The sequence below is a fragment of the Labeo rohita genome, chromosome 15, assembly GCF_022985175.1.
Source record: "Labeo rohita strain BAU-BD-2019 chromosome 15, IGBB_LRoh.1.0, whole genome shotgun sequence".
In the NCBI taxonomy this organism is placed as follows: Eukaryota; Metazoa; Chordata; class Actinopteri; order Cypriniformes; family Cyprinidae; genus Labeo; species Labeo rohita.
This window is the reverse complement of record NC_066883.1, coordinates 8,602,768-8,661,260: the sequence shown is the minus strand read 5'-3', so window position 1 is coordinate 8,661,260 and position 58,493 is coordinate 8,602,768. Positions and strand designations below refer to the sequence as shown.

Genomic DNA, 58,493 nt, shown 5'->3' with positions numbered 1-58,493 from the left:
AGATCACTTGCACCAAAGCAGTTATTGTGAATGAAATGATCACAGATAATAGTTTTGATGTACTCTGCTTAACCGAAACCTGGCTAAAACCTAATGATTATATTGGTCTAAATGGGTCTACTCCACCAAACTACTATTATAAGCATGAGCCCCGTTAGAGTGGTCGTGGTGGTGGTGTTGCAACAATATATAGTGATATTCTCAATGTTACTCAGAAAACAGGATACAGGTTTAATTCATTTGAAATACTTTTGCTTAATGTTACTCTGCCAGATATGCAAAAGAAATCTCTCCTATCTCTTGTTTTAGCTACTGTGTATAGACTGGCAGGGCCGTATACAGATTTCCTAAAAGAATTTGCAGAATTCCTTTCAGAACCATTGGTTAATTTTGATAAAGCGCTAATTGTCGGAGATTTTAACATTCACGTTGATAATACAAATGATACGTTAGGACTTGCATTTACTGACCTAATAAACTCTTTTGGAGTCAAGCAAAATGTCACCGGGCCCACTCATCGTTTTAATCATACACTAGATTTAATTATATCACATGGAATTGATCTTACTGGTATAGATATCGTACCTCAAAGCAATGATGTTACTGACCATTTCCTTGTATCGTGCATGCTGCGTATCACTGATATTAACTATATGGCTCCGCGTTATCGTCTTGGCGGAACTATTGTTCCAGCCACCAAAGATAGATTTACAAATAACCTGCCTGATTTATCTCAACTGCTCTGTGTACCCCTTAATACACAGGATCTAGACAAAATGACTAGCAATATGGGCACCATCTTCTCCAATACGTTAGAAGCTGTTGCCCCCATCAAATTATCAAAACAGTATGTCCACATATAGACAGGCTTTAAAAGCTGCTAGGGCCGAGCATATCCGCAAACTCATAGAAAATAACCAAAACAATCCAAGGTTTTTATTTAGCACAGTGGCTAGATTAACAAATAACCAGATGTCACCTGATCTAAATATTCCTTTACAGTGTAATAGTAATGACTTTATGAATTTCATCGCTGATAAAATAGATAACACCAGAAATACAATAACCAATGTAGATTATACTGCGTCTAATATGTCAACTTCTTTCGTCACACCCAAAGAAAAACTGCAGTACTTTACCGCTATAGGACAGGAAGAGTTAAATAAACTCATCACTGTGTCTAAACCAACAACATGCCTATTAGATCCTGTACCCACTAAATTATTAAAAGAATTGTTACCTGTGGCAGCAGAACCGCTTCTCAATATTATCAACTCATCGTTATCGTTAGGTCACGTCCCTAAACCATTCAAGCTGGCGGTTATTAAGCCTCTTATTAAGAAAACACAACTAGACCCTAGTGAACTGGCAAACTACAGATCCATTTCTAATCTTCCATTTATGTCTAAAATTTTAGAGAAAGTTGTATCTGCTCAACTGTGCTCATTCTTGCAAAAAAAATGATATCTATGAAGAATTTCAGTCAGGTTTCAGGCCCCATCACAGCACAGAAACTGCACTTGTTAAAATCACTTATGACTTGCTTCTTGCGTCAGACCAAGGCTGCATCTCATTGCTAGTTTTACTTGATCTTAGTGCTGCGTTCGACACTATAGATCATGACATACTAATAGATCGACTACAAAATTATGCAGGTATCCAAGGGCAGGCTTTAAGATGGTTTAGATCCTACCTGTCCGATCGCTACCACTTTGTTTATTTAAATGGGGAGTCATCTCAGTTATCACCAGTAAAGTATGGAGTGCCACAAGGATCTGTTCTAGGTCCTCTACTATTTTCAATATACATGCTGCCCCTTGGTAATATTATTAGAAAACACGGGATTAGTTTCCATTGTTATGCTGATGATACTCAACTATATATCTCAACAAGACCAGATGAAACTTCTGAATTATCGAAGTTAACAGAGTGTGTTAAAAATGTAAAAGATTGGATGACCAATAATTTTCTACTATTAAATTCAGATAAGACAGAGATATTACTTATTGGACCTAAAAACAATACACAGAATCTTTTGACTTACAATTTACAACTAGACGGATGTACTGTTACTTACACTACAGTCAAAAGCCTGGGTGTTATATTAGACAGCAACTTGTCTTTTGACAATCATATTTCTCATGTTACAAAAACAGCATTCTTCCATCTTATCCATCACGCTCCCTAAGGTCACAAAACTCTGGACTGTTGGTAGTACCTAGGATAGCAAAGTCCACTAAAGGAGGTAGAGCTTTTTTGCATTTGGCTCCCAAACTCTGGAACAGCCTTCCTGATAACGTTCAGGGTTCAGAAACACTCTCTCTTTTTAAATCTAGATTAAAGACACATCTTTTTAGCCAAGCATTCAAATAATGCATCTCATAAACTTTTCCTGCAGTTATATCTGATCAAATGCTCATTATTAATCTTTTAGCTCTGGTTTAACAAATCTTTCTTTTCTTAGTTTGAACAGCAGCTACGCTAGTTATGTTCCTATTTGTTCTCTGTTTTTGCCATGGGATTGACATCCCATGGTAACTAGGAATTCACAAGCTCCAGTGTTGATCCAGAACACTTAAGAAGAGTTGATGCCAACCCCACAGAGGACTTCAGATGATACCAACCCTGAAACAACATACAGCACTACTGAATTCTGCTACTAATTTATAGTGTTCTTTGTCTGTTTGATTACGTCATTAATTGATCTTTACCACACATCTCTACCATATGTACATCAAGCTACTACTACATATATTGTAAAAATGTCAATTTGGTGTAAAGTTGCTTTGCAACAATATGTATCGTGAAAAACTGTTTTTACTATACAAATAAATTTTAATTGAATTGAATTGAAAATTTGAATAGGTGACGACATGCAGACAGCGTTACATCCAAATGCAAGAAGTATCATAGTAGATGTAGCTCAAACACACAAGAAGTCAGTCCGACCAGGCAAACAAGGCAGAAACGGTAATCCAAAGGGCAGTTGTCAAAAAAAGCAGGCACGAAAGTATACCAAACAGGAAGTAACCAACAAAGAACAGACAGTCAGTATTCGGGAGAAGGCTCCCTCTGGTGGCCGGATGGATAGCTACCAGCCCCATCCGTTACAGTATCACAGACATATTACAATAAACAATGTGTAGAGAGAGTGTAAATAAGAGATAAGAGACAGTGATTGTGCAGTGTAGAGATCTTCGTCGATTAAAATAGAACTTTGTGAGATTGTGATGAAGTTAGATGGGTGACAGCTTTTAATGATTTTTAAAGAAGTTTGTAAATGAGATATTGATTTAATACAACAGTTAAATAAACTATAACACCGGTATGATTTTGCTCTATTTCGACATCAAAAATAGTTTGAAACAACCAAGCCGCTGCACATATCCATTCAAACACAACGTTGTTTAGTTTATAAATGAACGTGCATTTTTAACCCTTGTGCGGTCTTCGTTTTGGGTTGTACACTCATGGTCTTTGGGGTCTCTAGAGACCCCATGCAACAAAATTTAATTTTGTAACAAAATAATAGTTTTTTTCTAAAACAAAATTCATTTTTCTGTTCATTAATGTTTTTACTACATTTGTGCCATTTTCAGAGGATTTATTATGATTTTTTAAATTTATATAAATTAATAAATAAATATTTTAAAAAAATAGGTTTTTATACAAAAACAGCTTTTTGTGTAAAATTCACTTTATGAAAGACCCACATTTTTAACTTTCATTCATGGTATAACATGGATCATTTGACATGGTTTGATGTAAAATTTTTGCCCATCATTTGGAAAATGCCGGTTTAAAAATAAAAAAATATATAATTTTTACCAGTAGATGGCTGCAGAGCTCCACTATTTACTATGTGCTATTTGACTAACTGAAAGACATCTTTTTACAAGTTTTTCAGTGGGAAAGGAAAGGATGTGGCGTGTGGCCAAGTATGGTGACCAATACTCGGAATTTGTGCTCTGCATTTAACCCATCCAAGTGCACACACACAGTAGTGAGTAGTGAACAAACACCCGGAGCAGTGGGCAGCCATATTGCTATTGCTGCGGCGCCCGGGGAGCAGTTGGGGACCTTGCTCTAAGGACTCACCTCAGTCGTGGTATTGAGGGTGGAGAGAGCACTGATTATTCACTCCCCCCACCTTCAATCTCTGCCGGATCAGGGACTCGAACCCGCAGCGTTTCAGCTGCAAGCCAGATTCCCCAACCATTAGGCCACATCTTTTTTTTTTTTTTTTTTTTTTTTTTGGATTTTTGGATTTTATCTACATATGAAATCACAATTATAAAAATAAAAATTACTTTTTGTCAAAGTAATGGATGAATTGATACATTTTGAATGGATTAATTTTGAATCGACATTTTGTTGGTTTGATTCTAATCATAATGTAACATTATTGAAAAACTGATTTTTTCGGTACAAAAAATATTAAACTTTGACAAAAAGTAATTTTTATTGTTATAATTGTGATTTTATTATATGTAGATATCAATCCAACTGAAAAAACTTGTAAAAAGATATCTTTTAGTTGGTCAAATAGCAAATAGTAAATAGTGGAGCTCTGTAGCCATCTACTGGTAAAAATGATAATTTTTTTATTTTTAAAACGGCATTTTCCAAATGATGGGCAAAAATCTTACACCAAACCATGTCAAATTATCCATGTTATCCCCATGAATGAAAGTTAAAAATGTGGGTCTTTTATAAAGTGAATTTTACACAAAAAGCTGTTTTTGTATAAAAACCTAATAAAAAAATATGTACTTATTAATTTATATAAATTTTAAAAAATATAATAAATGCTCCGAAAATGGCACAAATGTAGTAAAAACATTAATAAACAGGAAAATAATATTTGTTTAAAAAAAAAACTATTACTTTGTTACAAAATTAAATTTTGTTGCATGGGGTCTCTAGAGACCCCAAAGACCATGAATGTTACTGTTTTTTTAACACTAACATAAAATCAAGATATCAATATAGTAAATAAATCAGTGACTCGCTGCCACCTACTGGCAGTTTAGTTTCATTTTTAAAGTATATTTTTAGTTATTTAAATTATTTACTATCTCTGTATTCAAAATTTTATATATAAAACATTAATCTCAACATGAGTTTATGCATTTGATTGTACTTATGCCACCTCTGAGCCTCATTAAACATACAAAAATACACCACAAGCCACTGTTGTGTTCTTCTGTGCTACCTCTTTAGTACTAATTAATTTTGTTAATACTGATTTTATTTGATTGTTAACTTATTGTACTTGTTCTTATTTCTAGTCTCCCGTCTGCAGTGGGTGGGGCTTTCCTCCACACCCTCACGCTCCACTGAAACATCCACCATCACGTTCGTTGTTGCTGGCTCTCACACCTGGTCAGACATTGTGTGACACTGTCTGACACTTCTGACACTTTGGGCCCAAGACCGTGACAACGGCCATTTTTGAACTTTTGGTAACACTTTCTATGAAGCCCAAATGTATAATACCTCATCAGGGTATTCTTAATGAATGTATAATGCATTATAAAAACCTTATAATATGTTATATCATCATATGAACAGTTTTAATGTATTATAATATTTATTTATTTGTAGTTATAGCTTAAGAGTATGATGATTTATAACACACAATGAACATGTTGCATTCACTTAAGTTACAATGGATTATATTTCTCATAGTTATAATGTATTATAAATCTCATATCTTGCCATCTTTCGTATGCTACATTACCTAAAGCAATCAATGACCACTTATAAGTATAGTTATAATGATATATATATTTTTTTCTCAATGAGCCATAAAATCAGATATTAGATCAGATGAATGTGTAATATGACACATTTGCTTTGAACAATTTTTTACTGTAATATCAGTTAGGGTTAGTTGAGAGTTAGTTGACATGTAGTTGCAAAATTGCTTATAGTCGACTATAGTCAGTGAACCAAGGGGAGCATCAAAATAAAATGTAACCTAACATATAAACATTGAAATTTTTTCAGTTGAAATTAACTAGCTCACATCAAAATTAATATTAGCCTCACAGGGAACACTCAAATAACACTCCACACCTAATCACTTAAAGGGGTCATCGGATGCCCATTTTCCACAAGTTGAAATGATTCTTTAGGGTCTTAATGTAAAAGTCTACAATATACTTTGGTTAAAAATTCTCAATGGTTGTGTAAAACAACACCCTTTTCAGCCGCGGAGATCGGACTGTGACAGCTGATCTGAGGTAAGACGCTCATGTCAATCAACTATCCTGGGAGCGGCCTCTGTCGGTGTGACGCCACACTGACAGGCATCTGAGAATGGCTCTATTATTTTTACAGATTAATTAAAAACCACTGCATGGATTTTTATCATTATAGGGTAGATGTGTACATACACTGCCAACACACATTAATGTTCAAACAACATGAAAAAGTTAACCTTGCTTTCGATGACCCCTTTAAATGTTGTAGTAAGATACTGTGCAGATCTTAAATAAACAATGTCAAGATATATAGCCCATTATAACTGTAAAATAAGATTTAATATGGTGTTCATTGTGTTATACATAATCTTAATCTTAAAAGTCATAACCACAAATGCGTAAGCATTATAATTGTATCATAATTGTTGTTATAATTATTTATAGGATGATATAACATATTATAATGTTTTGTTTTGTTTTTATAATGCATTATGCTTTCATTATAATGCCTTAAGAATACCCTTATAATGTATTACAAATATGGACTTCATAGAAAGTGTTTCCAAACTGATCTAACTGTGCAACATAGGACCACAGATTAAGAGCCACGATCACAGAAATTGGCACGATTGTTTCACGATGCCAATTTTTCATCTGGGACAGCCGAAAATTGTGCAGTGTGTAGAGGGCTTAATGGTAGGCAGGATACAGACAACGTTGAGACTGGACACCATACACTGATCAGACTGGAACTTAAGTAGTAAAGCAAATAAGGGTGATTAACAAGACACACCTGAACCAAATAAAATAATCAGACACAGACGGGGAAACTAGGTCAGGGAACACATGGGAACACAACTACGAAGTCCATAACAGTGACAACATATTTGTTTGCCACACTTCATAATGCCCACTTGTCCCATGTGCTTAAACCCTAGTTAACTGTTAAGGCATTCAGATCCATAAACCAAAGAGAAACATGCATGAGCAGTTTGAAAACAAATTCTTTATTATTATTACATAATATGAAACTATTGTTACATCAGATTTTAATAACATAAACAATGCAATTAGTAGAACTTTTAAAACAGTCACTGAATGTCTATAGCATCCTCTTCTATTTTAAAACATTTCATACTGTAAGTACAAGACTCAAAGTAGCAAACTAGATGAGAAAAAAGAAAATACAATTAACATATATTGATTTAAAAACAAAAACAAAAATATGCTCTACATTCTAAGTAGAAACAGAAACTAACAGAATAGAGGTAATATATCTATCAAAGATGCTTCAAAGTACAGATTGCATCAATTTCCACATCAAGGTCCACAGCAAAGGTTTGGTATGGTTATAATGGTCATAACACTTGAGTTAAAGCTCAGCATTCACATTGTGCCTGCAATGTTTAGTGAATAATGCTCTGGGGACCTACAGCTCAGAGGTCACTAAACATATGCAAAATGAACATTAATACAAAGAACACAGATAATAAATAACATTCTGCTTCAGTTTTGTCACATTTTTACTTTTGAATTTGCAACTACGTAATTTTTTGATTGTCTCATAACCACAAAGCATAAAATCTGTGCATAGATGTCAACAAAGAATAAAGCATAAATCAATGACCCTTTAATGTGGATAAAACATATTTAGTTGATAAATGCCACATGGAGGTGTGTGAGATCCTCTGTGATTACTTATATGACCTTCGAATCAATAATTCAGGAAAATCAAAGGCATTTTATAAGAGTAAACGTGAACTTGTAAATCAAAAAGAAATTTTTGAATGTAGGAAGAAAATTGTATGGTTTGCCAACTTTGAGTTTGTGATGAAATCCAGTCATTGTTTTAGAATACTTTTTTTGCTATGTGTACATTTCAATTAACAAATAAAAGTCATGCATTTTGCAACAGCTGCCAAAAGTCTTATCTTCATATGAGGATGGTTTATCAGGCATACTGTGCATAATGTGGCCCCGTAAACACAAGCGAAAGTCATTAAACTCCACTGACCAATTTTCCAAACATGCTGTATGGAGCTTAAAGCTGATGCGTGTACTTTTAATCAGAAAATAAATCCTATCCCAGATAAACCCAGATGACCCCACATAAACACCCGAAATGTCAGCATGAATTAAACGTCACCACATGCCACATTATTCAGCAAGCTCTATCCATGGCTTTACGCTTGTTTTTTCAACATCTGTGAGTGAGGGCGGGACTCTGTTTGCTCAATCAATGACAAGGGGGAGTGTTCAAAAAACCTTTTTTTAAAACTGTCATTATTTTTGCAGTTGTGTTTGGTGACACTAGTGGTACAGAAATTACACACTATTAGGATCTGATGCATTTTTCCCTTTTTCATTATAATGGATCCAGTCATCTTGGGCTTTTAGTTCTCCTTCGGAGTGTTATATTAACGATCATAGTATGTGCATACTACAGTTTTATTTGTTCCTCTTATGAGCTTGAATGCCAGTTACACACTATACACAAGTTTTTCAAGTTATCATTCCAGTACAAGAGCAGCAGCCATTACTGACAGAATAAGAGCTTTCCAGTAGTGTAGAAGGAATGTCAGGTAGACCAGCAATTAATCATTGTACATCAGACCATAAATGGGAGCAAAAACAATCTACGTCTATGTGCTCAACCTGGACACCCTTGTGAAAAAGAAGCACATTTAGCATACTTTTAAAAATAGTACTTCTTAAGGAAACAATTTATTAAAAAAAATACATTTGCAAACCAAATGTATTTTTTGGACAATTAATTGCATGTTTATTGCAATTAAATGAAAATGCATTTGTGTAAATTTATATTAAATGTAATTATCTGAACTTTCGAGTGTATTTTGACCTACTTAAGTTAGACTTTATATTTAGTCTTTATATCTTACATCTTTATATTTAATTACTTCTGCTGTCTTTGACATATGAGTTAAGTTTATTGCTGAATGTAGTGACAAGCATGTATGGTATGTGCATGTGGTTTCAATTAAAACTCGCATGTCATGTTTTTAAATGTATTTGTATATTTGCACATTTAAAATATTATCCTTAATATAAAATAACACACTACAATTTAAATTATAATCAAGTACTTCACATTAAACTAAGACTTTTAATTTGACATGATTACAAAGTGCACTTTTTAAAAGTATACTTAAATGTATTAAGAAACAGTCATAAAAATGTACTCTCTTAAGTGGCATTTTATTTCATTAATATTGTAATATCTGCAAGTGTAGTTTTTTTTTTTTTTTTTTAATGTACTTTTAAGATTTGAAGTACACTAAAAGTGCATACAATACAGTTAAACCTGCTTCTTTTTCACAAGGGCCAGATTCCAGCTCTCCAATGTGATCATGTAAAACAGCATATTACTTTTTCAGTCAAAATCAGAACTGCTCCTGTGAATGTCTTTCATCGGTTACTACGAGTTTTCTTCAGCACAGCCATGTTTCTCTCTCTATCCATACAGATGTTTAGTTGAGCCCCAAAATTGTTGCGTTCTAAGCTCTTTGTTTTCTTATAAAAGCACGCAAAAGCTGGACATCTACATACTGTGACTTCAAGTTGAGCCCAGGTTTCTGTCCAGTGTGGGAAAACATGGCGATGGAGGGAACATACCCTCTCTGCTTTGGCTTTCTCAGCCTAGCCCTCCCTGGGCAGGAAAGTTTCGACAGTACTCTCTCCATCACATCTTCCACATGTCTACCTCTCAGCACTGATCTTGTATCGGAGGACAAAGTAGGCGATCAGACGGAGCGATACAAAGAAGATGCCCAGCACAATAAAGTCCAGGTAGAGCTTTGCATCCTCAACATCCAGCTCCTTCAAAATGGCTTCTGACTTCTGGAAGTGGCATGTCTCATCTTTGTCGCAGTGCAGGTCCTCACGGTCAAGCCCATAGATGGACAGAATGACTCCTTCAAAACCATATCTGTAAGTCAGAAGACTACTTGATTAAACTTAAATAACTTGATAACCACTTAAAGGAGAAGTCCACTTCCAAAACAAAGATTCACATATAATGTACTCACCCCCTTGTCATCCAAGATGTTCATGTCTTTCCTTCTTCAGTCGTAAAGAAATTATATTTTTTGAGGAAAACATTTTCTTCATATACAGTGGGTACGGAAAGTATTCAGACCCCCTTAAATTTTTCACTCTATGTTATATTGCAGCCATTTGCTAAAATCATTTAAGTTCATTTTTTTCCTCATTAATGTACACACAGCACCCCATATTGACAGAAAAACACAGAATTGTTGACATTTTTGCAGATTTATTAAAAAAGAAAAACTGAAATATCACATGGTCCTAAGTATTCAGACCCTTTGCTCAGTATTTAGTAGAAGCACCCTTTTGATGTAATACAGCCATGAGTCTTTTTGGGAAAGATGCAACAAGTTTTTCACACCTGGATTTGGGGATCCTCTGCCATTTCTTCTTGCAGATCCTCTCCAGTTCTGTCAGGTTGGATGGTAAACGTTGGTGGACAGCCATTTTTAGGTCTCTCCAGAGATGCTCAATTGTGTTTAAGTCAGGGCTCTGGCTGGGCCATTCAAGAACAGTCACGGAGTTGTTGTGAAGCCACTCCTTCGTTATTTTAGCTGTGTGCTTAGGGTCATTGTCTTGTTGGAAGGTAAACCTTCGGCCCAGTCTGAGGTCCTGAGCACTCTGGAGAAGGTTTTCGTCCAGGATATCCCTGTACTTGGCCGCATTCATCTTTCCCTTGATTGCAACCAGCCATCCTGTCCCTGCAGCTGAAAAACACCCCCACAGCATGATGCTGCCACCACCATGCTTCACTGTTGGGACTGTATTGGACAGGTGATGAGCAGTGCCTGGTTTTCTCCACACATACCGCTTAGAATTAAGGCCAAAAAGTTCTATCTTGGTCTCATCAGACCAGAGAGTCTTATTTCTCACCATCTTCTCAAACTCCATGCGGGCTTTCATGTGTCTTGGACTGAGGAGAGGCTTCCGTCGGGCCACTCTGCCATAAAGCCCCGACTGGTGGAGGGCTGCAGTGATGGTTGACTTTCTACAACTTTCTCCCATCTCCCGACTGCATCTCTGGAGCTCAGCCACAGTGATCTTTGGGTTCTTCTTTACCTCTCTCACCAAGGCTCTTCTCCCCCGATAGCTCAGTTTGGCCGGACGGCCAGCTCTAGGAAGGGTTCTGGTCGTCCCAAACGTCTTCCATTTAAGGATTATGGAGGCCACTGTGCTCTTAGGAACCTTAAGTGCAGCAGAAATTTTTTTGTAACCCTGGCCAGATCTGTGCCTTACCACAATTCTGTCTCTGAGCTCTTCAGGTAGTTCCTTTGACCTCATGATTCTCATTTGCTCTGACATGCACTGTGAGCTGTAAGGTCTTATATAGACAGGTGTGTGGCTTTCCTAATCAAGTCCAATCAGTATAATCAAACACAGCTGGACTCAAATGAAGGTGTAGAACCATCTCAAGGATGATCAGAAGAAATGGACAGCACCTGAGTTAAATATATGAGTGTCACCGCAAAGGGTCTGAATACTTAGGACCATGTGATTTTTCAGTTTTTCTTTTTTAATAAATCTGCAAAAACGTCAACAATTCTGTGTTTTTCTGTCAATATGGGGTGCTGTGTGTACATTAATGAGGAAAAAAAAAGAACTTAAATGATTTTAGCAAATGGCTGCAATATAACAAAGAGTGAAAAATTTAAGGGGGTCTGAATACTTTCCGTACCCACTGTAATGGACTGATATGGTGCCCCGAGTCTGAACTTCCAAAATGCAGTTTTAATGTGGCTTCAAATGATCCCAAATTCAATTCAAAAAAAAAAAAATTCAATTTAAATACTTTTTAATCTCAAACGCTCGTCTTGTCTTGTCTCTCCCTGAACTCTGTGAATTCTGGCTCAAGACAGTTAGGGTATGTCGAAAAACTCGTATTTTCAATCGTATTTTCTCCCTAAACTTCAAAAATCATTTCAAAATCATCCTACATCGCTGCAAAAGTACCGACTAAAACAGCGATGTGCGACAATTTTGAAGTTTGAGGGAGAACATGAGATGGGAGTTTTTCGACATACCCTAACTGTCATGAACCGAAACAAAAACAGTCCAGGCAGAGTAAGACAAGATGAGCGTTTGGCATTAAAGAGTATATAAACTGTATTATTTTTATTAATAATAACCGATCATTATGCTAGATAAGACCCTTCTTTCTCAGCTGGGATCGTTTACAACCGCATCTGGGATCGTTTGAAGCTGCATTTAAACTACATTTTGGAAGTTCAAAATCGGGGCACCATACCAGTCCATTATACGGAGAAAAAGGCTGAAATGTTTTTCTCAAAAAACTGTTTCTTTGCGACTGAAGAAAGACATGAATATCTTGGATGACAAGGGGGTGAGTACACTATCTGTAAATTGTTGTTCTGGAAGTGGACTTCTCCTTTAAGATAATCTAGTATACTCGTTTGTTGTATTTTACAGGCCTCTGGAATACTTGATTCTGACTGGTCAATTATATCTACATATTATATCTTACATTTTGCACTTAAGTATATTCTTTTATATTACTTAATATAAAAAAAAAAAATACTATTTTTAAAAGTATGCTAAAGTGTTCAAATAATCCAGAGTGTCAAATGATTTGGCACATAAAGTGGCATGCACAAGTTTGGGAACTCCTTGCAGAATCTGTAAAAATGTGAATAATTTTAACAAAATAAGAGAGATCATAAGAGAATCATACAAAATGCGTGTTTTTTTTTTTTTTACTGTCCTGAGTAAGATATTTTACATAAAAGATATTTACATGTAGTCCAGAGCCGGGGGTGAAAACTTTTGAACAGGATGAAGATGTCAAATTTTTTCTTATTTTGTTGAAATATATATATTTTTCCCATTTAGTACTGCCCTTTGGAAGAAACAGAAGATACTTGCATGTTTCCTGGAAGACAAATTAAGTACAGTTTACCTCGATCTTCAAATTCAAAAAGTTTTCATCCCCCAGCTCTTAATGCATCGTTTTTCCTTCTAGAGCATCAGTGAATGTTTGAACTTTTTTTAATAGTTATGTTTGAGTCCCTCACTTGTCCTCAGTGTGAAAAGATGGATCTCAAAATCATACAGTCACTGCTGGAAAGGGTTAAAATATGCAAAAGATGCTGGAAAACCGAAGAATCTGCATGACCTGGAGTCAGTGGCATAAATTTTTTTAAAAAGTGAGTAGGACAGGAGTCTGTTTTGTGGGGATGCGGTTAATGTACTACCATAGAACTCTTATTTGACATGCTAGTTTTATTCTTACATATACTATAATAATATGTATTATTAGCCCCAAGATAATTCATGTCAATTAATAAATACATAGATATACATTATTTATTTGTATTCCCAAACAGTCTCGTGGTAGAATTTTTGTCAGGCATGTTAGAGGTTTTGGGTTTTAATCCGCCCTCGAAAATCAAAAGGAGGGACACGTTTTTGTGTATTTTGTTTTGTTTTTTAACCGGAATGAATAGATAGTCTCTGCAATATCATTAAGCGATAGCCTAGACTGAAGCGCTCGCATGTGAACACTGAGCACGAGCCGCATTGAGAACATTCCATCACTAATAACATCACAACAAACTTTCAGCATGATTTCAGAAACAAGAGATTCAGATCTTATTTAACAGAAATGAGTATTTTTTTTAATAAGAACCATGGGTTCCCAAACTTTTGAAGAGGGTTATTTTAATAATTTCAGCTATTTTTTTTGTCTTGTGGACTATAGGTAAACATTTTTTATGTAAAATATCTACTCAGGACAGTACTAAATAATAAAATAACATGCATTTTGTATGATCTCTCTTATTTTGTTAAAATTATTCACATTTTTACAAATTCTAAAAGCGGTTCTGAAACTTTCACATGCCACTGTGTATTATCTACAACAGTTCAAATACTGAGCCTAAGCTATAATAAGTATTTCCTGAGGCTGCCTTACCTGACATAGGAAATGTATGATATCCATTGGAGGTATTTTGGAATAGTGTCAAAACTGACAAAGAATCCTGAAAACAGCAGCACAGGGATGGCTGTCACAGGACCAACAAAAGTTGCTACCTATCAAAAAAAAAAATAATAATAATAATAATACTGCATCATTACATCATTAGACATAAGTGTGCATTTTCTGTAAATTGCACTGATAATGAGGCAAATTCTTCACATAATATAAAGCACATGAAAGAACAATAAAGAATGAGACGAACGTATTGATGTATTTACTTGTAATGACGTGGATGCTGCTCCTATCAGCAGTCCCAATGACTGGGCAACCAGTGACGTGAGTGTCCCTAAAGCCAGGAAAAGAATAAAACGAACTGCATCTGAAGGTTGAGATGTCATCCAGTATACTATACTGCAGTAGGCCACAGGGAACACAATCTGTGAGGAAGAAAAGATTGCTCAGATTTATCCATTGCTGAAAGTATTTTGAGGTACAGATGTGGCCATTAAGAATGCATATCAAAATGAAATCTGTATCCATTTTAGAGATAAGACTTCATAAAAGTTGTCTTCATTTTTGAATTTTGTAAAACTTTCTTTTTTTCAGACTGAGGAAAAAAAACAACAACATTTGATTTCCCAAAAATAATTTTACCCCCCTAACTAGAGAATATTTCTTGTGGAGACACTATAGAGAACATTTCTGACCAAAGGCCGCTTATGTAATGTTGCTGCAGGATTTGTTTAAATTGGGCGAACAGTGATTTGACCTGAAAATATAATTCACTTTGAGCTCCAATAATATGTTTATACCATAGCTATCATTTTTAACCTGTTATGTGTCTGTACTCTGAGGAAACCCCACTGTAAATCTAAATCTTATCCACTTTGTGAATCATCACCACAACCAGCCAAGCTACTTTTTAGGAGGAAACCATGATTTCTTTTGTTCCATGTTACCTGAAATGGGACGTCCGCCATTGTTTTGGCCAAGTAGTATGCCTTTAGGCTGTACCAGTAATTTAGATGTTCTCTTAAAAAGACACCCATCTCAAGAGGAACTACAACAACAGTTAGAAAGTACAGATTAGCAGGGTTTGATGTTATTATCAAGTTAGTGAAAGCATGCAAAGTCTTTCTTATATAAAGAATATAATAGACATTTTTACACAGATATTACAAACTCACAGGTAAGAACGGTGGGCATCAAAGCTGCAAACATGAGAAACAACATCGAGAAGAACAGAAACCCGGAATTGCTAAGGACCTTCTTGGCCTCGTTGCCAATGCCCAGGTATAAGAGACCGATCAGAATTCCAATCCCAAGATGAGACATAATGCGCAAGTGAGTCAACACCTAAAAGGAGAAAAATAATTTTCAAATCAAGCTTCTGTTCCATTTTCACTTCCGTACCCACTGCCATGTACAGGGATTGGACAGTGAAACTGAAACACCTGGGTTTAGACCACAATTAGTATGGTGTTTGGCCTCCTTTTGCAGCCAATACAGCATTATTTCATCTTGGGAATGACAAATACAAGTCCTGCACAGTAGCCAGAAGGATTTTGAGCCATTCCTTTCGCAGAACAGTGGCCAGGTCACTATGTGATGTTGGTGTATGAAAACATTTCCTGACTCACTCCTCCAAAACACCCCAAAGTGGCTCAATAATATTCAGATCTGGTGACTGTGCAGGCCATGGGAGATGTTTAACTTTACTTTCATGTTCATCAAATCACTCTTGTCACCAGTCTTGCTGTGTGTATTGGTGCATTATCATCCTAATACACGGCACGGCACCACCTTCAGGGTACAATGTTTGAGCCATTGGGTGCACATAGTCAACCTTCACTCTCTGCTCTTATTGGTGGAATGTGCGATCAGTAAAGACTGGCCACCAGGCTGCATAAATATAGCCATGAAACCTCCAACACTATATTGGCCAGTGTTTCAGTTTCATTGTCCAACCCCTGTATCATTCAGTACTGAATTGAAACCAGCTTCTGAATTGCAGTTTAGTTACTAAATATTAATTTAGGGAGTAAATAGGATGCATTTATTTTAATTCTCATTTGAATTTAAGTCAAATTTATATCTAATGAAATTATGATGAAAAATTGGTATATGTATTTTCCAATGTTAACATGCACACACTATCAAAAACACTAGATGATATAAATAAATGTATGAAATGGCAATTTGTGTTCCATTTATAGATAATACATTATATTTAAAGCTAATTTTACGATGAAAAAAACACTTTATTCCCTCGAATGCAACTACATGGACTAATGACATTCCTTTACTGTTTGAACAACAAATCAGTAATTTTCAGTACTCATACTCACAAAATTTAAATCCATAAACTCACTACTTAAAAAGGAATTGGGATCATTATCATTATAGGACAAGCTTAACATTTTTGATGCATAACACCTGATGCTCCTTACTTGGCTGTGCTTTGTGTGTTACTCCCCACAAGGTGGCAGTGCTGCTTACCGAATCTCTCATGATGCTAAGAAAAGTTCTTTTGAAAAGGATGCAGAACTGCGTCAGGCAGCTGGCAGAAAAACTATGGCAACCCTCTGAGGATGATGAGTCCTAAAAAAAAAATTAAATTGCTACATTTATTCACTGAAAAGGGCAAAACTTGTACCTTCGGAGAGAAAACTTGTCACTGGGGCAGTACCTTCAAATGGGACACATTTGTGCCTTCTTTTCCCCTAAAGGGTGCATATTACAGTAGTACCTTAGAGTAGTAATATGTACTCTTATAGTACTTTCATGAACACTTTAGGGGTTAAGAAGGTACAAAGGTGTCTCTCTGAAGGTACTGTCCCAGTGACAAACTGTTATACATCTGGAAGTCCAATTTTTGCACATTTGTTTTTTAAGAGTGCTGTACATGTTATATACAGGCTTTATGTATTTCTACATATGTACCTCATCCGATGGTCTATGCCACAGGAAGGGATTATGGACCCCGTTTCCATTCATTTCACTTTTGTAGTCTTTCTCACACTTGCACTCCTGAACAGCCTTCACCAGCCGAGCCGTCTGGTCACCGTATTCACCTGAGGCCACCTCCATTACTGGAGAGATGAATAAAAACACTCTCAGACTCTGCTGAGCAGCTCAAAAAAACTGATGCATCAAAACTCCTGTACTGAGAATGCAGATGTGTAATATTTTCGTTATCTCCGTTATTCTTAGTATATTATTTATTCATGTATAGATTGCATCCAAAAATAACATTTTGCATTTATCAGTGGTGAGTAACCTTGTAATACTCTAACAGGCAAGAAACATATATTTGGGTCTATAAACATTATGCAGCACAACTGTTTTCAAGATCGATAATAATCAGAATATTAGAATGATTTCTAAAGGATCATGACACCCGAAGACTGAAATAATGATGCTGAATATTCAGCTTTGATCACAGGAATAAATTACATTTTAAATTATACTCATATAAAAAAAACAGCTATTTTAAATTGTAATATGTCACAATATCACTGTTTTTACTGCTAGTTTTAGTCAAATAAATGCTGTCTTGGTAAACATAAGATACTTTTTTTTTTCAAAAACATTAAAGAATCTTACTAACTCAAAACTTTTATTAAATCGTTTAAGACTTCATAGACTGCAAATATGCAAGGGAGCGACAGTAAATAAGTAAATCATTTATTTAAAATTTGATTCCCGTTTGTATCTTTTGAAATCAAGGGTCCTGTAATTCCTAGAAGGTATTTTAAATAAGCATTTATTGCATTTGGTGCTTTGTTAATTGTTACATTTGAACCTTTGTGTATTGAGAGTGGGATTTTCTTACTGAAGTCTGCGGGGTTGTGATAGGTGGGACAACTGAGTCCCAGTTCTCTGAGATACGGGATTAAACTTAATACTCTTCCTCTGTAAATACACTGGCCTTGACTGAGAACATACAGCTGAAAAAGAAAAAGAAAAAAAAAACAGGAATGATGTGTGAGAGGCAGTATTTTGCATAATAGCATGTATTTCAAACTATTCGAGCATGAAATGTAAAATAGTGGTCACCTTATCGAAGAGTTCAAACACTTTTGCGCTGGGTTGGTGAATTGTGCATATGACTGTTCGACCACCTTGAGCAAGAGCCTTCATCAGAGACACCACCTGGAAGCAGGATGAGCTGTCCAGCCCACTTCAGATGGGGGGGGGGAAGAACAACAAAAAACAGAGAATAACAGTCAGTACCTTCCTGTGGCTGGAGCCATGACACAACAGTAACACAGTAACACACATGATTTTAAGCTGTGGTACATTCCCTTTCCCCATCTCTCTTCCCAAAAAATCCTGTCAATCAATACTTTCCATAGAAACAGGGACAAATGTCATTTTTTATTATATTATTATAGTGAACTACAACTAAAATCTTCAAAGAAAATGTTTCATTTAAAACAAATGGTTACAAATATGAGGACGATGAAGGTAAAGTTCCAAAATATGTTTAAATAATAGCCACAGCTAGATCCAAAAAGAGGCAGGCTAATAATAATTGAGATGATTAACAAGGCAACAGGTGAACATAATGATAATCAAACAAGCTGAGAAACTCAGAACCAAAAGACAAAGAAACTTAACCAAAACTGAACATATAACGGAACGAAAAATATTAAAAATATTAAAAGCTATGTGCCTAGGCAATTTTCATTTGGTTTAACTTTGGTTTAAAAACACACAACAAAATTACCAAATGTTTAACTAATTTTAAAACGAAAATATAAAATAAAATTTTATTTTATAAAAACTTATTTTATTTTAGCTTATTGCCAATACGACTTATTATCATTTAATTTGTTCTGATGTACTACAATAACTAACACTTTACTGTCAGCTTTCCTGTCCCCATGTTGAGAGAAATCAGGAGTAAGATGTTAGTTCTAGGATAAATGTGAACATGTATTAATTCATCTCACGCACAAAAACAGACTCAGTATTCCTCAAAATGAATAAAAACTGTGAAATTCAAATCAGAATATGACACAAACCTGCAATAATTAAATATTTTAAATATTACAAATATCCTTTATGCATTTAATCCCATTTTATTAACTTTTTTTATATTAAAAACAAACAAGCGAGCCCTGCTCAGATTTAAAAAGTAACGCAAAAGTAAAGTAACGCATTACTTTCCATAAAAAGTAATTAAGTAACGTAATTAATTACTTTTTTTAGGGAGTAATTCAATATTGTAATGCATTACTTTTAAAAGTAACTTTTCCCAACACTGCACATTAATGGCTTATTCTGCATTACCATATTCTAGGTCCCTTAACCTGAACCCATAACTAAATTTAACAACTACCTTACTAACTATTAATAAGATGCAAGTTTATTGAGGAAAAAACATTTCATTAATAGTGAATATGTGTTCCCTATTCTGAAGTGTTATATTATATTATATTATATAAAATACATCTTTGCAGAATCAATATGGTGCTGGTCAATTGCGTATCAGTGGGCCAGACAAGGTTAAAGAGATGAGATTAGATTGTAATCTTGACCTCACTCTGTCAAGACCATATTAATTATCACAGATGACAGAGATGCCGCTGGATAAAGTGGAAGACTACAGTAAGTGTAGAATCTTAAAGAACAGGGTGAGGCTGTAGCCTTCAAAACAGCATGCCATCATTGCACATGCTACACACAGGTTTCTGATAGGATGCTGAGCTAATGTATTCCTCTGAGTCACGAATGTGTCCTATCTAACCAAACACAACTCTGTGACATCATAATAATGATAATGGCACTGCACTTATGCAACCTATAGAAGCTAGCTAAAGCCACGTGGCTTTGACTTCTATAAAGGAGAATCTGTTTATCCTTGGATAAGCATGGTAATCGTATAAATGCGATTTACGAAAAGTATCGTTTTATGCCAGAATTAATTTAGTTTGCCGCTCTCCAGAGAATCAGAGTCGTTTTTGTTCTTAGCGGGTAATCCCAGAGAGGAATGAAGAGCTTAATAGAGCCCGTAGAGACCGGGTCTCAACTGTCCAAACAGTGTCCCAACTGGGCAAAGTCTGCAAGTGAATATGCAAATAAACTGCATTCACACATTACAAGGATGTAATAGAGAAAGCTGATGGGTTACTGCTTTTTACAAGAGATATATTGGGAACAGGAAAGTCACTTATACAGTGGGTACGGAAAGTATTCAGACCCCCTTAAATTTTAAGTTCATTTTTTTTCCTCATTAATGTACACACAGCACCCTATATTGACAGAAAAACACAGAATTGTTGACATTTTTGCAGATTTATTAAAAAAGAAAAACTGAAATATCACATGAAAATGAACTTAAATGATTTTAGCAAATGGCTGCAATATAACAAAGAGTGAAAAATTTAAGGGGGTCTGAATACTTTCCGTACCCACTGTAGTCTGCCTCATAACCATGAATTTCATAACATTCACATGCACTGTAAAAATGATTTTTTTGTAGTAAATAAAATAAAGATTACTTAAAGGGACAGTTCACCCAAAAATGTAAACTTCTATTATCATTACCTAAAAAGAAGATATTTTGAAGAATGTTGGTAACTAAACAGTTGACGGTAGACTTTGACTTCCAAAAAACGATGAAAGTCAATGGCTACCATCCTCTGTTTATTTACTTAAAGAGACAGTTCACCCAAAAATGTAAATTCTATAATCATTACCTAAAAAGAAGATATTTTTAAGAATGTTAGTAACCAAACAGTTGACAGTAGCCATTGACTTCCATAAATACTATGGAAGTTAATGGCTACTGTAAGCCGTCTGGTTACTTTAAAGGACAGTTCACCCAAAAATTAAAATTCTAATATCACTAACCTAAAAAGAAGATATTTTGAAGAATGTCGGTAACTAAACAGTTGACGGTAGCCATTAACTTCCAAAAAACTATGAAAGTCAATGGCTACCATCCGCTGTTTAATTACTTAAAGAGACAGTTCACCCAAAAATGTAAATTCTATAATCATTAACTAAAAAGAAGTTATTTTTAAGAATGTTGGTAACTAAACAGTTGACGGTAGCCATTAACTTCCAAAAAACCATGAAAGTCAATGGCTACTGTCCGCTGTTTAGTTACTTTAAAGGACAGTTCACCCAAAAATGAAAATTCTACTATCATTAACCTAAAAAGAAGATATTTTGAAGAATGTTGGTAGTCAGACAGTTGACGGTATAGCCACTGACTTCCAAAAAAACTATTTTGGCCGCATCAGCTGTTTGGTTACCAACATTCTTCATAATATCTTCTTTTGTGCTCAACAGAATATGAAACTCAAGGATTTGAAGCAACATTAGGGTGAATAAATGACAGAAGAATTGTAATTTTTGGGTGAACTAGCCCTTTAAGTAAGTTTTATAAGAAATGCAATTTCTTACAAGAAATACAAAGTCTTTCAGGTTCAAAAATTTCATGTGAAATTCAATGTGTTGCCTTTCCTGTGTAATCATTCGCAAAATTCACTAGCAGTTTCTGAGTGAAAATTGTTTCAATGTAAAATCCAACACCATTTTCTTTAAGTATGGATGAGGCTCACCTTGTGGGCTCATCAAAAAACATGACGGGTGGGTTGTTAACAAGCTCCAGGGCGATGGCCAAACGTTTCCTCTGGCCCCCAGACAGGTTAGATGTGCGTGTCTTGGCACATTCTAACAAACCGAGTGCAGTCAGGATTTCCTGAACCTACAACAAGAGCATGTGTGCATCATTATGTGGAATAAGGACAGTATGTCTACACTATCATTTAAATTTGAAAACTTTCTGAAAACATTTGAAACTGAATTTTTGAATTTAGATCAGAAAAATTATACAATTATTGTGCCCTCTATAAGCTTGCATTCTGGAAGTGAACAGCACATTACTGTGCCATCGTAAAGAGGCACAAAATCTCTTTCACAGACTTTCACATTAAATGTACCCTCCTGGTGGAATGACCTGCCCAACTCAATCTGATCAGCTGAGTCCTTAGCCATCTTCAAGAATCAGCTAAAAACACATCTCTTTCGTCTTTATTTGACCCTCTAACACTCTCTATTCTAATTCTATTCTTAGAGAAAAAAATAAAAACAAACAACAACAACAACAAACAACAAAAACACCTCTAACACTAGCTTGGTCTATTCTTTTTCTGTTCTATCTGTTTTCTTTTTATTTATTATATAATAGTAAAAAAAAAAAAAAATACTCGCTATGTGTAATGCATTAGGCTTTGCTTATTTGTTGATTTTGATTTCTTCCATTGTCCTTATTTGTAAATCGCTTTGTAAAACATTTGCTAAATGACTAAATGTAAATGTAATGTAATGCAGATCAAAATGCAAAATGCAAAAATATATTTTCTTTACAAAATATAATTTCTCACTGACTCCAAACGTTTGAATTGTGGTGTACATGTTCACGTTATTTTGCTAATTAGGACATGTAGGTGAAGTAATGTTTAAGGCATGGCTGACCTTTACCAAAGGTCTCAAAGATTAAGTTGTACATACCCGGTTGGGAAACTTCACACGATTCTCACTTACCATTTCACGTCTGCCTTCATCCTTTTCCTGGAGTTTGAGATTAGCTGATACCTGAGCAGGGAGAGTGAGCGATTTAGATCATGATGAGCATTAGCGGTACAACTAAAGCTAACAGAGGGATTTGCATGAACTCAATAACACAACAACTACAATTACATGAGACGTAATCCAGTGAAACTAGCAGTGAGAGCTGATTATATGTGTTCTCTTTTTGTGTATGTTATACTTACTATGAGGTAATGTGCTTGGTAGCTCTTGACTAAACATAAAGCTTATAACAGAAGCTATATGCAACAAGGGCTGTAAAGTAAATCATTTTAAGCACATAGGGCAATTTGTTCTTTAGTAGTACTGAAAGCTAATACTCGTACTTTTACCAATGAAATTTGCAAGGGAAATAGGTTTACTTACATTGTTTTCCCCCTTATAATACCCACTCTTGTGAAAAGAAGTAAGTGTATTGGCACCCTTGCAATTGTGTTAGAAAATGCAACCCTTCTCTCAGAAAACCGTTGCAATTGCAAATGCTTTGGTACTCACATGTTTGTTTATTTATTTATTTATTTTTGTGCAATCGCTTCCTGTAACCATGAATGAGTTTCTTACACCTCTCTACTGATATTTGGACCACTCTTCCTTTGCAAACTGCTCCAGGTCATTCAGATTTGAAGGATGCCTTCTCCAAATTCCTGTTTTGAGATCTCTCCACAGGTGTTCTATGGGATTTAGATCTGGACTCATTGCTGCCCATTTCATAACTCTCCAGCGCTTTCTGAGTGCTTTTTGAAGTGTGTTTTGGGACATCGTCCTGCTTAAAGACCCATGACCTCTGGCGGAGACGCTGCTTTCTATGTTGCACCCAAAAATTCTTTGGCAATCATCAGATTTCATGATACCGTTCACACAGTCAAGGCATCCAGTGCCAGAAGCAGCAAAGCAACCCCAAAACATCTTTGAACCTCCACCACGTTTGACTGTAGGGACTGTGTTCTTTTCTTTGGAGGCCTCATATGTCCACATTATGTTCTCCCAGAAGGATTGTGGTTTTGTGACATAACCTTTGGCAAATTCCAGTCTTGCTTTTTTATGCCTTTGTGTCAGCAGTGGTGTCTTCCTGGGTCTCCTACAATAGCGTCCCTTTTCATTCAGATGGCGACGAATAGTATGAGCTGACATTGTTCTACCCTGTGTCTGCAGATCAGCTTGAATTTGTTTGGAAGTAAATCGGGGTTCTTTATCCACCATGCAAACATCTTTTTGTAATTTTTTCATTCATTTTGCTTTTCCGTCCACGTCCAGGGAGGTTAGCTACAGTGCCATAGGCTGTAAACCTCTTGATTATATTGAGCACAGTGGATACAGGAACATTAAGATCTCTGGAGATGGACTTGTAGCCTTGAGATTGTCCATGTTTTTCCACAATTTTTTCTCTCAAAGCCACAGACAACTCTTTACACTTATTTCTTTTCTCAGTGTGACGCACAACACAAAGGTTGAGTCAACTTTTCTCCATTTTAACTGGTTGCAAGTGTGAATACCATATTGCCCACACCTGTTGCTTGCCACAGGTGTGTCTAAATACAAATTACAGGAGCATCACATGCTTAAAAATGCAATTATTTCTTACAATTTTGACAAGGTGCCAATTATTTTGTCCAGTCCATTTTTAAGATCAAGTTTGACTTTTCTTCTCTGTTTTTTGTGTTGTTGCAATGCAAACAAAAAACAATAAGCATGTGAATACCAACACATTTGCAATTGGAACAATTTTCTGAGAGAAGTGTTGCATTTTCTGACATAATTGCAAGGGTGCCGATATTTTTGGCCATGACTATATGTGGTCAGTATTACATTTTTCTCTCTCTCTCTCTCTGTTCCTGTTGGATTTACTTATGACAAGACCAGTATCCAGTGTCCTGGATATATCGTCATGTGCTTCATTAACCACTGTTACCTGACACAAATGCAGCTCAATGATATAATTTCAGCAGGCACGTACCATCATTGCTTCCTGTACAGTGAGGTGTGGCAGTAACATGTCATCCTGCATGATGTAGCAGGACACTTTCCTGAAAGACCGCAGATCTCTGGGCTGCCCGTTAATCAGGATCTCCCCCTTCATCCCTGTTTCTCTGTGTGACACAGCACATCTTTAGATATACTTTTCTTTAAAACATCATCAAATTTACCACCACTATTTCCTGATAAATGATCATAATATTTACACATTTCAAGTAACTGATGTATTTATTTACTTTCAACTCTTTATATATATGCATAATATTAAAATTAGCTCGTAACTATTTTAGGTTTTGGTGATTGGTGGCAATTCAGTGTCCCAATGACAGTTATATTTGGGGATGGATCTTCACTGTTAACAATGTATGCTTTATTATGGTCATACTAACCTATAACCTGCTAGAATGTTCATTAAGGTCGACTTCCCGGCTCCTGAGGGTCCCATGATGGCCACCAAAGCACCGCTGGTGAAGTTCCCAGAGATCCCTTTCAGAAGGGTCTTGTAACCTGACACAGGGTGAAACAGAAAAAGAAGTGCCCCTGTGAGAAACCTTCCACAGTCCGCACAATAAACACAATGAACAACCTGAGCCGTCCCAATCATATAATGTACCTGCCAAAGTCCCATTCAAATTCTCCTGCTTACATAATGTTGGAGGTGAAAAGGGGTATTTATTTGTTCACCACTGGGTTTCTGAAATTTTCCAGGTGAGTGAACTTGTTTGTTGCTGTGTGTAATCTGTTCTTACCTCTAACTGACCTTTTTGTTTCTAACTTTCAAAGAATAAAGAGCTGATGCTTTAATGCTTTCTCCAATTTCCATCAGTTTTCTTTTGTCAAGATGCATAATGCATTCTTCAGGTTTTTTATTTTTGGTTCATGACTTACGTACACTAGCCCCAAAGAGTATTTGAACATTTAGTCTGCTTAAAATGTATGAATTTCATTAGTCCATTGGTTCATTAGAATTTTTTGTTGCATCAGACAACAAGATTGACACATACCACTGAGTTTGGCATCAATGTGTCCAAATGTATTTTGATTGAATATCAGGGTATGTTACACAGCAGAAAAAAAAATGTAATGACTCGTTAACACACATTTAATACACAAAATCATTAATGAAACTGAAATGTGCTAACTTGTTCCAATAAAAATGTGACAATCTGAGATTTAAATTAATGATAGATTGAACTGGATGATTGAAATCAACATGCACATTTTTACTTCAAAAAAACAAGCATTTTGGTAACTGTAACTGGTACGCCTAAACACAATTGCGCAGGAACCTCATTTATTTATTTATATATGTATGTATTTATTTTTTTAAATATCAACTTAAAATTTGAAACACAGCTTATTTAAACATATGGCTTTAATATTATAGCAATTTTGGATTCAAATTTGGATACATTTTGGATTAAAACTGTAAAATATTTATTTTATATGAAATAAAAAAAATAGCACAGTACATTTTCTTTACAGTAAATTTAAACTTCTGTAACTTTTTTACACTATTTTTTTAATGGTTTCACTTCTGCAATAATCTGCTAATTATCTTATTTAAAAAGAGATCAACATTAGGTCTGTATTTCATGTGTTCATGAATAATGTGTGAATAACATCTAATGTTAACATTACAGATGCGCAATTACAAATATATTTAAAATGCATCACACACAGTTTTAATATAAGTATATTTTACTTAAATGTTTGTCAGTACATTCAGCAGCACAATCTACCCTTATTTCAAAACAATATAAGTAATTATGAAATTACATATAAAGATGCAAGTCCTGCTTAAGTGGGTCAACAGGACTCTGAAGTTCAGCTAATTGCATTTAATATAAATTTAAATAATAATACAATTTAATTGAAATTAACATTCAATTAAGTGTCTAAAACAGTTTGCACTTAAGTATACTATTTTAAAGTACTCTTCTTAAAAATAAAGTGTACTTTTTGTTCAAAATTATATAACTTCTCTTTCTCAGTATATATAAAGTGCTATAGGACAGTTTGGAAATGATAACTCATGCTTTTATGTAGCAAAACAAAAATAAGAGGACATCCACAGGATGACCGATTATAACCTGTTATTTATCCAGTAGCTGAGGCTGAGATGCTAATCCAGTTGATTGCAGTGGCTGCCAGCTTAATTGGATTGTGCTTACAATCCGTCAGAGCAATACACAAATACCTCTGACCTTCCCCGTCCTCTTTTAGTGCAGGATCCCAGGGCTTCTCCCTCTGATGTGCACTGTAGTAACCCCAAAACACAGAAAGGTGGATCTCACTTTTCTGATATGCTACAGTCTCTAGGTGAAGCCAGTTGGGGAGCACATAACGGCAGGATGATTTTTCCTAGTGCACCTGATGTGCTGCATGTGACAGAGGAGGGAACTATTCCTGGCCATGAGGGACTCCAGGGTTACTTGGAGTCACGATCAAGTGTGCATGAGGAAGAAATCGAAACAGAAATATTATAGAATCACATGCCATGGTATTACATCACCCTTTCGTTATTTATTTATTTATTAATTTATTTTAAACAGTTTTCTGTTACTCTTATACTAACTGGATTTAATCAGATGAGGGATATATATGTATAAATGTCCCACAACAACATTCAAATCACTTAGCAAACACAAATTCCTCTGACCTGGGGTTAGATGAAAGTTTGACCAGTAGTCAAATGAAGCGCCTACACACATTCACATCCTACACAACCAAATCATTTAGAGAATCAGCATTGTGCTTAACATTCATGCTGATTTTACATAGAGCCTTCCATCAGTGCACAATTACAGCAGCAAATGAACCACGTTGTATATATTTGAGCTTTAGTTGATTTAAGCTGCTAAAAGCACCTCCTCACAGGCTGAACGTAAAACCCCTTTTTATTATTTTATCTAATGTATGACAGCTATTTCACTGTAACATTCTGCTTTATATAACTTTGCATTATCCACTTATCCATTTTAAAATAAGAACAGGAACAGCCTTTTTTGTCTTAAATGTGCAAAGCTTCTTCTTTCTTGCATAGCCGCACAAAAACAATCCGTTATGCCATTTTTTTTTTTTTTTTTTTTTTTTTTTTTATTATCATCATAATCAACAATGCCTAATGTACATAATCATTATTTTCATCAACACACTGGTTTGTAGTGCAAATAGTTTTACTGTTTACTAAGATGGGACCTGGTGCACATCACGAACAGCAAAGTAGAAAATGTATAAAAACACCATATTAAAACAAAATGCAAATACGATAGAACCAGATCATACTAGCTACACAAATATGTACCATAGTATTGTTAGATTATGCTACATTTTACTTTAGACATATCAGTGTACACATTTCCCATAATAAAGCCCTATTGTGGTACGATGGTACAGTTATGGTATCAGATTTTAATTCTATAATATTTAACAAAAACTGTGGTACTGAAATTTACATAAAGTACATGGTGCTTAAAAGAACACTGGTACCAAAATGCCATGGTAGTACCATGATACCTGTCCAAAAATATTTCTGTATTTTTGTGTTTACATATTCACGATTTAAAATAACCCTTTTAAAAAAAAAAAAAAAAAAAAAAAAAAAAAACATGCATCATGTTTATACCATGGTTGGTCTTTGAAGTATTTTGGATATCAATGCAAATACCATAGTGCATGAATATATCAATCATTCAGTACCACAGAGTATATTAAAGTGCCACTGTACAATTTTGACCACAATTTTGCTGCCTGAAACAAATTTCTGGGATTGTAAATGATTTCTATTGTTATAGGGTACAATCGTGAGCCTTTGGTCTTTGATTGCCTGGTGTGATATGTTGACCATCACCAATTAACTGTCTTTGCAATGTTTGAGTTGCAAAGCATGACGTATCTTGTCCAACTAAATATTTGGTTCAGGCCAGGACTCTTATCAAACATGTGAAGTTTGGGACACTGTATGGCTGAGCTACATCACCTTCTATTCCCATGGCAAAACATCGAACTTTGTCAGGCCGCCACAGACACGCCCTTTAACGAAAACTCAAGATCTTCGCAATTTGACTTTGCCAAGGCCTTTAGAGTAGACTGACCAAATATAATGTTGATGTCATAAAATCTCTATGAGGAGTTGTTTTTAGAGCGTAAAACGTGTCACTTCCCATTGCCAGCAGGTGGCGCTATGGCTATAAGTGAATATGGTCATGAGCATGTGTTCAGGACAGGACTCTTATCAAACATGTGAATTTTGGTACAGATCGGATATTGTATGCCTGAATTATAACAACTTCTTGTTTTATTGCAAAACATTGGACGTTTGTCAGGCCACCATGGACACGACCTTTAATGAAAACTGTTTCACAATTTAACATCACAAAGGGCTTAAGATTACACTGACCAACTTTGGTGTTGATCGGTTTATACTTCTCGGAGGAGTTCGTTTAAATATAACGCCTTAAAATGACAAAAACAGCACAAAACTTTCCAAGAAAATTGAAAATAACAGACTTCCTGTTAGGTTTCAGATTTCATAGCGGGGGACTTTTTTGTAGGTATTGGTGTGTTACATGTATGTGTGTCTACCGGATTTCATACATGTATGTGAAACAGCTCGAGGGGCATTTGTTGAAACTGTATAGGTGGCGCTATCAGGCCATTTTGCCACACCCACTTCTGAACCTTTATATCAGATGTAAATTTTCACCACTTCTGGTGTGTGTGCAAAGTTTCATGAGTTTTCAAGCATGTTTAGGCCCTTAAAAATGTGATTTATTTTGGAGAAGAAGAAGAATCTGAGCAATCCCAATAGGTTTCCGCGCAACATCGGTGCTCAGGCCCTAATAATGTTTGTCGTTAATAGTTGTTAATGTACATAATGACTTAACCCCATTTTTGAAGATTGGGTATTGTACATTTTTCAGTTATAATTTCAGTACTGTTTATATTTTCTGACTTCATATAATCGCCTAGAAACCTGAAAATGCGAGTACAGAACGATGCATATGGTGTGTGGGTTGCGTCTTATGCGACCAGCTTGTCAATGCTGTATTGTGCCTGAATGTCTTGGCTACAATTTATCGTACAGTATTATGCTAACTCCTTTGACTTTGTTACAGTCCACATTCAATGCCTTCTTATCTACTTGTTACAGCCCAGTGAGGAAAGTTTTGATTGGGCTTGGGTGGGAAAGTGCTTGGCTACCTCATTTACTGACTCCATTGACTGCTTCATTTCAATACTGATCAAATGTGCATTTTAAAACAACACTGCTTCCATGCCAACCTTATAGACAGCTATTTTGGTATTTTTGACCTATGAAGGAGATCTCATTGGGTAATTGAGCCATCAAGCTATTAGTCCTCCCTGGCACACACTTCACTTTCTCCCATGCGGCTCTTACAGCATAACATCTAGGGGACACCACTACAACACGAGGGATCAGCCGAGGTAAAAATACCAGAGGAGGAAGAGAGGGACCACAGAGTTCACTTTACCACTTTGAGGTTTTTAACATGCTTCAGTAGGCTGGGTATAGACATTATTTTTTGTGATATTTTCAGCCATACCAGAGGTTACTCCAGGCTGTGCGAGGTTCTTTAGGGGCTTTTAAATGCTATTAAAAGCTCAACCCAAACAAGCATTGTGAAAAATGTTGTTTTTAGGCATGGCAAAGTAAACAGCATAAGAGTTTCAAACTTCAACATACTGTATATATACGTATATACTTTAAAAGAAAATACTTAAATGTGAAATGACCATAATGTTTTTAGACACTAAATTGCATGTTAATTGCAATTAAATGAAAGTGCATTAGAACTTAAATTTACATTGAAAGCAATTAGCTGAACTCAATAATATTTTAGACTTTGAAATATGGTTAAAGTGTACTGCTTTGTCATTTCTGTTGAAAATTGTGAATTATTTATTTAAATATACTTGATTATACATTTTTACACATTTGTAATGATTGATGTTGGGGAAAGTTACTTTTAAAAGTAATTCATTACAATATCGTGTTACTCCTTAAAAGGGTACCTAATGATTTTCTACACCCTCAGATTCTAGATTTTCAAATAGATGTATCTCCGCTAAATATTGGCCTATCCTAACACTTCATCATCAATCCATACCATCCATCCATCAGTGGAAAGCTTATTTATTCTGCTTTCAGATTATATATAAATCTCAACTAAAAAAAAAAAAAAAAAAAGTCCCTTATGATTGATTTTGTGGTCCAGGGTGGCATTTAGCCTAAAACTATAGTAAAAAGTCATGTAAATGACTTGAAAATTAAAAAGTACTGTTGTTACCTGGAATCTGATGACATAATAACATAAGTTGAGTTCATTGTAATGCGTTATCCCCAACACTAGGATAATGAAATTGCAATTTAGTACATTTAAAATACAATAACTTTAACTGTATTATTGAATACATACTAAAGTTAAAATTATAATCAAGTACCTTTTTAAAAGTCTACTTTAATATTTAAAGTACACTCAAAGTGCACATTAAATACAATTCAGTGCACTTATTTTTTTCACAAGAGTATATAGGAAACTACGGGTTTGAGTAATGAGGAATAAACTTCACTCTGTGCTGACCAAATGCTCATTAAATAGCCATGAAGTTGTGGTCACGTGACTTTGACAAATAGGTTGAGAGAACATTTTTTTAGGTCACAGAAACGACACCTGTAACAGATTAATCACTCCTGCTGATTGTACTATTAAATATTTATGAAACAATCATTGGCAATGAATCCATAATGTGAATGTTCAAATAATAACAACACATCCAAGTATTTAGAAGAAATTAGGTCTTAGAAATTTAATGGCAACATCTATATAACAATTAAGATATTTAAACAATAAGATATTCACAGTTATTTATCATTTTAAATCTAATGTGATACATCTAAACGTGTGCAAGCAAGCAGCATACGTCAGGGACAAAGAAGTAAATAATGAGTGATCTTAACTGAATGTCACTGCATGTTGACCCTTCCTGGGTATTGTGCATTGGCCTCCAGGGTTATATTGAAAATATTATTGGAAAAAGTTAATAATTAATTCTCATAAATACTGTCAGCAGCACTGATCTATAAAAACAATAAATAAATACAAATAAATAAAAAATGTGTTGTTTGAAACAGTCAAATAAATACAAATATTTCTTAATAAAGTGCTAGCTTTTCACTTTAGAAGTTAGTGCTTACAGAAGCTGGGAACATGTGATGTGTATGCATGATGAAGACAGGAAAATGTACTGCGTAACAGGAACAATACATTAATGATGGAAAATGAAGTCATTCCTAAAGTGAAGAATCTCCATCCAAGATATTCTGACAAGTTACCTAGCGACAGAACAACATGCCTCCTCCACAAGCATTGCTCATTAGCAGCCTTTTCTTCACAAGTGCACAGCTGACGGTTTCATCCTGTTCCAGCGCACACCCCAGCACTCAGCAGAGGTTACTGGAGTTTATTGACCGATAGTAACCGGCTGTGAGAGCGGAGCTGGCAGTGCCTTTGCTAGCTCTCTCTTTCCTCTAAGTATGGATTACAAAGATTTGTTAGACAGCTCAAAGGCCCGGTTTCTATTGCAGTCGAGCGATAATACACAAGCCGAAGGTGCGCATCGCTATCTATTGCTTTTCGGTAAAACAAAGCCAGAAGCTATTATTGATAGCACGTCAGATAGACTTGCTTCAAGTCAACATGAAAACAAAATTGGTCCTATGTACTTTCCTAGCACATTTCCTACTAATGATGCATCTGTGAACATGATTCCACAGTAAAAAAAAAAAAAAAAAAAGGTAAAAAAAGTATATTAAAGAACAGCATACTACTAATAATGTTATTTCTGCTACATTTGCCATAATGTGCAGTGCACAGCAAAACACGCTGCATGGAATATTAATATACCGCAATGCACTCGACCTGACCTCCCATTACCAGTGTCTCAATTGAACTGAAAGTAATATGAGCCACATCTTTTTCTGAACTCATTCAAATATTGAAAACGCAAATTAGTTTTCATTTTCAAGATGATAACTGAATTCCATTTGTGGAATTAAACATGAACATAAAGTCGTCACATGACAAATGCAATAAGGTCACATGACAGCAATGTAGCATACTACTGTGAAATGTTTGATGTTGCATAGTTCATATTTTATAGTACGTAGTACATAGTATATTGTTTAGTATGCTGTAGTGCTACTACTCAATTATAAATGTATAGATTTCTCGAAATGTTTTACCAAAATGTAATAACTTCCACCTCTGAACTGACTTTTTTTTCTTTGGTTGACATCACCACTTTTGTGAAAAAGAAGTACAATTTAGATATTAAGGAAATACTATGCTTTAAAATAACACACTTAAGTCTAAACTTGATGCATGCTATTTACAATTAAATAATGTTCTATATATTCAGTTTATATAAATTTCAACGCAATTAATTGAATTATAGTGCTTTAGGACTCACATACTCCAACAGAACTTAGGTACATAATTTCATTATTACATGTATTGTCTTTTAAGTATGGTTAAATTGCACCGATAAACTAAAATATACTACATATAGTCTTGTACAGTGTGGGGAAGGTTACTTTGGAAATGTAATAGGTTACAGATTACAAGTAAATCTATTTAAAATGTAATTGTCACGATCTCGGTGTGGTCTGCCTAGGTTTTTGTTGTCTTGTGTTTGTTGTTCGGGTGCTTTGTTGTCCTGGAGCACGTTCATTTGTTTTGACAGCTCACCATGTGCTGCGCTGTCATTGTGGTGTCCACCCCGCCCCTCTTGTTATCCTTGTTAGCTAATTTTCCCCGTCACCTGCACCCTGTTTGGTCCTAATTTTCTCCCCTTTATTAAGCCCTTGTGTTTTCTGTCTTGCGTCAGTCCGTTATTCTATGTGTGGAAGCTCTTACTCTCTTGCCTTGTCATCAAGTTGCCGTATTTTCCCTAGCCCTGCTAGTCTAGCGCTCCTGTCTTTTTTCAACTTTTGTTTTTCGCTGGCCTGCCCTTTAGGATTCTCTCCTGCTCCCCGCTTTGGCTCTACTCCGCCAGGATTCCCTTCTTTTCACGGCAGTTCCGCCCGCTCTCTCCCTGCTCGCACGCCGCGCTCCCTCCGGAATTCAGCCGCGGCTATTCATTGCCGCCCTGCCGCCTTTCGTTCCTGTGGGCTTTGCTGAAGCGGACAAGTGCTCCGCGCTGGTCCGTCCGACCACTTGCTGGCTGTTATTGCTGCTTTGCTGACTTTTTGTCTGAACATTTTTGTTTTCAAATAAATATTGAATTTTTGCTGCACCTGCAATTGGATCCCGATCTCGTTCCTGACAGCACGGACTGACCAATAATGGATCCAGCGGGTGAGGAATTTGTTCGCTCGGCCATCGCTCACCAAGGAGCGCTCCTCGGCCACCAAGCCAGCCAGCTGTCATCTACTGCTCAGGAGGTTGAAACCCTCACAGTCCAAATGGCTGAATTAAGCGGCCGCTTCCGTGAGCTCCAAGACGTTATGTCGTCACCGACGTCAGGGTTCCCCTCTCTCTCACCCAGCGTGAGCCCGAGCCGCATGCCAACAACCCGCCCTTGTATGATGGAGATCCTAATTCATGTCAGGCGTTTCTGTCTCAATGTTCGCTGGTGTTTGCGCTGCAACCACGCCGATATGCCACTGAACGATTAAAGGTTGCTTACGTCATTACTCTGCTAACAGGAAAGGCTCGTGAGTGGGGGACTGCCGTGTGGGACGCTGGTGCCTCTTTCTGCACTGATTTTGAGGAATTTCGTGCTGAGATGACAAAGCTTTTTGACCGCTCCGTGAAGGGAGATGAAGCTGCTTCCAAGCTAGCGCGACTCCATCAGGGGGGCCGGTCAGTGACTGAATATGCCATCCTATTTAAGACTTTAGCAGCTTCCTGCGATTGGAATGAGGGGGCGCTGCGAGCTATGTTTCGAGAGGGGCTTAATTTTGACATCCAGGATGAGATTGCTACCCACGATCTGCCCCAGGACCTGGAGGGCTTTATCAATCTGGCCACACGAGTCGAGAGTCGTCTCCGCTTGCGTCAGCGACGGTTGGCTCCTCGCTCCTCCTGGAGGCTAGAGGAAACCCTACCGTCCAAGAGCCACCCACCCCCTCAATCACCACTGGCTGAACCGGAGCCCATGCAATTGGGGCGGATTCGATTATCTGCTCAAGAAAAACAACAAAGGCTGGTTCAGGGCCTTTGCCTCTACTGTGGGGGGTCAGGGCACTTTGCTCTATCTTGTCCTTTAAAAGCCAAGGCCCACTAGTTAACCGGGGAGTCCTGGTGGGCGTTTCTCCCCTTGTCTCCCCTCAGTCACGCACTCAGTTCCCCGCCACCATTACCTATCAAGATTCCGTCCACTCCTGCAAGGCCTTAATTGATTCTGGCGCTGAAGCCAGCTTTCTGGATCGCAGCACGGCCATGAGCTGGGGCATACCTGCCATTCCCCTCTCCTGTCACTGTCTGGGGTCTCTCCGGTCAGCCTGTAGCCACCATCACCCATGCCACCCCCTGTGTAAGTCTAGTTGTGTCAGGCAATCACCGTGAGTCTGTTGTGCTGTTTCTCCTGGAGTCCCCTCATGCTTGTCTTGTTCTGGGGCACCCTTGGTTGGTTCAGCACAGCCCTCATGTGGATTGGTCCCGCAACCAGATTTTGTCTTGGAGTCAATCTTGTCTTGTGTGCTGCCTAGGTGCTGCCTCTCCCTCTGTGTCTGTGTCTCCTGTTTTGCAGGTTGAGGCGGCTGATCTCACCGGGGTCCCGGGGGAGTACTGTGATCTGGGGCTGGTCTTCAGTAAGTCCCGGGCCACCTCGCTTCCTTCCCACCGGCCATTCGATTGCGCTATCGATCTCCTCCCAGGCACTTCTCCGCCTAGGGGTCGTCTCTTTTCCCTGTCAGGTCCTGAACGAGAGGCTATGGACAAATACATACAAGAATCCCTCAAATCCGGTCTCATTCGCCACTCGTCGTCCCCTGCTGGCGCTGGGTTCTTCTTTGTTAAGAAGAAGGATGGCTCTCTGCGTCCTTGCATAGATTACAGAGGTTTGAATGACATTACTGTTAAAAACAGGTACCCCTTGCCCTTAATGTCGTCTGCCTTTGAACTCTTGCAGGGAGCCAAGGTCTTCACTAAATTAGACCTCCGCAATGCCTATCATCTTATCCGCATTCGCGAGAGTGATGAGTGGAAGACAGCCTTTAATACTCCCACGGGACACTATGAATACCTGGTCCTTCCCTTTGGGCTCACTAACGCCCCCGCTGTCTTCCAGGGCATGGTCAATAGCGTGTTGGGGGACATGATTAACCAGTTTGTCTTTGTGTACCTCGATGATATTCTCATCTTTTCCCCATCCCTTCAGGTACACACTCAGCACGTTCGCCAGGTCCTCCAAAGGCTGCTGGAGAATCAGCTCTATGTCAAGGCGGAGAAGTGCGAGTTCCATGCCAAGTCTGTCTCGTTCCTGGGCTTTGTTGTTTCGGCTGGGGAGATCAAGCCTGATCCGGCTAAGGTCAAGGCTGTTGCAGAGTGGCCAGTCCCCGACACTAGAAAGGCTCTGCAGCGTTTCTTGGGTTTCGCCAACTTCTACCGGCGATTCATCAGGAACTTCGGCCAGGTAGCTGCACCCTTAACGGCGCTCACCTCCACCAAGGTACCGTTCACCTGGAGTGCTCAGGCTCAGGAGGCCTTTGATAATTTAAAGTCCCGGTTTATCTCTGCCCCTGTTCTCTCCATTCCAGATCCTGAACGGCAATTCATTGTTGAGGTGGACGCCTCTGATGTCGGGGTAGGCGCAGTCTTGTCCCAGCGTTCCCCCAAGGATGGGAGAACCCCTGCACCCCTGTGCATTTTTCTCTCATCGCCTCAACCCAGCTGAGCGTAATTACGACATTGGCAACCGGGAGCTGCTGGCGGTTAAGTTGGCCCTGGGTGAGTGGCGTCACTGGTTGGAGGGGTCAGCGCAGCCCTTCTTGGTCTGGACGGATCATAAAAATTTAGAATACATCCGTTCGGCCAAGAGGCTGAGTTCGCGCCAGGCTCGCTGGGCACTCTTCTTTGATCGTTTTGACTTCACCCTTTCGTACCGGCCCGGGTTCAAAAAACGCCAAGCCCGACGCTCTATCCCGTCAGTTCGAGCGCCCGGGAGAGGAGTCTCCGGCCGATGCCATTCTCTCTGAGGGGGTGGTCTTGGGGGCCCTCTTCTGGGATGTCGAGCGGCGGGTGGAGGAGGCCGGACGAGGGGTGGAAGTGCCAGACGGGTGCCCAGCGGGTCGGTTGTTCGTGCCGGAGGCGCTGCGCCCTGAAGTCCTTCAGTGGGGTCATGAGTCTAGGGTTGCCTGCCATCCAGGAGTCAGGAGGTCGCTGGCTGCCATCCGCCAGCGATTTTGGTGGCCCTCCATCGGCCAGGACGTCAGGCAGTTTGTATTGGCTTGCTCAGTTTGTGCCCAGAACAAGGTTTCCAATCGTCCCCCCGTTGGTCTACTCCAGCCCTTACCCATTCCCTCTCGTCCCTGGTCACACATAGCCTTAGATTTTATCTCTGGTTTACCCCCTTCAAGAGGTTTCACCGTTATTCTCACGGTGTTGGATCGCTTCTCTAAAGCGGTTCATTTTGTCCCCCTGCCCAAACTCCCCTCTGCCAAGGAGACAGCCCAACTGGTAATTGACCACGTCTTCCGGATCCATGGTCTTCCGGTCGATGTGGTTTCTGATAGGGGTCCCCAGTTTGTCTCCCGTTTCTGGCAAGAATTCTGCCGACAGATCGGGGCCTCCACGAGTCTGTCCTCAGGTTTTCATCCCCAGACTAACGGACAGTGTGAGCGAGCCAATCAGGATCTCGAGTGAGCTCTCCGCTGCCTGGCGTCCCGTGATCCTGCCTCCTGGAGTCAACAGCTCTCTTGGATTGAGTATGCCCACAATACTCTCCCAGTGGCATCCACAGGTATGTCACCATTTGAATGTTCTGTTGGCTATTTACCTCCTTTGTTCCCCTCTCAGGAACCCGATGCTGCGGTACCGTCTGCCCTAGCCTTTGTCCGGAGATGTCGACGTGTCTGGATAAAGGCTAGGAAGGCCTTGGCCCAGGCCTCCAGACGGACCAAGACGGCGGCCGATCGCCACCGGACTCCAGCACCCCGCTATGTCTGTGGTCAGAAGGTATGGCTTTCTACCAAGGACCTGCCTCTCAAGGCTGCCTCTCGCAAATTGGCACCTAGGTTCATTGGCCCATACCAGATCACTAAGGTCCTCAATCCGGTTGCAGTACGGCTCAAGTTGCCTTTCTCTCTTGGTCGGGTGCACCCTGTTTTTCATGTATCCAGGGTTAAACCTGTCTTCAGATCTTCCCTTAATGCCAACATGTCATCCCCTACCCCCCCACCCCCTCGTCTAGTGGATGGTTCTCCTGTCTATTCTGTTAGGAGACTGCTAGATGTTCGACGTCGTGGCAGGGGTTTCCAGTACCTGGTGGACTGGGAGGGTTATGGTCTGGAGGAGAGGAGTTGGGTTCCGGCTCGGGATATTCTGGATCGGTCGCTGATCGAGGACTTCCACCGGAGACCAGGTAGACCCCCCCCTTGAACCGCCTGGGGGCGTTCCTTGGGGAGGGGGTACTGTCACGATCTCGGTGTGGTCTGCCTAGGTTTTTGTTGTCTTGTGTTTGTTGTTCGGGTGCTTTGTTGTCCTGGAGCACGTTCATTTGTTTTCATTGTGGTGTCCACCCCGCCCCTCTTGTTATCCTTGTTAGCTAATTTTCCCCGTCACCTGCACCCTGTTTGGTCCTAATTTTCTCCCCTTTATTAAGCCCTTGTGTTTTCTGTCTTGCGTCAGTCCGTTGTTCTATGTGTGGAAGCTCTTACTCTCTTGCCTTGTCATCAAGTTGCCGTATTTTCCCTAGCCCTGCTAGTCTAGCGCTCCTGTCTTTTTTCAACTTTTGTTTTTCGCTGGCCTGCCCTTTAGGATTCTCTCCTGCTCCCCGCTTTGGCTCTACTCCGCCAGGATTCCCTTCTTTTCACGGCAGTTCCGCCCGCTCTCTCCCTGCTCGCACGCCGCGCTCCCTCCGGAATTCAGCCGCGGCTATTCATCGCCGCCCTGCCGCCTTTCGTTCCTGTGGGCTTTGCTGAAGCGGACAAGTGCTCCGCGCTGGTCCGTCCGACCACTTGCTGGCTGTTATTGCTGCTTTGCTGACTTTTTGTCTGAACATTTTTGTTTTCAAATAAATATTGAATTTTTGTTGCACCTGCAATTGGATCCCGATCTCGTTCCTGACAGTAATAAGTAGTGTAACTTTGCAATTACTTTATTAAAGTAATGTAACTTATTACTTTTGATTACTTTTCTAAATTTTTAATATTTTCAACTGTTAGTCATTTTAAAACATTTAAACCAGTCAGAGTTAACCTTACAGTAACACTCAACACTGATTACTTTCTGACTTTATCACTTCAATTAAGATTATAATAAGTAAGGGTACTATACATACAGTACTATACATCTTTATTTTGCAATAGCAACTGGCTGGATGTACATTATCCTACTTATTACACAGCTGCTTGCCACAAAAGTAAAACATTAGACACAAAACACTGATCTCAGTTGAAATATTTGAATGCAAAGCTTCTGTGAAGAAATCAGTTGCTAGCAAGTAGCAAGTTGACAGAATTAAGAAATTGTACACATAATATTGAATTGATCCTTTAATATTTTGTTAGGTAACCAAATGCAAAGCTTCCACCAAGAAAAACAATCACGCGTATAGCGCCAAATTAAGTTGCCCGGATGAGTCTCTGTTATTAGCTTTTACCAGCTGTTATCGGGGAATAACATACCTTGGAATGTCATGACTGACCAATCACAATCAAGCATTCCACAGAGCCGACTACTAATTTAATTTAAAGCACAGCCACCACAAATTCAGACTTAACACCTCTTATTTACTTTGAGATCATTCTGAAGTTAAATACAGATTTGAAATCATAATAAGAAATAGTTTAATAGCTGTGATACTGGTTTTGAAATCAAATGTTTGCATGTTTTGCTTATGACAGGAAACACTGGCATCTAGCAGTCAATGCAATTTTGGAAATGTCAATTATATCTGTATGTGGGTGAAACATTCAGATGTAACCCCCTTTGTAATTATTAACATCTTCAAAAGTAACTGTAATTTGATTGCACATTTTTTCTTAGTAACTGTAACTAATTGCAGTTACATTTATTTTGAAATTAAATTATGTAATTCTGTTATTCTGTTCTCATTTAAATATATTTGTAATTACACGTCAAGATAAACTTAAAATTTAGTGCATATCAAATATATTAACTTTAAATGTTTTATAATCAAGTACTTCACCAGTCCCTTATGTGACCTAATTTTGATGTGATTATTTTGACAGTATTACAAGGTGCACTTTTTAAAATTCTACTTAATGTGTTTAAAAACAAAATAAAACTGTCTTTAAGTATGCTTTTACTTTATTAATATTATACTACCTAAAAGAACCTTCTTTTTTCTTCATAAGATTTAAAGCACACTTCAAGTGCATATTTAGGATAAATCTCTCTTATTTCTCAGCTTTTCCCCTCAAATAATCTATTATTTCCAACTGATGATTCACATTGAATAAAATAATGTTCCAGCCTACACTGTTTTATCTCCTTGAACATGATGTTTCACTCTGAAACAGAATACTTCACAAAAGTATGATGGTTAATGCATGCAATTTCATGCAACTCAAGATTAGTCGCATGAAGATTTAAAGGGGTCAATGGATGCAAAGTTCACTTTTACATGTTGTTTGAACATTAATGTGTGTCGGCAGTGTATGTACAAATCTACCCTATAATGATAAAAATCCATGCAGTGGTTTTTAATTAATCTGTAAAAATAACATACCAGAATGAGATGATTTTTGCAGAGCTGATTTTGGCAAGGTAAAAATGGTGTTGTTTTACACTACCATTGATAATAACCAAAATATATTATAGATTTTCCATTAAGACCCTAAAGAACCATATCAACTTGTGGAAAATGAGCATCTGACGACCCCTTTAAACTTCCAATTTGCAGTGATGGCCTTTCTGCATTTTTTTTACCATATAAAAGAGCTTATGTTTAATATTCATAATTACATTTCAATGCATACATTAAATACATTTCAATTATATATTCATATTCAATTCATATTAAAAAATAAATAAATTTTTGTTAACCTAGTTAGCTGCATCGAATGAAATGGCACATCAGCTGACAATAACACATCAGCTGCATTAATGTTTCAGTCTATGTGTTCAGCCCCGAGGCTCTGAAAGCTTTGATCGCTTCTGTAGTCTGCAACAACAAAACACCAGGATCAAACAGGCCCTGTTCACATTTTCTCCATACTTCCACTATGTGACATCATCATGGTTCTATCCCTGATCATTTCATGACAAGATCCTTTTATCCATGCCCGGCTATTTGCCAGTCCAGAGCATTTGCTGCCTGTCTCTGATGCTGAATGCATGATATGGAGGCAGGGCTGTGTGTTGAGCATGTTGTTCTTTTTGGAGAAGCCCAAAAAAAAGCTGATGGCAATCTAAGAGGATTGAACCAAAGTCGATGAGTGAGCCACCAGAACGATGAGCCAGTTGGCTATGGGACTAGGATTTATGTATATTTTATGACAAGAAGCGACATTGGAGTGTGGCATTGAAGTTTGAAACTTGCTGCTGGGTAAAGATTTTTCCACAATGAAATTTATCATTTATGAAGGCCTCCATAAAAGTGCCATATCAAACAGTGGCGGCTACTGGTCTGTCAAATAGGGGAAGCTCATTTTCGGCCTACATCATAAAATTGTCTATTTATTTATTCACAAGAATGTGCCTTATTGTCATAAGTAAGTCACAATGCAAACAATCGTAAAAAAAAAAAAGCTTTAGTTTTATTATGCAAAATAGGATGTATTTTTTCTTTTAGTCAGATGCTACTATATAGTATAAATATTTTGCAATTTAAATAAGGTTATTATGGAGATTTATTTATTTATAAAGTATTTTAATAGAAATATAAGGTTTCATTATGTTATGTTAAAATTTTTCAAGATTACTATATATATATATATATATATATATATATATATATATATATATTAATTTATAGTCATCCTCCATGTTAATATTTAATGTAGTAATCTATATATATATACTGATTACTACATTAAATATTAACATGAATGAATGAATGAACGATCTAAAAAAAATATTAAACTCTGTAAAAGTGAAACAAGGAATGTGGTGTATAATTGTGTGATATGTATGATGAAAATCAAGCAATTTCGCCAAGCAAATATAAAGAAATAGGTTGCAGCAGTTTTTATTTCGACTCAACTTGAGAAATCCGCGATGGGACTGAGCGCGAATAGCTTCAGCGATTCCTTATAGTACAAAATCGCTGTCAGTCAAAAGGAGATGCAATCTTTCGACAGACCCTCCAATCATGACGCAGAAGCTCGGAGTCCAGGCCAGCCCACTCCTCATTTGCTCCTCATTCACCCCCAGAGACGCTGAGCGTCCGTGGGCGGGACATAATCGCAGCGTTTATCCAATGACCGTCTAGTTTCAAAGCACTGAAAAAAAACGTTCAAAGCAGCCGCATTGAAGTCAATGGACGCTGGGCTTCAACGGGGAAACGCACTGTGACGCTACGGGAATGTATGAGAAGAAAATCAAGTCAGCCGACCTGCTATATCTAACTGATTCTGAACGAACTCGTCTTTGAGATGAACGTTTTCTAACGCATTTTTAGTCAATAAAATGTTAATACAATAGTACATAATTTGACCATTAATTTTGTGACATTATAGGGGGAAGCTGAGCTTCCCTTGCAGTCTTAAAGAAATCGCCACTGATATCAAAGTAGTATGATGTTAAATATCATTATTATTATTTTTTTATTCTTTAATTCTCAGACCAATTTCCTAATTTTCCCTAACTAAAGATCAAAAGATTTCCATGTTTGTTTGTTCGTTTGTTTTTTTGGAAGAGGGCAAAAAAATGGAACATTCAGAGCAACAGTAATAAATATAATATATATTATAAAACGGATATTTCCGGTCCTTGATTCTGATTGGTTGAGCAATGTTCAAAGCTGTTGTAAATTACTCTACAAACAGATAAATAATGTTTTAAATAATATCATTACACTTTATTTGCTCTGTTTCATTTTGTGAAACCTTACTATGTATATGGAATAACCATTTTATAAAAGCTATATAGAAGCAACTCCGCTTCACATTGTGTCTAACAATGCCCTGTTGCTGTTATAAATTCATTGTAATCCACGGCTTCTTGGGGCTTATTGCCTTATTGTATTTTACTAATTATATTTTATTAGAAACAAATCTTAAATATAATAATCAGAATAGCCATAATAATCAGAACAGTAAGAAATCATTACATTTATCTTGTTTGCATGCATGCATTTATTTGAATTTTATTTAATACTTTATTTGTATCATTTTTTATTTTGTTTATTTATTTATTTTTATTATTTATTTTTATTAATTTTTTTAACCCTATTAGGATAAACACCTTTATATGCGTTATAGAAATAAACAAACTCAGTGCTAAACACTAACAGCATAAGATATTCATTGTTCTTATTAGCAAGCCTAGGTCACACTGAGCAGCGATTAAACACATCCAAAAATACTTCTGAGCTATAAGGGAAAGATGACAAAATACTACCTGACAAGTGAAGTCTGGGAAAAAAAAAAAGAATATATTTTTTTTTTCTAAGTAGTATAAACAACAGATTGCACATCTTGAAGGATGAAGAGAGCCGTCTTTGCAACTGAACTCTGCCCTCTGCTCAGGCTTGGCAGCTCAGGATTTACTGCCAGTGACAAAGCTGCCGCTGCTGAACATTTGCTGTGTCCAAGAAACTTAAAATCAAATTACAATCCAGATGGTGAGCCTAATGAAGACATCCCTGCCCATCAGTGGAACCCCCGCTCCTTAAGGTAAAAGTAAGAAGAGCAAAGCCAAGGCAAAGCAGACAGCTGGGCTGTTATGTCAGCCGTAGTGCTTAATTAATGAATTCCCTTCTGAGTTATGCATGGAGGCATTTCAGGATAACATCCATCAAAAAGGGCAGTTTTGGAACCAAAGACTAAAACAACTCTAAATCCATACTCTCTATGTCTCTAAAAAATTAATTTGCACTCCCCTACCAAGCTGTATACAAAACAAACTATTCCCACTGAAATCAATCCAATTCCCAGAATATTTCCAATGGAAACAAACAAACTCCCTAGAAGTAAATTGAATTAAAATGTACAGCAAGCTGTTTAATTAGTGCAGACATGGACTTCCTCATTAAAATGAGCTTGTAGTATGCTTTTAAAATACATTGTATAGACATAAATTTGCTGTCTGTATCAGCACATAAATAGCTGTTAAGTTTGGATGTAGCCTACAAAAGATGGATTTTAATGTTCATAAAATATATATTATTCAAACAAATATACTTGAAATGAATGTTACATTTTCAGACACTCAACTGCAAAAAAAAAAATACCTATGTAAGTACATATTATATGTAATATCTTAAGTGATTGTATTGTTTTTGAAATATAATTAAATGTGTACTGCTTAATATACTGACAAGCATTTATGGTAAACTAAAAAAACACTTTAATATCATTTTATTGAAACTGTATGTAACATCTGTAAAGATGAAGTTTCAATTCAGAAAATTTTATTTTTAATTTTAACTTTAAGGTTACAACTGAATAACACATTGCAGTTAAAAATGTATTTGAGTGATTTAAAACAAAACTTTTAATTTGACATTATTACAAAGTGCACTTTTTAAAAGGCCACTTAAGTGTGTTAAGAAAGTCATGAAAGTGTACTCTTATTAGTAGTTAGTAAGGTAGTTGTTAAGTTCAGGTATTGGGTAGGATTTGGGATGTGGAATATGGTCATGCAGAATATGTGCTTTATAAGTACTAATAAACAGCCAATGTGTTAATAATAGGCATGCTAGTAACTAGTTAATAGTGAGAATTGTTTCCTATACTAAAGTGTTACCGAATTCTTTAACAGTTCGAAGTCAGTATTTACATTCGAATGACATTTACCTGAAGGTTTGAATGTCACACATTACCTTTTTTTCTCCACCATGGTCCTTCAGGAACTGAGTACGAGAGGTCTTTGAATTCGATGTTGACTGCGGGTCTGCGGGGGAGATATGAAAAGCGCTGGGCTTCGGTCAGATTGTTCTCTACTTTCTTCAGGTGTCCGTGTAACAGAGGCGTCTGCTGACTGCTGACATGGTTGGAGATCATTTCATCAATGGACACGCACACGGTTCTAGGGTCGAGCATGAGATCGGGAGGTCCATTTGTATTCTGAGGGAGGAAAGACAGAGCGCTTATGTAATACACTGCAGCCTTGCAGGAAAAGACCTGAGGAGTTCGCCATGAGGACAACAAACTCTCTGCTGACAAATTTGAGATGTTCAGACATTTCATCAGAAGATACACTGCAAAAGCGTGCAATAACTGAAGAAGATTCAAATGTAAAATAAAGATGAATACTGAATAATGAGCTAAAAAATTTATAGTTTATAGATATTATAAAATAGTATGCTACCAGTTTTTTACTTTTGTGTTTTTTTTACAGTTTGTGCTTACTAATGCTGCATTTATAGTTTAGGTCAAAAGTTTACATACACCTTGCAGAATCTTCAAAATGTTAATTAGTTTAGCAAAATAAGAGAGATCATACAAACAGCATGTTATTTTTATGTGTTACTGACCTGAATAAGATATTTCACATTAAAGATGTTTACATATAGTTGAATTTATAAAAATGACCCCGTTCAAAAGTTTACATACACTTGATTACCTGAATGATCCACAGCTGTTTTTTTTTTTTTAGTGATAGTCGTTCATGAGTCCCCTGTTTGTCCTGAACAGTTAAACTGCCTGCTGTTCTTCAGAAAAATTATTCAGGTCTCACAAATTCTCTGGTTTTTCTGCTTTTTTATTCATTTGAACTCTTTCCAATAATGACTGTATGATTTTGAGATCCATCTTTTCAACAGGACAACTGAGGGACTCATATGCAACCATTACAGATGGTTCAAATGCTCACTGATGCTTCAGAAAGAAATACAATGCATGAACAGCCAGGTGTGTAAACTTTTGAACAGAATGAAGATGTGTGCATGTTTCTTAATTTGCCTTATTATTATTATTATTATTTCATTTAGTGCTGCCCTTCAGAAGCTACAGAAGATACTTACATGTTTCCCAGAAGACAAAATTTGAAAAAGTTCAATTTACCCTGATTTTCCAATTTAAAAAGTATTCAAACATTCTGACCTCAACTGTATTTGATCAAAAATACTGTAAAACAGTAATACTGTGAAATACTACAATTTAAAGTAATTGTTATATATTTTAATGTGCTTCGAATATTATTTATTCCTGTGATGCAAAGCTGAATTTTCAGCATCTTTAGCACAGCTGATGAATTTCAGGTTTGTGTCACAGAAATTAATTATATTTTTAAAGTATATTAAAATAGAAAACAGTTATTTGAAATTGTAATGTTTCACAAAATTATTGTTTTTACTGCATTTTTGATCAAACAAATGTAGCCTTGTTAAGCATAAGATATTTCTTAAACAAACAAACAAACAAAACCTTACTGATCCCAACTTTTGAATGGTATATAACAGCATACTTATTGTATAATATCTACTAACTATAAGTTATTAATATCATTAAATCACAGTGGTTTAACCATGTCATTTCTTGGACATGGGAGAATGTCAGTGGCGTAAAATAACATTTTCATGGTATATTGAGAAGTACATTAGAGTACCATCAAAGAAACATGTAATTGCTTACTAATAACATCACTGTAACGTGGTACAGACAGTATATTTTGCAGTGCAACTTTATGCATGAATTTAACCTGTAAATACTCTGGATTGTTCAAATAAATACACATTATGGTTGCAAATTTGAGGAAGGTATAGTGGCCTATAATAATAGTTCATCAGTGAAACGCATGCTAAATATAAAGAGAGGCGACCTAATCCGTCTCCCTCTAGCCACAGAAGGCAGATGAGGTTACTATCGGACAAAGCTTATTCTAAGCTCAGGGAAAACAGTAATGCCCAAATGTTAGTTTAATGCAGTAATGTGTTTTTCACATTAAAACTGCATGATGTAATATAAAAGGATATTAAAATCCACATCATCATCATCATCACATATGACATTTTAATAATTGATTCTATTTAAGTAAATTTAGTGCTGGCATTACATTTCAAAAATAAATACTGTGTATTTTGCAAAGGATCATGCATCTGAATTAAGTCATGCAGCCTATGACAACAGTAAGTATATAAGTGCACATCATTTTAAATAGTAAAGTCATGGAGCCATTGAGGGTTACTCTGGTTCATTTGAAACATTGGCATCACTGAGGCATGTTTTAAACATACATTTCAATGCAGCTTATTAAGAATCTGTTTAACAACTATAAAATCAGATTATTAAAAAACATGTTTAAAAACAAGCTAAAAATATAATCTTACCATTATGATGGAGTTGGTCACTGTAGTATTGTTGACTGAAAAGGCTGCCATAAGACATGCCATTCCTGTAAAATGTGTTGCGACAAACTCCGCTTTTGGCCAATGCAGAGGGATGTAGCATTTGTTTGGTCCCGAGCTCCTCCGAGTCCTCCACGCTCTCCTCCCCTCTGTTATTGTTTACACGCGAGCTACCTGCGCTCGGTGTTTAGAGGGTGACGTCACCAGCCGCGCAGCAGCGGCGATGGAGGACGCGTACGGAACACACGGGACGCGTTTTTTGCGATGAAGTGGAAAACACAAAACGGAACGCACCGAGGAGGAACCAAGACGCGTTTTTAAAAAATAAACTGTTTTCATAAAACGCGACGCTCTCTGCAGTGGCGCAAGACGTGGCGCACAGTTCAAGTCACTACGCGAATAAATGTCACGTGTAACTATATTGGGACTATAAACCAGAATTAAAAATGTTTAAATGTATAGTCCAAATATTGTAGTCTATGTACATACATACACACACGCACATGTATAAATCAAAATGTTTACTCTTATTAATTATATTATTTAGTACGTTACAGCTATATAAAACATATTATTTTGTGCTAACATGTGATATAAATCATTGAGTATATCAGTTTATTACCCATAGCCTATAAACAGAAGTTAAATATAGCCAATGCACTGCTCAACTTTTTATTCTACCAACGCAGTATGCACAGACAACAGGTTTCATGCACACACTCCCTCTGGTGGCTGCTGAAAATTACATTTCAGTGGCAGAGAAAGTGAACCACTATAATCATCATCTTTTTAAACCCATTTTGTTGCAAGAGTAAGTAACTAAGTAAGTTTCATTCATTCGTTCATTCAATAACATGGGAGAATGTTCAGTTAGGTAAGGTTCTTTACCCAACACTTCTGACAGTTTTGAAACCAGTGTGAGTGAATGTGGATGGGTTGTTTGTCTGTGTCTGTCTGTGTCTGTCTGTGTGTGTGTGTGTGTGTGTGTGTGTGTGTGTGTGTGTGTGTGTGTGTGTGTGTGTGTGTGTAATGGTCACAAGGTCTTGCATGTGAGCTGCTGTTGCTGCTGCAGTGGGTCCTGAATAGTGCATTTTTGCTGACAGGGTTCCTGGCCCTACACAGTTGCACAACTACCTGTTTATCAATGAGTTTCCACTGCAGAAACACACACGTGAGTGTAAAATTAGGTCATTCTAAACATGATGGTGTAGCAAGAAGTAGTCTACTTTTTACATCAACAATGGTATTTCAGCAGCAATTCTACTTAATGTACAGAAGAATAAATAAAAATAAATATACACTGTTGTTACAAATCAGAAAAAAAAAAAAAAAAAAAAAAAAAAAACACTTTGAAAAAAAAATCATATATATTCAATTAATACATAACCAGTATATAACCAATTAATTAAAAATACCTACAATAAGTAAATAATTAAATAAATACATTTAAAAAACATGAATTTTACATTTGAAACTTTGATTAATATTGTAATAGAAGTAAGTATGACATATTTCGTTACCACTTTATTTTAAGGTGACCTTGTTACATGTTACATGTACTTACTATTATAATAATTAATTATTCATAATTACATGCAAGTAACCCTAGGCCTAACCCTGACCGTATAGTAAGTACATGTAGTTAATTAATATTACTTAGTACTTAAATAAAACAAGGACACCTTAAAATAACGTGTAACCCATATTTCCTAAACACATTTATACTTACAGGCAAAATTTGCCATCTAGATCAACAGTTCATCTGTATATAATACTGAAGGAAAAACCTGCAACCACAATGCAATGTTACATCATTAAACTGACAGCCATGATATAACCAGCCTATTGCACTTTTTAAGGCTTTTTTTATAATAGAATTATATTTCCTATAGTTCTTATATTTAATACATTATATATAATATTACATATATTTAATATTGTTTCTTTCTATACATGCATATGTAACTGGCATAACAAGTTAGGAAACAGCAGTCAGGCTTTAAGATTATGGCTAAACCAGGCTCTTTTCAAAACATGCTGTGATTAGACAGAAAATACAGACACAATCTCATCACTGGAATGAAAGCTATGTTATTTACAGTAGCATTGTCTGGCCAACCCTCCCTCCCCTCAACCACAGCTGCTGTACAATATAAATGTGGGAGCTGGTCAGCCGTCCAGCCAGAGATGCTATGAGCCACAACATGAGGTCACTGGGACTGATAATTATAACTCTGCTGCTGCTGACAGCAGGCGAAGGTACAAGTGCATTTAAATAATGTAACCTTACAATATAGCCTTGATCTGTAGGTATTGGTAGTATTATTCCAAAAAATGTTTGGCAGCTGATGTGCATTAGTTGATTATTTACATTATCTACTTCCTGCCAAATACAACTGTTATTATGTTTTTACTCTTTCCCTGAAAGCCAATGACACAGATATACAGGGCTGGACTTGCGGATATCGCGGGCTGTGCAGGAAGCACTGCTATGCGCAGGAGTACATGATTGGCTATCATGGTTGCCCTCGAAGATACAGGTACTCAAATGTTCTCTGGTGAATGTTATTGTATAATTATTTTTATTTCATTTGTTTTATGATTTTAATATTTTAACGTATTATTTTTAAAGGTCATTGTATAGACCAATTATCTGTTTGTAAACATTCGCGCGCAGCATGGTTGCAGAAAACCCGGGAGAGACAGACTTTATGGCTAAAGAATTACAAAATATTTAAGTTTAAAAAGAGTATAGATTATATCGATTTGATGTCATTTTCAAAATGTTATTCGCATATTACAAGAGCTTGTCACCCAACGATTATTCAACGAAAATATCAATTTCAAAATTCTGACTTTATTTTCGCAGCTACGAGATTATATCCCAGGCCCGGTTCTACGGGGGGTGCTTGAGGGAGCTAAGCACCCCCAAACAAAAGCAAAAGCACCCTCAGATAAAATTATTAATAGCGTATTAATTTTTAAATTAATGAACACGCAGACAGATGCACACACATACATAAATTCGCCAAATTAATACGTACACACAAGCTTATAAATACACAAGCTGAATTGTTAAAAGCGCACCTCGGGTCATGTGACACGAACCAACCAATCAGCTTCATCCTTTATAGAAACAACATTGAAAACTCAGCCAAGACGGTGAAACAGCTGATCATAGCTGTACAGGGATAGACATTTTTAAAATACATTTTGTAGCAGGGCAGTGCTAGAAAGCCATTTATCATTTGCTGAAACTAACTTGTCTTCATGGAGAGCGTAGGCCATGGTTGCCTAGTAACGACAGACGCCATGGGAGCGTAACTTAGCGCTTTGGAAAGAACGCGTTTTTAGGCGCGACATGTGAACTGCTCCTAGATGAGCATGCAGTAATAACCTTCACATTGTATTCTTGATGTTAGATGGCATTTGTTGAAACTACAATTACGATACTAGTGTAGACGATTTATATTACTCAGTCCTATTTGGTGGTACCGTTTTCATACAGTTCCATGCATATTTTTTGTGAGCACCCTCACAATTTTCAGAAGCACCCTCAGTGATTTGGTTCTGGAACCGGGCCTGTTATATCCCACAACTCTAGAGGAAAAACAACTCGCCATTCTCTCTTTTTCCCTCGGCTCAGAGTTTAAATCCCACACTTCTGGCTTTTTTCCCCCCTTAGAATGAACAAACTCACTAGTTTTGTTAAATCGAGTTATAAAGTCCGAATTAGGAGATATAAACTTGTATTTGTGAGAAAAATAAGTCAGTATTGGGAGATAAAATAATAATAATAATAATAATAATAATAATAATAATAAACATGTTAATAGTAATGGGTTTAAAATAATATTCCATGCTGTAACTGTAGGGCTAATACAGTACATCCCCTATGAACAGCATATGTGAATATTATGTAGACCTATTGTTTAAATCAAATGTATGCTTTAAAAGAGTAATCATAGCAGTTTTTATCCATACTATGTCCGTTTAAACATCTGCGTTTAGCTTCAAATGGCGTCTTTGACTACAGTATTCTATAAAAAAATATTTGCATTCCGATTTTGACATCAAAAGGCACAAAAATATTTTTTTTTCCTCTTATTCCATGGATTTTACCCGTTTACCTCCAGTGGTTACCAGTGTTTTTCTGCAACCACTATGCCCGCACAGCTGCCTGTGACGTCACTATGACGTCTACTCAAAATCGGTCTATACATATGTGAATTAAAGTATATCTGCAGAAATTCACTTAGAATGGAAGTCGATGAAGAAACCAATGTACACTTGGCCCAAAAACTGTAAATGCATATCTGAAAAAAAAAAAAAAAAAAAAAAATGAATGAATGCATGCATGCATGAATTGAATAACAATCAGTCAGTCAATAAATAGCTAATGCTGCTGTCAGTTGTGCTTCATTATCCTGAATGATCCTAAAAAGCCTAAAAAGTTACACAAATAAGTCTTGATGAAATGTTTTTATTCTCAACTTTGTTTTTTCAATATTTCTACTCTTTTCTAGGTGCTGTGCTTTGCGATTTTAACCTTTATAAAGAAGCTGCTGCTTACCAAGATGGCGTGCAGAACCTCTTCTATCACAGAATATTAGAAATGCTGTGTTGATTTCTGAATGTTAACATAAAGGTGCGGTCACAGTAGCGAAATTTCACATGTAGAAAAGGTTGTAAATTGCCAATAATGTAGAGCTGTATGAAGCCACTTTCAAACCAAGCAGCTTTCTGATGGCCAGCGAGGCGAAATCGTGTGAGTGAAGTCTGCTGTGCGAACTTTTTCGCCCTCGGGCAAAACTCCTGATCCCACAGAGATTCTAGGCCGCAAAATTTCGTCAAGCAACAGCAATGTGACCGCACCTCGAGAATGATTTTTTGCTGCAAAATGTCACAAAGTTTGCTCTACTCTGTCACCTTCTCAGTTATACCATCACCTGAAATAAGACTGAGCAAAAACGCAGCAAAAGTTACACCTAATAACATACGGTTTATCCACATTTTGATTGTCAAAAGGATCAGCCAATATGTACTCAAAATCTATATTTAGATTGACCTATTGTTTATTATTAGACTGGTCGCTGTATACATGCATGATATATGTGTTTGGTATTTGTTCTAATTGGATTAAAGCAGCTCAGCTTTGGTTTCCACGGTATGACCTGCATTGAGCAACAAGAGTTCATTGACCCACATATCTTGTAACAGCTAGCAAACAGAGAGCAAATGCAAGTATGACGTCTTTTAACACATTGGTCATGAAGCAGCTGGATTGCTGAATGCTCTGTGTTGTAATTTATGATGTTTCAATTAAATAAAATTAACCTTTAAAAAAATGTGCACAGTTTTTTTTTTTAGTTATGTAATAAAATAAATCACAATAAAATAAAGATAATGGCAGCTTTTTTTTTTTTTTTTTTTTTTCCAGAATTAGGAGTTACAATGTCTGAAGTGTGAGATATTACTTCTTGCAATTAAATATTTTGCAATTCTGACATTTTTTTTTCTCGCAACTGCGAGATTATATTCCATAATTCTGACTTCCTTTCTCAGAACTGTGCAATGTTTCCAATTGCAAGTTATAAAGTCCAGTTCTGAGAAAAAATAGCTTTTGTGAGATATGAACTCTGAATTCTTAAAAAAAAAATAAAAGTTACGAAGTATATATACATATATATAAAGTATAAAAGGAGCATTTCAGTCTTTGTGAGCAAAGCTGAATCATTGCTCATCACTTTGTGCCAAATTTCATGACAAAAAATGTCAAAAATTTTTTTTTTTCATATTTCTCAGTAGAAAATCACAAAGAATTTAGGTATTTTACCAAATACCTCACATAATATTGTGAAAAAATTCAGGGAATCCAGAGAAATGTCAGTCTGTGTAGGGCAAGGCAAGACACCTTAGGTTAATGTGGATGACCTTTGAGCCCTCAGATGGCATTGCATAAGAATCTGTCATGCTGTGGTGATAATATAGCCACATGGGCTCAGAAGTACTTCGGAAAACTGCTGTCACTTAACACATTTTGCAGCTGCATCAAAAAATGCAATTTGAATTTCTGTTACTCTAGCAGAAAGCTATACATCAATTCTATGCAGTGATGCCATGGGGTTCTCTGGGCCAGAGCTCATCTCAGTCAAAAAGATGATGGAAATGTATGCTGTGGTCAAACAAGTCCACAGTTCAGCTTGTTCCTGGGAAAAATGGATGTCGAGTTCTCAGTACCAAAGACCAAAGCGACCATCCAGACTTTTATCAGCAACAGATGCAAACGCAAACGTTTGTCATGTTATGGTGGAGCAGCAGAGCAAATGGCATTGGTGACTGGAATATGTGCGAAGGTACCATTAAGATAGAGGCATGTGTCGGGACTGTACAGACATATAATGCCATCAAGATGACGTCTTTCATGGGAAGTCCATGATTATTTTTGTAAACACAGACTGAATGTGCTAGACTGGCCTGCCTGCAGTCCAGATCTGTCTCCTTTTGAAAATGTATGACCAGTCATGAAAAGGAGCATTAGACGATGATTACAGGCTGCTGAGCATTTGAAGTTCTTTATCAAGCCAGATTGGACAACAATTTTGCTTGCAAAACTTGATGTATTAGTATTCTCAATTACAAAACAATTGGACATCGTAATTAAAAGAAAAGTTTATGTGGCACAGTGTTAAACATACCTCTGTCCCAACTTTTTTGGAGTGTGTTGCAGTCATGAAAATCACAGTTTGTTTACATTTACAAAATAAAATTAAAATTTGGCCAGTGAAAACAATGGAATTTTTTTCTTTGTACTTTTGTCAAATAAATAAAGGTTAATAAGAATGAACAGATAACACATTCTTTATATTTTGGCATTTCACAAAATGTCCCAACTTTTCTGGAATTGGGGTTGTACATTTTAAATCACAAACATCTTAAAGACATCTAATAGACGTCTATTTGACATCTGATAGGAAACATCCTATAAACGTATTGCGTATATGAGCAAACACTCTAAAAAATGTCTTGCAGACGTAAATGTAGACGTCTCAGTGATGTGTGTGTGCTATCAGGGATGCTTCTATAGGCCCACGTTATGTTATGCCATTTAAAAATTATGACGAGCTGAAAAAAAATCTCGAAAGAAACCTGAGGATTTAATGAGAAATGTGTATTATGTAAATGTATCAAACTTTGAAATCAGTCATATTCAGAATTTCTAAAATATATTTCCATCTAGTTTAAAGGTGGAGTGTAACTAATACAGTGTATTGTTTGCAGTGTTGTAGGGGAACGTGCGTGATTACACTCACAGATCCACTTTATTGGATGGGGCCAAATGTTCGTCTGTGCATATGCTAGCTAGTCAGCGTGTTAGAAACACAATGGAACAAACCCCCACAGGCTCTGCCGTCACAATAATGTCTAGGGCACAGGCTGACATTCAGAGGATAAAAGCATAACAAGGCCTACATGTGAGTCATGGCTAAAAATACTACCAGTGTTTTTCAGGTGTCATTTGTTGCATAAATTAATTAAAAAAAGTAGCCATCTTTACAGAGCTATGGCTGCACTGTGCCTGCTTAAAAAAAAAAAAAAAAAATTGTAAACGCTGTATAAAAGCCATACTAAATTATGTCTGCTGTGATCCTCCTCAGCCTCTAGCATCAAGTATGCTATATAAATGCATTCATGCCACCATTTAGCAGCATAAAACCATGTGCGTACAGACATCTAAATGCACCTCTGTGCCATCTTTGAACTGTGACTTTACTGTAATTTGTATTGACTATGTCATGATATAAATTGTTGTGAAATAAAATTACTATATCATGAAATAAGATTTGCTTTTATTATTTTATTTTAAAGGGGGGGATGAAATGCTTTGCTTTAATAGATGTTTTTTTTTTTTTTTTTTTTTTTTTTATAGTATGGATTCAGTATTAGTATCATGATATTTTTCTCCGGTATCGTATCAAAGTCAAAATTTTGGTACTGTGGCAACACTAACCAGAACAGAAGTGTAAAAATGCCTTATCACTTTATTTTGCAATTTTTTTTTTGTTTGATAACAGGCACATACAATACAGGCAGCTAAAGCTTAATATCATCAGACAAAAATGCTTAGAATCCTTCATGGAATTCAGCAAGCCTAATATTTCACAATATGGAGAAACAAACTGCATCCAGATGTACGGTTCTTTCAAAATAAATTACAGATAATCTACTTGAAAACAATTTGTTGACAGAACAACAGAAAGAAAACCAGGAAAATCAGGTCCATTCACTCCTGAGTGTGAAAAACAGGTCAAAACTGATCTGAAGCTCAAAAAAGGGAACATGAAACGATTATCCCTGGTTTAAGCTTAAATGGCCGAACACAAAAGTATCAAAGTGGCAAAGGGGACAACACAACAGATGGACAAGGTCCCTTTTTTGTCACTGAAAGCCTAAGAAGTAAAATACAGAATAGAAAAAAAATGTGCAGATTGAAAAGACACATTTAATAAGGCTTGGGACAAAATATATATATATATATATATACACACATACATCTTCACAAGGCGCCATGAAATGTAGGAGCACTAATGCAGATCACCTCCAGAAGTAAGGAGAGACTTATTTTGCTTATCCTCACAACTCCTAAAAACTTAATGTGAACTGCTCCTTGTTATGAAAAAATACATATATAGACCAATTTTTCATTTTTGGGCTCTTTAAAGTGTGTTTAAATTTAACTAAAATCTACTGACAATGAAGAACACTGTTTTTCTTATTTATGTATGTTGTAGAAACATCTTTATTTTTTCTAAAAGCATTTAAATTGTGACACTGGCATAAACTGAACTTGCATTTATATTAAAAAAAAAAAAAAAAAAGACAAACATGGTTAACAAAAGAAAACTGGACCATTTCTTTACCAGAAGCAATAAAAAAAAAAAAAAAAAAAAAAACACTGTGCTGACCTTATGTAATGTTATAGCTGCAAGCTAAACTCTGAATAGCATCTGTGTTTTGTCCCACTAAAGCCACCGTTACTGTGTGTGCTGGGTCACTGAAGGCCGGTGCCATCAGTTTCTACTAAACGTTACTTTGTCTTCTTGTCTGTGGCCAGTGTGTCATGAAGCTTCGAGACAGATTTCTCATATTGGTCCATCACCAGCGTCCCGTTCTCGTCGAAGAATGCCCCGACTGATTTTGTAAACTCAGTCTCCCTTGACTGCTTGGTTTTCCCATCAGTGAAAGACATTCTTAAAGTATACTGGTCATCAAACCTAATGGAAACAAGTTAGTTAGTTGCAATTCTTTTAGAATCTATGACACTAAAGTGTTTATTTTTTTGTGAAGAATGGCATTACTAGGCAGTAAACAGGTGTTCTATACAGTACTGATGCTTAACATTTATGGTTGAGGTTTGCTGTACCACCCTAGGAGTGTGTGATATTGACAAAAAATAAATTCTTGATATTTTAGGATTTTTACAGTAATTATTTTTGGCAATATTTCGTGTGAGTGTTTTCTTTAGGTAAAGACATTTTTCAACACTGATTGGTTATGTTCTTGCTAGGGCTGCACAATTAATTGAATTTCTAATCATGATTACAATTACAGATGCCACAATTATGTAATCGTTCATTGTTTTAATTTGTACATTTTTACTTTTTTTATATTTAAAGAAGAAATCATGCAGTAAATTGCAGAAATTTTATGCAGTTGCTTTCAACAATGGCATAAAGCTATTCAAAACATCATTCAGTGTAAATTGTGATAATTGTAATTAATAATAATTGCAATTACAATTTCAAAGGAATAATCGACAATTATGATTTTTGTCATCGTGCAGCCCTAGTTCTTGCTCAGTAATTGATTTTTGAGAGGAAATTGAGAGGAATTCAGCTTTAATAAATTGTAAAATTGTCAAAGTGACTGTACTAGTGTCATGACTTCAATTAATCAGGTAAGTTTTTTTGATTACTAAAATGTAATTTAACTAGGGCTGTAATGATTCCTCGATTCTATTAGAGTATTTGGAAAAATAAATAAATAAAATCCTCGATTGCATTTTGCCTGTGTTGAGTAATCGACAAAGTGGCGCATTCCACATATTAACCCTTAAACGCATACCTCGGGTCTTTAGCGACCCGGGACGTCTTTCAATACCCTGTCCCTTCTTCATAAATCATTTATAAACCTACGCAAACACAGGAGAATACGTCAATATTTTTCTTGATATACTAACTGTTCATCACAATTTCAAAAAAAAAAAAAAAAAAAAAAAAAAAAAAAAAGTTTAAACACTCTGAGTTTACACATTTTAATGTCCACATATTCAAGAATTACAGTGACTGTAGCTTTTCTATCATAAAGAAATGTCCAAATATTAAAGACTAAGTGGAAATTTGAATTAAATGTTTGTTGAGTCAATATTAAACAAGGATTAGTTTGCTCAGTAAAGTGTAAAGGCAATCGTCAGGCTGCTGGCGCACTCTGCAGGCATTTAATATAATGTGTAATGCAGTGGTTCTCAACTCCAGTCCTTGGGGCCCACTGCTCTGCACATTTTGTATGTTTCCAATTCTGACACACTCAGTTTAGTTTATGGATCTTTCTCCTAATGAGCCGATGATCTGAATCAGGTGCGTTAAATGAGGTAGACATACAAAATGTGCAAAGCAGTGGGCCCGAGAACTGGAGCTGAGAACCACTGGCGTAATGTACATTAGCTCTACTATTTATAATACAAATTTAACCGTTTTGTTCAATAAAACAATATGATAACTTGCTTTTGATACTTTATTTGAACTAATTGTTGCCTGATTGCTATTATATATGGAATTTAACTCATTTTAAAGGCTATTGTTCACTTAGGTCCATTTTTATTACTACAAAAAAACATATATACTACTACTACTACTACTACAACCACCACCACTAATACTACTAAAACCCACAAAACCAGTCATTAGTGTCAATTTTTGCAAATTGAGATTTATTATCATCTGAAAGCTGAATAAATACGCCTTGCTAGGATAGGACAA

General features: G+C 36.6%; 2 protein-coding genes across 3 annotated transcripts in view; both read right to left on the bottom strand.

The window, feature by feature from the left end:
- Positions 1 to 7,424: 7,424 nt before the first annotated feature.
- Positions 7,425 to 47,689, bottom strand: abcg1 (ATP-binding cassette, sub-family G (WHITE), member 1). The gene is made up of 15 exons (XM_051129183.1): positions 47,437 to 47,689; positions 44,989 to 45,232; positions 25,179 to 25,296; positions 24,770 to 24,902; positions 22,771 to 22,821; positions 21,786 to 21,931; positions 18,268 to 18,391; positions 18,044 to 18,158; positions 17,152 to 17,300; positions 16,708 to 16,809; positions 15,396 to 15,564; positions 15,168 to 15,268; positions 14,487 to 14,645; positions 14,203 to 14,321; positions 7,425 to 10,155 (listed from the first exon to the last, which is right to left on the bottom strand). Exons 1-15 carry the CDS (start codon positions 47,497 to 47,499, stop codon positions 9,927 to 9,929), a joined length of 2,022 nt encoding a protein of 673 aa, XP_050985140.1. The 5' UTR covers positions 47,500 to 47,689; the 3' UTR covers positions 7,425 to 9,926.
- A 7,787-nt stretch (positions 47,690 to 55,476) lies between these two features.
- spcs2 (signal peptidase complex subunit 2) overlaps positions 55,477 to 58,493 on the bottom strand; it is a 6,991-nt gene continuing 3,974 nt past the window's right edge. For both annotated transcript variants that reach the window (XM_051129944.1, XM_051129943.1), the window contains exon 5: positions 55,477 to 56,729. In XM_051129944.1, coding sequence (XP_050985901.1) covers positions 56,543 to 56,729 — 187 coding nt within the window. In that variant the 3' untranslated portion in view covers positions 55,477 to 56,542. The remainder of the gene's footprint in view (positions 56,730 to 58,493) is intronic.

Bases quoted from the DNA above. Each gene is read 5' to 3' on its own strand.
- abcg1 (XM_051129183.1), bottom strand. From the start codon at position 47,499: ATGGCATGTCTTATGGCAGCCTTTTCAGTCAACAATACTACAGTGACC. The intron at 25,297-44,988 runs GTAATGTGTGAC...ACCCTGTGTCAG, and splicing joins ACCATGGTGGAGAAAAAAAG to GTTACAAGACCCTTCTGAAA. The intron at 21,932-22,770 runs GTAAGTGAGAAT...CTCTTGTTGTAG, and splicing joins ATGAAGGCAGACGTGAAATG to GTTCAGGAAATCCTGACTGC.